The sequence below is a fragment of the Haematobia irritans genome, chromosome 1, assembly GCF_050003625.1.
Source record: "Haematobia irritans isolate KBUSLIRL chromosome 1, ASM5000362v1, whole genome shotgun sequence".
NCBI lineage: Eukaryota > Metazoa > Arthropoda > Insecta > Diptera > Muscidae > Haematobia > Haematobia irritans.
The window spans coordinates 280482327-280554415 of record NC_134397.1 but is presented as its reverse complement, the minus strand read 5'-3'; the positions used below and the strand labels follow the sequence as shown (position 1 = coordinate 280554415).

Below are 72089 nucleotides of genomic sequence, written 5' to 3'. Positions count from 1 at the left end.
ATAAAAATTATATACACCTGTCAAGGATTATATTAACTAATTTTTATTCTATTTTAACTAAAATTTTCAATGTGAGTAAAAACACTCCAACATATAATAAAAAGGGAAATAATCTGTAGGTAGTCATCGTACGAATCGGTAATGTCGTTAAGTTAATTTTTACTACAAAATTTTTTTTTCCATACAAAATGTTGTCTTAGTAAATTGTCCACATTTCGTAGTAAGATTTTTATATTGCCCATGTATTTTTATAATAGAATCAACGATGCATTAACTACTGTTTTGGAAATTTATTTAAGGAAAAATCCTTCCCATTTCGTAGTTAGTGAACTAAAAAACATTTACTGAATTTTTATAAGTTTTGCTTTAGCTAAGTTAATTTTCGTTGTGGTTACGAAAAATGAACTATATTACAGTAAATTTGTTGAACTATGTGGAAGTCAAAATGGTCCTTAAATTTACAAGACACTTTTTTTTCTGTGTAGACGAAGAAAAAAATGTGTTTTAATATTTCAAGGCCAGTCGATGCTGTTGATTCTAAATAAATATATTTAATATATTAATAAAACATGTATTTTATTGAAGAAAAAATTGCCTATATAAATAAATAAAATTCTATTTAAAAACGAAGATAAGCAGTTCTGATTTTGAAGTAAAAGGTTTACCACAAATATGTAAGATTTATCCAAATGAATGAAGAATGTTCAATAAAATCATTCCATATATGAATGCAATTCAGTTAAATTTTTTCATTCTGTAGTATAGTTGTACATAAATATAGGAAAATGTTAACTAATATATGGAATGCATTCTACCTAATTTCTACGAAAATCATATCGTTCAAACAAATAAAAATGTCTTTGGCGCTATACGAAGTTCAATTTTCTTCACACTAAGTTCATTTTAACTTAAAGAAGAGGTCACTTTTTTCTGGGTGTGGTTTTCGCGGCAATTACATGCTCTAGATAATCATTAAATGGATGCGGCAACCATCTCCAAACATGGGTTTTCTGTGCGTGCACTTAGTCCAACGCTTTTCTAGCAATTCTACACGCAGAGAAGGAATATGATCACCTCAAACATGTTTCAAGAGCAAAATGTTATTTTTGTATGGTGACCATGTAACATGTTTGTCACTAAAATGTTATTTTCTCGTCAAATATAACCTGCTTGCCGAAATCAGATACATGATTTCCGAGTAAATAACATGGTTGCGAAAACCATGTTACATGGTCACCACCCAAAAATAACATTTTGCTCTTAAAACATGTTTGAGGTAATCATATTCCTTCTCTGGGTGTATCCCTTGATTAACCCTCCGATGAGTGACAGTTCTGAACTTCACGGGCGTGTGAAAAGGTCCTTACGGACCTTTTTTTGTAAATCATGTTTTTTTCATATTATTTTTTTTTTGATTTTTTGTTTAGTTTTTATTGTTTATAACAAAATTCTACATACAAAAATATTTTTTTTTAATTTTTTTTTTTGCTTGAATTTTCTTATGTTGGTATGTGCGATCTTCATCATCCTCAACTTCTTGTTGCTCTCTCAATGCCGACTAAAAAAAAATATGTGTGTATTTTTGTTCTTCGAAATTCGAATGTGTATTTTTGTTCATAGAATTTTTTGTTTTTATCATCATCCCTAATGTCTTTGAGTTTAGGTCTTTGTGTTCAGAACAAGTAAATCATGTGTTTAAACAATAAAAAAAATTATAATGATGCCCAAAACAGCATTTATTAGTGAAATTCAGTACAAGGACCATACGGACCTATTCACACATCCGCGTACTATTCTCACTAAAACCTCAATAACTCCTAAAGTAATGATCCGCTTGAAAGACGCATCCGCAATTTTTTTACAATGGAAAAATTAGAAATGTGTGCTGTCATTAAATATTTACATAAAAAAGGTTTATCGGGACAATAAATTCATAATGATATTGTGAATGTGTTAGGAGAAATTTCTCCTTCATATGCAACAGTAAAAAATTGGGTTGCTGAATTTAAACTTGGTCCTACAAGCATTGAGGATGAAACACGTATTGGACGTCCAAAAAACAGTTGTTGCAGAAATTATAGCCAAAGTGCATGATATGGTATTAAATGATCGACGAATAAAAGTGCGTGAAATTGCTAATATCATGGACATCTCACATGATCGAGTCCATTTAATTTTGCATGAAGAACTACAAATAAAAAAGCTTTCGGCCGGTAAGGTTATGGCCAGGGCTGTGGAGTCGAGCCAATTTTGCTCGACTCCGACTCCGGAGTCGACTCCGGGTAATATGATTAAAACGCATTTTAAAAATTATAATTATAAGGTGTACCCTCCACAAAAAATGGACCGATATAAATTTTGTTATTTCGAGCTCTAAATTTCACATTTGGGAGCTATATATAAATCTGAACCGATTTAGCTGATATTTTACAGATTTTACGGGACTGGCAAGACATTCAAATGTACGAAATTTGAAGAGCATCGGTTCATAAACACGCCAATTATTACCAGATCGGTGCTAATATATATGGCAGCTATATCTAAATCTGAACCGATTTTTCAATCAATAGGAATCGTCTTTGAGCCGAAAAAGGACCCTTTGCCAAATTTGAAGACATTCAGACTTTAACTGCTATCTGGAATTTACACACAAAAATACATCAACAGACAGACGGACATCGCTAAATCGACTCAGAATTTAATTCTAAGCCGATCGGTATACTAAAAGATGGGTCTATGATTACTCCTTCTTGGCGTTACATACAAATGCACAAACCTATTATACCCTGTAGGGTATAGAAATTGCAAACATTTTCTACAGAAATAAAATGATGCCACAATTTTCTATAGGAATACAATTTAAAAAAAAATCTATTTATTTCCTTAGAAAATTATAAATACAAATAATACAATAGAAATAAAATTTTGACAAACCTTTCTACAGCAATATAATTTTGCAAACATTTTCTATAGATATAAAATTTAAAATTGTTGTGTGTTTGTAGAACTAAAATTTTGACAAAATTATCTATGGAAATAAAATTGTGGCGAAATTTTCTATGGAACTAAAATTTTGATAAAACTTACTATATACACAAAAATAACAATGAAACATGATTAAGGTGATAATATTCCTTCTCTGCGTGTAGTCATATATAAGTAAGTTTTCCCTGTTTAAAGAAGTAGTCACTTTCCCTTGTTGGTGCAAAAGTAAGCCTACGATATACATTTTAGTCATATCGAATGAATGTGCAGGCTTTTATACACTCACGAATATATTTATGTATCATCAGCTATATCAAAATCTGGACCGACCGCATTCATATTTCGAAGGGGATCCCAAATTCTGTCATATGGAATGTAAATTTCAGACTGGCAAAAAATGGTAGAGCTTTTGGTACAACTTTTTAGAAAACTTTAAATATTCTTCATTATTGGAAGTTTCACCGCAATTACAGTCATTGATCGATAGAAAATCTAAATAAATTCAAATTTCTCAAATATATATTTAGTAACAAAACTAAAATTTTGGTTGGTCCGGAGTCGGAGTCGAGCAAAATTTTTACGACTCCGACTCCAGCAAAATCTTCAGACTCCAGCAAAATCTTCAGGCTCCGACTCCAACTCCGACTCCAACTCCGACTCCGACTCCGGCTCCACAGCCCTGGTTATGACAACGGTTTTTTGGGACTTCAAAGGTATTTTATTGATTGAATATCTGCAAAAGGGTAAAACAATAAATTCAGAGTACTATTACAACCTTTTGGATCATTTAAATGTACAAATTTGAGAAAAACGTCCTGGCTTACAACACAAAAAATACTTTTTCATCAAGACAACGCACCAGCGCACAAGAGTGTTTTAACAATGGCTAAAATCAACGAATTAAAGTACGAGTTGCTTGACCACCCACCTTATTCTCCTGATTTAGCTCCCACTGACTTTTACTTGTTCCCAAATCTAAAAAAAATCCTTGTTGGCAAGCGTTTTACCTCAAATGAAGATGGAATTACAGTTGTAAACCACTATTTTGAAGACCTTGAGGAAAACAATTTTAATCAAGGAATAGAATTTCTAGAAAAGCGTTGGACTAAGTATATTGACGTTTCAGGAGATTATATTGAAAAATAAAAATATTTTTGAAAAACTAACTATTCTCTTTCATTGATAGGCTAAGAAGTTTCCGAACCGCCCTCGTATTGATCAAATAAATTGTTAATTTAATTCTTTGTATCCTACGCTTCGTTTAATAAATAAAAACAAATATTTATTGGAGTATAACATACATATTTTGTTTGTGTAATTGATTCTATTGAAGTGAGGTTGTCCAATCGTTTATAGCAACTCAGTGATCAAAAATCTGGTTAAAAAAAATATTTTTATTTCATATATTCACAAATATTATATTCAAACAAAATGCGTTGATAACTAACAAATGATTTTAAACTTGAAGATCGAAACGCTTTTTATTTATTAAATTAGTTGCATGTGATATGTTTTTCTGCTTATGCAAATGCTATTGCAGTGAAATTGTATTCGTTGTTTATTTTCATATGGTTTAAAGACTTTTCATAAAATCAAACTTCATTTTAGAACTTCAGTTTATAATCCATCTTTATATGCAGTGATAAGGAAAAAATAGTATTGAATACAGCATTTACCTCGTATTAGTAGAATTGTATTGTAACAATATGTAATACAGATTTATTCGTAATCGTAGTTTTCAATAAAGGACGTTTCGAAATAATTCGGATATAAATCAACCGGAATTTCGTAAAGCACTAACCAACTAAATAATGTAACTCCCACTGAACGTAATCCGATTAACATACTGTGCTGGAGTACAAAACGCTTCTTGACATGACATTTTAGTTTGATTCTAGAAATACTCATTCATTTGAAGCACATACACAGGGACAAATTTAATTTTATTTATTTTGCGTTTTTACTGCCGAGGATATTAACTTTATCCAATTTCACTAAGATTGATAAGATTGACTAAACTGTTTCTTCTTTCCTTCATAAGTACTTTTGTACTATTAATGAGTATATTGTTTTTTATTACAACGATGCGTAATTGTATGAAAAGTATTCGTATATATTATAGTAATGAAAAAAATGAAAAATAATATCACCGCATTCAGTATTTTTATTCTATTCATTTCATTCTATTCTATTTTATTCATAATATCCTACAAAAAAAAGTTGTCAGTTGTAAACGTAAACTTTGATTTTAAAAATTTCGTTGTTTAATTTTTCATCGTTTCAATTTTTTCTCGTCTTGTTTGATGCCGATGTAGATAAAAGAAACAGCCACATTAAATGCAAATGAACAATAAAATGCTTAATTATTCACTTAGGGCTGCATCCTCTAAAAAGAGTACAATGCCTTTTCGTTATTTTTATGGAGATCCCTTTGCACATTTTATGTATTTTCACTGTTTTAATTTCGTTTGTATGGACATTTTGTCTTACTCCTCGGACCGATGTAGGTAAACAAAACACAATTCTCAATTATCTCTTTTTTCCGACCACAAATTTTAATATTCAAATTATTATTATATATTTCGACTTAAGCATATCAAAATTTTAGGGAAGCCTCATCCCAATCGTGTAACCAAATATAATCATGCTAGTACAGTTTTGCGAAACAAAATCCAAGCAGTTTGACAGGAACCACAAATTGGTCGCATTTGATTTCTTCTCTATGCTGTATTGATATGTTTCGCCAACTCTCTCGAATTTAATTTTTATTTTCATACTCTAAGCCACATAGTGGTCAGGGTATAATAACTTTGATCTGCCAAAAAATGTGCCTATCAGAAATATTGATTTTATACCACATAAAATATATATATACTCAGACTCGCTTGGTGTCCGTCCGTCCATCTGTCCATGTATTTGTTGTCCACAGGATTCCGGTCGCAAATGTTAACCGATTTTGATGAAATTTGGTACAGGGTATTTTTTGGGCACAAGGGCGATCGCTATTGAATTTGGAAGAAATCGGATAGATATAGCTCCCATATATATGTATCGCCGGATTTCGACAAATGGGGTGGATCGTCATAAAATTTGGCAAAAAGTAATCTTCTTCATCACTCTTCAAGTCTGCAAAATTTCATCGAAATCGGTTCAGATTTAGCAATAGCTCCCATATTTTGGCCCTTATTTATTAACCGATCTTACTTAAAGTTGGCTAAATCCAGTCCTCTGTAAATATAGCTCCCATATATATGTATAGCCGGATTTCGACAAAAGGGGTGGATCGTCATAAAATTTGCCAAAAAGTAATCTTCTTCATCACCCTTGAAATCTGCAAAATTTCATCGAAACCGGTTCAGATTTAGATATAGCTCCCATATATATGTATCGCCCGATATATATGTTTTTGTTTCGTAAATTTTGTTTGAATTTAACGAAAAATAGGGTAGGGAAATTTTTTGGGAATGTAAGGGAAAATAGGGAACTTTTTTTGCCTTGTAGGGTAAACCGAAAATTATCCCTGGCAACACTGACTATAGATCCTAATATCAAACATTTCCGTTCAGATTGAGACAAAGCGCCCATAAACATTTACCCCTTAATTTTTCTTAAATATGGAACTGCGCTTTATCTCCCAAACCTATATCACAAATGCTTCCACACAAAAAAGTATCACCGAAATTTTTTCAATTGAACTCTTTGTTGAATTTGGAAACGGATTCAATTAATATGTTAATTGATTCAATTAATTATTTAATCAAATCCGAATAAAAATCAATTACAAAAATTATTGATATTTGTTACGTTTCCAATTAAAATATTAATTGATTCAATTAAGTTGTTAATCAATTCTGAAACAATTTTCAATTACAAACGTGAACAATTTTCCGTTCCCAATTAAACATGTGATTGATTCAATCACCTTTGTGATTGAAATTGAATAATTTTGAGCGATGGAGAGAAAAGAGAACAAGAGAATGTGTATTTATTCAACAATGCGCAATATTTTAATTTTTGATTGAAATGTATTGCCAATATCAATTAATTATGAATCAATCAAAGAGTTTGATTTGATTTTTGATTTTTGTCTCGAAATCAATTAAATCTTTAATTGATTCAATTAAAACATTGATTCAATTTTATATAAAAACCCAATAATTTGTTTTAATTGATTCAATCACACAATTAATTGATCCGTGACAAAAGTCAATTAAATGTTTAATTGAAAATCGTGCTGGTTTTCAATCAAAATGGGTAATTGATATTATTATTTTCGTGATTGAAGACATTTCAATTAAAAAAATGATTGAGTCCGCGTTTTTCGTGATTGAAATAAAAAAAAAATTGTGTGTATGTCTACTAATTCAGTAGGGGTGGTTTAGGGTATGGTATAGTCGGCCCCGCCCGACTTTCTACTTTACTTACTCGTTTCATTTAAAAATATCATGTTTAAAAAACTCGTAACACATTTTGGATACAAACACATATTTTAGTAATTTCGTATAAATATATTTATGATTAGAAACTTCAGGGAGAGAATATAGAGAAAAAAGATGGCGGCGGAGATACATAACGAAAGACATGTAAAAATGTATATGGTAAAATTTAAAGTTTAATTACAAAAAGTGTAGGTATCTGATTAAACGTTTATGATTGCTTATCGAATTTCGTGGATATTTATATATTCAAATAAATAACAAACCTATGTTTTTTTTCAGTACAAACATAAAGTATATTAAAGACATTTTGCAAACAAAGGTTTAGAAACTGGAATTAACTATTTGGGGCCTTAAAAATTATTCTTAGCGTAAAACTTTATATATTTGCACAGTACCAACAATTTTTTATTTCATTATGCTTGAAGTAGAATGAATTTGGGGATATATGTTACAGAGGCTATTTTTTTGGGTGTATTCGGATCATGAATGTAACAAAAAGAATTCGCAATACTTCAAATAATATAGTGTTTTGTTTTTGTAGCAATAACCAATTTACGACTTTTGGTAATACCTGGAAAGTGCCTTTTAAAAGTGGTATGTATATCAACATCGTGCTCATGGAAATTGGATTTGCTACATTTACTTTGCGAAAAGAAATTTAATGCTATTTTTCAGATTACAGTGAAACCTCCTCTCAAAAGGTGACATCCACGGCCACCACATTTTTTTTTGTCAAAATTCGTTTTTATTATTCAACATAGTTCCCTTCGAGAGCGATACAACGATTATAACGACCTTCCAATTTTTTGATACCATTTTGATAGCACTCCTTCGGTTTTGCCTCAAAATAGGCCTCAGTTTCGGCGATCACCTCTTCATTGCAGCCAAATTTTTTCCCTGCGAGCATCCTATTGAGGTCTGAGAACAAGATAAAGTCGCTGGGGGCCAGATCTGGAGAATACGGTGGGTGGGGAAGCAATTCGAAGCCCACTTCATGAAGTTTTGCCATCGTTCTCAATGACTTGTGGCACGGTACGTTGTCGTGGTGGAACAACACTTTTTTCTTCTTCATATGGGGCCGTTTTGCCGCGATTTCGACCTTCAAACGCTCCAATAACGCCATATAATAGTCACTGTTGATGGTTTTTCCCTTCTCAAGATAATCGATAAAAATTATTCCATGCGCATCCCAAAAAACAGAGACCATTACTTTGCCACCGGACTTTTGAGTCTTTCCACGCTTCGGAGACGGTTTACCGGTCGCTGTCCACTCAGCCGACTGTCGATTGGACTCAGGAGTGTAGTGATGGGGCCATGTTTCATCCATTGTCACATATCGACGGAAAAACTCGGGTGTATTACGAGTTAGCAACTGCAAACACCGCTCAGAATCATCAACACGTTGTTGTTTTTGGTCAAATGTGAGCTCGCGCGGCACCCATTTTGCACAGAGCTTCCGCATATCGAAATATTGATGAATGATATGACCAACACGTTCCTTTAATACCTTTAAGGCCTCTGTTACCTCGATCAACTTCATTTTACGGTCATTCAAAATCATTTTGTGGATTTTTAATGTTTAATTATTGCGTTCACCGTCCTCCGTGCTCATTTCACCACGCTTGAATTTTGCATACCAATCAATTATTGTTGATTTCGCTGGGGCAGAGTCCGGAAACTCATTATCAAGCCAAGTTTTTGCTTCCACCGTATTTTTCCCCTTCAGAAAACAGTATTTTATCAAAACACGAAATTCCTTTTTTCAATTTTTTTCACAATAACAAAACTTGCTTCACAAAAGTTGCTTCACTAACAAACTAATTGACTTACAGACGTCAAATTTTGACACGAATCATTTGAAGGTTGGTACTATAAAAAATATGCATTTAATACTAGCGACGCCATCTATGTGTCAGACCGGGGACTTATCAGCTAACCTGTTACTTCAAAGGACTTTTCTACCAATTTTAGAAAATGTCTTCGTTCTTAATACATGTTTCCACCAATATAGTTCATAATCGTTAGAATAATATTAAACTCATTCAAACTAAGAGTAAAAAAAAGCAAAACTAAATAAAAGCATTTTCGATACTTACACCAAGTCAATGATTTTAATTAATCGTAGAAAATTTCGTATATATTTTTTCTGGGCTTTCAAGGTCATTTTTAAATGCGAGTTGAATGGTGGTTATCTGTCCTATGAGAAGTCCATATTAAATTCATCACTACTTCACTGAAAAAACAGTGAACTCTTTTCCATTGCAAAATGAACTAAACTGTAGTAATATTGACCATGACTTAGCCGTTCAGATTTTTTCAACATGTCCAGTTTATAATTCTCTTAAATTTTAGTTCATCTATAACATTGTTTTTTAGTTCATTTTTACAATACCATACGATTTATATACCCCTACCAAATTAAAAAGTCAGTATTATTTTGGTTTACTTGCTTATTTTTTGGGAAACGCCATAATAAAAATTGGTTAACACTCTCTTTAAAATGTCGACGACTAAACTATTTTTAAATCAATCATTCCACAGTACAGAGAAATTAAATAATTAATGGAACAACAAACCGTTTTACTGTTATGAAAATGTTCATACATTAAAAGTAAACTTTCTTTTAGCAAAAGTACTTTATTATAAAAACTTATGATGAAAGTTCCTAATACAATGTTTTTTTGTGAATAAAAATTATGACCACGTGGAACAGAGAGTAGTTCATTTGAACTCGCTGTTTGGACATTTTGACTTATCCTTTTTTATTTATCGCAAGTATATTTTTCACATATCTTGCCGAAAAAATGGAAGGAATAATGGAAATTGTTAAATATTAACATGACACATAACAAAAAAAATATAATTTTTTAGCTCCTTATATTAGCTTGTAACTTACCATATTTGGGGGCATTTTATCAAATGGTGTAAGGGTCAACTTTTCTTAGATAAACGTACCTTATAAAGTTTGTACCTGAAACAATTAGAGAAATAATGAATTATGTAATTTATTAACCCATAAAAATGTGTTGTTATCGATGTGAAGGACATAATAAAATACATATTCTTGTTAAAAGAAATCCAAAGTTTTAATATAAAACTTACCAATTCTCTATTAAATTGTACGCTGAGGGGAAATATAAAAAGTTGTCCAAATTTATTTGGTTTACTCTGAAATTAAATATTTATTTTTTACATTAAATAAAATTATTAAATAGGTTTCCAAAAAAATAATAATATGCATAAAAAAACCAAATATTCTGGTTAACCCTAGACAGTCATCATTCGTCAAACTGACGACACGTAATTTCATTTTCGATTTAAAATTCATTTTAGTCTACTGGGAAATGGTAAATTTAAGTTATACTAATTCGACCGTTTTATGAATTTTTGTTTTATACTAATTAAAACCAAATTGAATAAGAAAATAAATTCAAGTTTGGTTCACTTTTTCGCTCACGATGAAAATTATAGCGTCTTGAAATGAGCCGTACAAACAATAAGGATGGCTGTCCAGGGTTAAAAGAAAGTTAAAGAATCCTTGCCAATTCACTATTAAATTGCAAGCAGAGGAGTACTAAAAATTTTTCCAAATTTTTAAGGGGTTATTCTGAAATGAAATATTTGTTTTTTACATTAAAAATATTACATTGGTTTCCAAAAAATTTGATTAAAGAAATACTAAAATAAGGTATTAAAAACCTGTAATTTTGATAATAAAAAGGTCATAAAAACGCAAATATTCTAGTTGAAAGAAAGCCAATTTTTAAGAGAAAACTACCAATTCTCTATTTTTTAAATTTGTTCGAATCCATCTGGAGTTGCTCTGAAATTAAATATTGCTTTTACAACAAAGAAAAACATTAAACTGTTTTCCAAAAAAAATAATTAACAAATAATAATATACATAAAAAATATTAATTTTAAAACAAAGCCATGTTAAAAAAATACTTACCAATTTATGACTAAAAACCATACGCTGAGATATAACAAAAATTTTCCAAATTCATTTGGAATTGAATATTAATTTTTTACATTGAATAATAAAAATTTCAATACACTTTCAATTTCAACATATTTTCCTAAACATTCTTAATAACTTTTTTCTAAACTACCGATAAAATATTAATAACTTTCATTTAAAAGGTTTAATAAACAAACACCAATATATGTCTCAAAACTCCTAAATATTCCATGGCTTTATATTCCCTTGTTACATACCTGCTTAAAAGGTGCAACAGCCCATGCCAACTACGAGTATACAACAGAATCATGCCAAACAAAACCAAGCAAAGCCAAAACATTCCTACAACAACCAAAACACATGTGCCTTTATTGAAAACAACACCTCATTCATCCAAATAAACCGTCCGCGAATAACAAACACACACACAAACCACTAAATGAACAAAAATATAAACAACCCCACGCTCATGTATACACAACATACCCAACCCTCGCTACCATTTCTCATTAATGTAGGGTTTCCATGTGAATAATTTTCAAAAGAGAACTTTCGCTTTAAAAAAAGAGAACATTTTAACTAAAAAAGAGTTTACAATAAAAAAATTCTTGATTAAATAATTAATAATTTTATTGATGTTAAAATTCAAATAATAATAGTTTCTAATGATAGAAACAACGAAATAAATATATAATAAAACAATAAAAAACAAAAAGAATCACATTTTCTTGAAAAATAAACAAAATAAATTTACGACAACTTATTGGCGTATTTACGTCGTACGTTCAATTACATCTATTTCTAATTTTTACGCCGTACGTCGAAACGTCGCAATTGTGTTCCCGCCTTTAATTTGTCAACAGATTTAACCCAGTAAACAATTAGTGGCGAATTCCTACTAAATAAATAAAATTCCATCAATCTAGGAATTTTTTTGAAATAGAGTACATAAAGAGCACTGTTGGACATAAAAATACGGCACCAAAAAAAAAGAGAGTGAACAAAAAGATACGAACACAAAAAGAGAACATGTTCTCTTTAAAAGAGATGTAATGGACAGCCTACATTAATGCATTACTCTCAGTGCTGCCGCTACTACTTCAATCGAAGTATTTTGCTTCATTTTCACAAAATTTACTTCGTCACTCCTTCTTCCAAAAATCTGCTTCACTTTTTGTTCTGCTTAAAATTTTTTAATTTTTCCCCATATTACCTAATTGTTTTTCCTATTCCTTCAATTACGATTAACATAGAGGTTTTAATCATTGAATTATTAACCGATGTGGACCAATTTTTGCACAGTTGTTAGAGACCATATACTTACACCATGTACCAAATTTCAGCCGGATCGGATGAAATTTGGTTCTCTTAGAGGCTCCGCAAGCCAAATCGGGGGATCAGTTTATATGGGGGCTATATATAATTATGGACCGATGTGGACCAATTTTTGCATGGTTATTAGAGATCATATGCTGAAGCCATGTACCAAATTTCAGCTAGATCGGATGAAATTTGCTTCTCTTAGAGTCCCCGCAAGCGAAATTTGGGGATCCGTTTATATGGGGGCTATAAGTAAAAGTGGACCGATATGGCCCGTTTGCAATACCATCAGACCTACATCAATAACAACTACTTGTGCCAAGTTTCAAGTCGATAGCTTGTTTCGTTCGGAAGTTAGCGTGATTTTAACAGACGGACGGACATGCTTAGATCGACTCAGAATTTCACCACGACCCAGAATATATATACTTTATGGGGTCTTAGAGCAATATTTCGATGTGTTACAAACGGAATGACAAAGTTAATATACCCCCCATCCTATGGTGGAGGGTATAATAAAATGAATTCTATTGTTTTGCTTTCAAAAATGTATGCTACTTCAATTTTATTCAATCTACTCCACTTTTTTCCAAAATCTACTTCACTCAATTTTTCACTAGCGGCAGCAATGATTACTCTCACTCAAACAAAACTCAAGTAACATCATCGTTACATTAATCACATTCCACTATGCCGATAAAGATATCTGTACTATGCATTAGTTCGTCGCATTTGCTGACAATTTACACTAAGAATAATATTCGTAAAGGCACACCAGTTTATGAACGATGAAAGGTTTAACTTAAAATTTGCAAAAACTCCATGAAATGTTATCTATAATTTTTAACGAAAATTTATAAATTTAATTACATGTGAACCAAAAATATTTCATTAGGTAATTTTCTACCAACAATTATTAACTATAGGAATTGTCAGTAAGAAATTGCTATCCACTTTCAAGTTCATTTTTCGTAAAAAAATATTTTCTCATGCAAAAAATCATATAGTAAATTGCACTTATTATTTAGAAAGTACTTTACATTTCACAAGTAGTTTTATAGCATGACAAACGAATTTTGTACTACCAGTTAAGGAATTTTTTAAGGAAATTTCCATCGTATTTTGTAGGCCATGAACTAAACGATTGCTACTTAGAATTTGTAAAACTTCCTTTCGAGTAGTTAATTTTCGTTGAAGAAGTGGCTACACTTTTTTTTGTTGAGTGGTTCGAAGTGGGTTTGACTAAATTCAAGTTCAAAACTTGTTATAAATTACGAGCTACATATTTTTCAGTGTAGTTAAATTTTATTATTTTTTCAAACTTTTCCATAGGACAATGACCATATATACTTTATCTTTAAACCGGTCATGATTTCGGAGCCAATGATGTTTTTCTTTACTTTTGGTTAATTTTTTCTTCTAGGAGAGGGTATAATTTCGTAGATTCACTGAAAAAACAGAGAACTCACCAGAAAGAAAAATGTCGGTTAATTTTAGAAAATTTTCAATATTTTTAGAAAATTTTAACTAAACAGTATAACAAACGCTGGCATCACGCCGATGTCATAAAAATAAGTAAATATTTTTCGACAAATTCAAGAAAATTTATAAGACATAATTAAGTTTTTTCACTTGTTAAAGAACATTTTGTAGTTTGAAGGAAAAACTTGGAGTTCACAATTGCAAGAATGTCTTTAGTGACATACGAAGTTCATGATGAACGCATTTGTAGTAAAATTTACAAATTTAAAGAAATATTGAACTATTTTTTGGAAGACACGAATTTAGTTAATCTTTATCCTTCATTTGTGTATATTTTTTTAGTTAATTTAACTAACGTACACAAAAAATTATTTGCGTAGAAGAAACTTTCTCCAAACATAATAATTCTATGAACTAAAGTAAAGTTAAATTGGCTTTAGTGAGAGAGTTCATTTTTTATTTGAGTGTTGTACACTGAAAAAATAGTAAACCAGCCAGGAAGAAAAATTTTAGTTAATTTTAGTAAATTGTAACTAAACAGCACCGATATCACAAAAATAAGTAACTGTGAACTAAACTTGGACACACAGAAGGTCAATGCGAACTGAAGCATGAATGAATGAATTTTTCTTTACTTTTGGTTCATTTCTTCTTCTACACCCTCAAAAAAAAATCGCTTCTTTAACATATGTTCCAAACATATTTTGCAGGAAGCACATATATTATTGCATACTGCCGAAACATTAATATGTTTGTTTTATGTGAACATATTATATGTTTGGAAGCATTTTGAGCCAAAAATATTATATGCTTGGAAGAATTTTTCCCAAACACGATTGTGCTCATTGCCTAACATACTCGTAATTTTCACTTCCACGAAATTTTTTAGTTATTGGAACCTTTCTCTGTAATACAAATAATGTTGAAGAAATTATTCACTTTTATAAATTTTTTAAATTTTACCTTTCGCCTGCACGGAGAATCGAACCGAGGACCATACAGTTTGTAAGCCAACACACTATCCACTGGGCTACGTAGCTGTTATAGTCACCAGTAGATAATTATCGTTTTAAGTTACATTTATATAGCATAGTTTGCAGCGCCCACGAGCCCATGCAAACATAACATTATTTAACAGAAACATACATTTGTTTGCCACGTGGAGCAGTGGTTAGCATGTCTGCCTTGCATGCAAAGGGTCGTGGGTTCAATCCCTGCTCCGACCGAACCTTTTTTTTTTGTTTTGTTTTTTTTTTTTTTTAATTTACACATTTATATTTATACTATATTAATTTTTTTAAATGAAACATCGAAATGTGCGTTATTAAAGATTTATAGTCAGTAACAGTGCTTGATATAAACGAAATTGAATGATTTTTGGATAAAATATTATTTTTTATTGCAAAAATAACAATCTTGTAATAAAAAACTGTTTTTGTACAAAACTTTAAAATTTGGAAGGAATTCAAAAACTAACAAAAGAAGAACGTGGAGTCGAGTATAAACATACATACATAATATTATAATATAAACATAAATTTATTTAGGAGTGAACAGTTTTTACTAGCATTTAACACCATCGCTCTAAAATTCCTTTTATTTTTCTTTAATAATTCATTTTAAAGAAAATAAACTTTTTAAATTGTTTTAGCTGTAAAAGTCGAACTTAATGCCCGCTTTTATATTTGATGGTGTCCGTCAACTCCTCGTGGACTACTTTTTAATAAAGAGAAACTAAACTTTGTTTTTTTTTTTACATTTTACTGTGTAATTTTTCACTATTTCCTCCTTATTTCATTTTACCGTCCCAACTCTAAAAAGAGTATAGTGCCCTTTCGTTATTTTTATGAAGACCCCTGATTTCTTTTGACGAACCAAGAAAAAAATAATGCCAAAATGATAAACAAAACACATGTCCACACATACATAAAATGCTGCTCTCAAGGCGAAAACATAAGCTGTTTGTTTTTCAAATGTCTATTCTCTTGGTTCAGAATGTATATTCTCTTTATTCAAATTAAATAATATTTAGACTTAAACATATCACATTTTTGGCCTTATCATAAAACAGTTTTCCGAAACAACATACAAGCGGTTTCACAGAAATTGTTCTCTTTTGACTCTTTTGCTGTGTTATATTGATATCTTTCGTCAACTCTCCCGGTTTCCATCTCTATTTCTCTCTATACTCTCTCTGTCGCTTTGAATAAAATATCACAACATATGTATGTTTAGTCGAAATTTGTAAATTTATATATGTTTGTATTCACACATATGATTTTTATGAAACATTGATGCCCCAAACATAATATATTCTAACATATTAACATAGATGTCCCAAACATTTAGTGTTAGTTTAGGAACATTACATGTTCGCACTTAAATATATTGTGGTTTAAAATCGTGCCCGAAACACATTTTGTTCATATCGGAACATATGAAAAACATATTTTTCTAACAGTGTATGAGAGGGTGTAATTTCGTAGATTGTAGTTAATCTGAAATCTCAAATTGTTAATCTGAAAAAGTTGAATTTAGAAAAATGTTCGTGTGAAGTAGTTTATTTTTCCCACCAAACATTTTACTTTAGCAATTCCCAATAAAGTCCAATGTACGTCATTTGGTTTTGTAGTTTTTTTTTTTTTTTTAATAATTTATTTATTTATTATTTACACACACTCACGCCTTGTATAACAATTTATTTACATTATACCACCTATTTACGTTTTCACTGGCAAATCACTACTGATGTCGCCTAATGGTATGCTTTGAATTTGTTTGTCTCAAAATGTTACTACACAACGATTTGATAAATATTGACCGTTATATTATAACATTTGAACTGTTCGATTTGGTTTCTGTTAGTTACACAATTTAAAAAAATCAATACTCATGAGAACTAGAATATATGGTTTCAATGCTAGTGGGGTGAGTATCATTGTTTTTTGGTCTCAAAATCTACGTTTCGAGCTGCCCTCTGATAGAAAACGTCTGGGAGAGGTGGATGTTGTGAGTTCAAAGAATCTGCTGGCACTGCGGCTAAACTCTCTAAAAACGAATATTGATCTTGATTCCGTGAGGCTTTTGGCGGCGGGAATGTTTCACCATGGTTTAGAGATGTAAACGGATTCTTTACGGAATAGTTAATAATGCCGGTATTATCAAATTCATACGGATGACTGCTGATTCTTGGCCGAGTGAAGTAACCTTTCTCTGGTTCAACTGTTAATGATTTTGCTTGTATAGAATTCGTTAACTGATAATAATGATGATTCTGTGGTAGGTGTAAGGGTATTCCCGGATAAGTTCTTGTCTGGTAGCTGTTTGGGAAGTGGTATAGTGGACTTGCCGTTTTAATGCCAGGTAAGGGAATTTTTATTATGCGATTATTGACCTCATCGGTATTAAGGTTCTTCAAAAAGAATCTATGAAATTTTGACGATATCACGTACACATGGCGATTATCGTGGGCCGGAACTGTCATGTCGGAGATGAATTGCAGACGAATTTGATCTTGTGCCAAGATATGTTGTTCATTGGTGTTCGAATTCCATGATGCAACTGCAGTTTCTGCCACTGGGCTAAATATTAGACTTCCGTCGAGTGGTGATACGGCTATGCTTATTCCTTGAGACGATTTTTTTCCCACAAGCTTAACCGGCAACACTTGATTGATGGATATCGGGCCAGCTCTGAGAACATCTCGTGTCACAGAAAATATTCTGAAAAAAAAAAAAAATGAAATCATTCACTGTTCGGAGCATACTTGATTCCATATATTAATGGAATTTACCTGTCCGTTGCAAATGGCTGGAAGTATACAATGGCTTTGTGAGGATCAAAAGTGAAGCCCACAATACCGTCCATAAGTACAAACCTATCATTGAGAATTTCAGCTTGAGCAAAATCGGGATCGGGGTACATTGCTGGGTGAGATACTCTCCAAGTTGTGTCTCGAATACTGTCGTAAACCACGATTCCTAAAAAGAGACATTTCTAGAATCATTAGATGTGCTGCAATGGTTTATATTGGTTTAATTTTTAAAGTCCCTTGTTAGACCAATTTGAAGGAAAAAATTGCAAAACTGTCTTTAGTACCAGTTCATGATGGGCGTATTATGGGTAAAATTTGCAAACAAACAACAATTATCCGAATACCATCAATAATAACAACAACAATACATGCAGTACAAATCTTAATTTGATGACACTGGATGGTAATGAATCGTGCTTTCGCATGGACACCATTCCTACGAGAAGAGCCCGATCCGATCCAAAAATTCGTTCCTCATCATTGATGTCTATTTTTTCTCTTTCTCTTTTACATTTTTTCACAATTTTACTTTTTTAAATTTTTTCACTAACACAAAAGATACTCCGAAAATCAATTGAAAACCAGATATTAGATTTAATTTAATTTTAGTTAATGGCAATTAGTTTATTTTAGTTAAATTTCAGCCGATATGAGAAAATTTTTTCTTATCTTAATTATTTTTTCTTTCATACTTTAATAACATGAACTAAAATGGAGAAGAAGTGAAGTACACAATTTTATTAAATAGTTCATACACGCACAGAAAAACCATGTTTGGACATGGTTGCCGCATCCATTTAATGCTAATAATAATAATAATAATTGCTAATAATAATTGCCGCGAAAACCATGTATTTTGTCTTTGTAAAAATAGTTTTCGAGCGGTATTTGAGAACCATTCAAATGCTTATTGCCACCATACATTTTTGGTGGCAATAAGCATTTGAATGGTTCTCAAATACCGCAAACATGTTCTATCATTTAAATGATAGAATTTGAGACCATTAAATGGTCGGGAAAATCATGTACCCGACCATTATTTTTTTTTACTTTTTTACAGGGAAAAAAGTACTTCTATAGGTTGAGTATAGACATGTCTAGAACCATTACATGGCCATAAAGACCATTTAATTTTTAACTTTTTTGCAGCGAAAAGAATTTTATAAAAACATTGAGCAGGTACACACGATTTTCATTTTGCGCGTCAGTCGTGTGTTGATTGTTTCTTGGACTGGACGGAAAATATGTATTTACTGCTAATTTCAGTATTCAGAAGTGGCACGTGGTTTTATGTGAAGACAAAAAAGGAAAGTGTAATTGAAAAAATGTATCATTTATTTTGATTTGCAGTTGATGTCTGCGTTTGTACATTTGATCGGCACGATGTAAATATGGAATAATTACTGATTGTTGAAATTGAAATAAAACAGAGTGTGTACAAATATATGATGTTTGCTTGAACGGCATTATAAATACAAATAAACAATGAATTAGTTTATAAATAAATAAAAACAAATAAATAAAGTTAATTTTGTGTTTTCTTTTCTCAAGTGGCGTCCTTTTTTCGACGATGAAAAAAGTTTTTTCATAAAGATCAAAACATTTTAGATTGTGACCATGTTCTTTTAACTACAAGAAAAACATTTTGAACATTTTAAATCGTGACCATTGTCTTTTCATTCAAACAAAATCAATATAATAATATTTTAGATGATGCCAATTATATTTTTTTTAGAACTATGTTCACTGAGCCAACATGGTTGCAGGTGAAAATGTTACATGGTCGCCGCAAAAATAGTTCCTATCATATTATCTTGCTCTTCAAATAAGATTGTGACAATCATGTTTCTTCTCTGCGTGTATTGTTCTAAAGTGAGTAAATTTTACTTTGATTACTCAAATTAGTATAGTGCTAAAGACATTCTTCCAATTTTTTACCTTCAAAATTTTAAGATCTTTTAAACAACATAAAAAAATATTTTTATTGTTTTAGTAAATTTTCTTCAATATGGCAAAAAAAGAGTTAACTTATTTGTACAGATTTGGTTAAATTTTTCAAAAAAAAAAACTAAATTTTCTTTCGTGTAGGATTAATTTTTTTGTGGGTGTTTGTGTGTGGTCAGGGTCTTTTCAATTGGCCTGTTATTCCAATACAATGTTGTAGTTTGAACATTCAAACGAAATAAAATCTCAACAGATTGATTAAATCGTATTGTATGTTATCATAATCGTGCCATATCTAATAATGTGTGTTACAATTTATTTACAAAATGAAGAACATTCCAAAAGTGCATGTTTTTATGAACATGATCGCAATTTGATGCGTTAACAAACTGAGTTTGCTTTTAATATCCTCCAATATGCAAACTTTTAGCAATGGTGAACGATATCGAAAAAAATGGTTTTGAATTTAAAACACCCTTTCATAATTTTGATTACTAAACTGAATTCCGTTCGATTTAAGTGCCAATCAAATGAAATAAAATCTACAAGCAAATCAATGAATAAATCAAATAATTCAAGCACATATTTGTTAACAAATGTTCGATATCAAATTGCTGGCATTCCAATCGGTCTTCAATGAAGAAAATTCCGAAGATTCATGCTTTTATGGACGCGAAGCCGTTTTAACGCGTTAACTCCCATTGTTTTGTGTTCAATACAAGCCAATAGCAAATTCTACTCCTATGGTAAGACATGTTCCATGTAATTGGAACGCTAATTACTTAGGTTTCAACCGTTACCGTCACCATCACCGGCACCATCACTACCACCATATTCACGAATTTGATCACGCAAACTTATTGTATTGCATGAATGAAAAAACCGCCAATAGACTCTCATGGCTATTTTTGGATTCCTGTTGAAAGACCTGGTTATTGGCTCATTACGATCATTAGTAATGAGCGAGCCTAGCTTAAACTGGACAATAAATTACGAGAAATGACATATTGGTTAAATAAGGTAGTCGATAAAAATGAATGCATGTATGTATGTGTGAATGAATCTGTATTGTCCAGTATATTTCCTACTACCCATAGTATATTTAAAGTCGCCTATAAATTTGCCCTTTTTGCATCGATATTTTTTGAACCACTTAACTTATCACAGACTCACACGATTGTTCGTCATCTTAATACCTTTCATTTAAGTATCAACAACGATATAATCGGACATTTCTAACTCGAGATATAAAAATAAGGGGATATCTCAAAAACTGTTCCATAAACAAATTAAAATATTTTTTTTTTCGAATTCAGCAGATCAAAATACATAAAAAGTCACATCTCATCAAATGTATATGATTTTTCAATTAAACACTTAATTGAATTTGGAAACGGGTTCAATTAATATGTTAATTGATTCAATTAATTATTTAATCAAATCCGAATAAAAACCAATTTAAAAAATTATTGATATTTGTTCAATCAATTTGTTAATCGATTCGGAAATAATTTTCAATTACAAACGTGATTGAAATTTTTTTCCGTTTCCAATTACACATGTGATTGATCCCATAAATAACTAAGTAATAGATGACCCATCGGTGTCAAACGCAGTCTGACAGTTCCCAAAATGAGGAATAAACGAAGAAAATAGGGGGAATTACAAATTCTCTCTGAGATTCGTTTTTACAATTTTTTCTATTATATCCACAATTTTAACATTTTTGATACACCAGATGATTTGTAATCAAATTAAATATTCAAAAGTTTATATTTGCACAACCAAAAATTCAAAATGTGTGCATAAACAAATCATAGAAAAGGGTTGAAATAAATAAAGTGTGCAACAAAAAATGGCCACGTGGTAAAGGTTTGAAAAACTATATGAGAACGCATTTGAAATTACCCGTGTTTGTGTTTTGTGGTATTGTAAAAATGGAAAACAATATACGTTTATTGACGGTAAGAAATTGTGAAATGTGTGTGAAATACCGTTTTCCTGTTTACATTAAACGGACTAAAATAATATATTTTTTATTCATTTCTTTTAGTGACCAATTTTATTTCGTGAACAAAATATTTTATTATCCACAAAGAGCTCACCATAAACTAATCAGTTAAGAGCTGACTCATAGTATGCTCATATATTATCAGCCTAAAGCTAACTCACTTTGAGCTAACTTTTGGTTAGCTGAAGCTTATGCAGGTTTGAGTGAGGACTGACTCGTTCCAATGACAACACGTGTTAAAACTGAATAGGATTTTACATGGGAAATGAGTTAGGATTTGAGTCACCTGTGACTCAGTTATGACTAACAATTTATTAACTTAAAGTCACCTCAATTTCCTACAGGGTTGTTATTGATAGTAATTGTATTTGTAAGTTATGTTAGAACAAAACACAAATGACAAGAACCAAATTTATTTGTCTATTGCATAATTCAAAAAATAATAAAATATTAAATATATTTTATAAGAAAACCCTATTTTCTTTTATTTCAAATAAAACTAAATACGATTTTGGGGGCGCAATATATAAATTTGTTAATTGAAATTTATAGCCAATTTCAATTAATTATTTAATTGAATGAATCAAATAGTTGATTTATTTTTGTCGCGAAATTAATTACAATTTGAATTGATTCCATTAAAACTGTGAATGAATTTTATGTTAAAAATCAATCACGTTTTTAATTGATTCAATCACACAATTAATTGATTCACGGAAAAGTCTGTGCAAACAAAAGTCAATTAAATTTTTCATTGAAAATCGTGTTGGTTTTCAATCAAAATGGGTGATTGATACTATCATTTTCGTGATTGAAGACATTTCAATTAAAAAAATGATTGAATCCGCGATTTTCGTGATTGATTTCGTGTTATCTGTTCTAACGGTACGGTCACACTGGGCAAATACTTGACAGAAATCAAAAAAGACTCCCTCGCCACAGTCAAACCAGCAAACATTTTTAACTCATATTGGGTATAGTGACATCACGATAAGAAACTAAGCAGTATTCACATATGTCGGAAGTGCTTGACGCTCATTTTGGACAACTATTTGCCTAGTGTTAGCATACGCTAAGGAATGCTACGTCTTACACTCAGAAAAAAGTGAAGTCAACAGCTAGTGCTTTTATCTACATGCCGTAATTCAACTTTTTTAGAGCGTTAAATTTTCTCTAAAACCATGTATTTTATATTTATGAAAAGGGACAAACCTGGTCTACTACTTAAAATTGCATCTCTTTTAATACAGTTCTGACAATCAAGAATTTAAAAACAAGGAGAATTCCACTACTGGTGAATTTTCATTATTAACGGCCATTTTCATGTAGCTCCGTTAGATTTTGATTCCCAGTTAACAGAAAGTAAATTGCAAATACTTTCTCTCCGGTTAACTTTAGCTGAGAATTTTTCAGCAGTTAAGATCATCACAGGCATATGGGATAAATAAGCAAAATGTCCATATGTCCACACCCTCAACAAAAATCGCTTCTTTAACATATGTTCCAAACATATTTTGCAGGAAGCACATATATTATTGGATACTGCCGAAAAATTAATATGTTTGTTTTATGTGAACATATCATATGTTTGGAAGCATTTTGAGCCCAAAAATATTATATGCTTGGAAGAATTTTTCCCAAAGACGATTGCTCATTTCCTAACATACTCGTAATTTTCACTTCCTCGAAATATTTTAGTTCTTGGCACCTTTTTCTGTAATACAAATAATGTTGAAGAAATTATTCACTTTTATACATTTTTTAAATTTTACCTTTCGCCTGCACGGAGAATCGAACCGAGGACTATACAGTTTGTAAGTCAACAAACTACCCACTGGACTACGTAGCTGTTATAGTCACCAGTAGATAATTATCGTTATAAGTTACACTTATATAGCATAGTTTGCAGCGCCCACGAGCCCATGCAAACATAACATTATTTAACAGAAACATACATTTGTTTGCCACGTGGACTATCCCGTCAACTCTACCGGTTTCCGTCTCTATTTCTTTCTCTATACTCTCTCTGTCGCTTTGAATAAAATATCACAACATATGTATGTTTAGTCGAAATTTGTAAATTTATATATGTTTGCATTCACACATATGATTTTTATGAAACATTCATACCCCAAACATAATATATTCTAACATATTAACATAGATGTCCCAAACATTTAGTGTTAGTTTAGGAACATACCGTGTTTGCACTTAAATATATTGTGTTTTAAAATTGTGCCCGAAACACATTTTGTTTATATCGGAACATATGAAAAACATATTTTTCTAAGAGTGCATAGTACGGTTTAAAAGTTCGTTAGCTAACGGAGCACTAACGGAGATTCATGAAAATGGGCATAAGGTGAATAAATCAAACATATCTGAATTAATTAACCGACCACACAATTTATAAATCAAAATGTACAAGCGCTGTTGAACAAGCTAACTCTTAGGATCAAACCGCTTGCAAAAACTTTGTGCAAATCTCGCATTCGTAATTTAGGGTTATGAAATCTTCGTGATCACTTAAATTTTTTTCAATGTAGGTTAGGTAACCTGTATAAAAGTTCGACATATATACATTACCTGGTTCCACCGTATCCGAAATATAGACGAAAACATCATCACATGTTCCAGATTTTGCTGTTGTCTCATCTATCACCAAATTTGTGAATAATGATTCGCCTCTCAGAACTCCTGCGGGAAAGTCTATGCGTCGTATGACTTGATTGGTTTTCAAATCAAATACCAGAATCTTTGGAGGGCACGTTTTTTCATAATCCTCCAGAGAACGTGAAATACCAGCATCCAAAACCCATAAACGGTTACACGAATCCAAACGCATACGATACACTGATACAAGCACGAGATCACTGCATTTGAAATCTGTGCGTCCCGTAGTGGAATATGACCAGTCAGGATAAGCCTGTTGAAAACGAAACGAAACAAAACTTCGTGTTTTAAATGTAAACAATCATATGAGAAATCCCTACAAAGTAGAATTTTAGTTTGCTTTAAGAGATAATTTGCTTAGTTATTATGTACTGGTAGATTTTTTATATTTTTATACTTCAGGGGCTTGTTTTCTAGGTTTTAAAATGCTACTCCAAGCATATTTATGTTAAGTACCAAAAACAGGTTTTTGTATATTCGTGTGCTCTAATATTCTCATAAGCTCCTAAAAACAATTTAATTTGCCTTAATAAGACAAATATTCAGATCATGAGCAAATGCAAAACATATTCTTATGTTAACATTTAAATGCACACTGTATCTTTTAAGATCCAACCAGAAAAAAATCTTACGTCTTAAAATTTTGAACGAATTCTACGAAATCATGTTTGTTGCATTTAAAACATCATAACGTATTTCTAAAAAATATGTTTTTTCCATGAAATCAATAGTACTTCAGTGTAATCTGAAAACAAAATTGAAAAATAAATTTTTGCCGAAAATTCAAAAATCTACAAATTTGAAAATAATTACTATTTACTAATAATAGCATTCACGGTAAAATTCACGCTCACGATAAAATTCACATTAACGATAAATTTACTTTCACGATAAAATTAACGTTCACAATAAAATTCACACTCACGGTAAAATATTGGCACACAAAAAATCACATTCACGAACAACCTCACGTTCATAATTAAATACATGCACACCGATTTCAATCACCTTCACGGTGCGTGAGGCTTTGAGCGTTGTTCGTGCATGAGCGTGTGTGCGTATGGTTTATCATTTCGCTAGCACGAGCGTCAATTCCTATCGTGAGGGAATGTGCACAGTGGTGCCAACTGTTTTGGGCTGAAAATCGTCAATTTTAAAAATATTTTTCGTCAAAATCGTCAATTCATCCCAAAGAATTCGTCAAAAAATCGTCACTCATAAAACAGTTGAAAAAAAAGATTTAGGAACAAAATAAAAATTTTATTCAAACATCTGAGGCATCCATATATTGTATACACAATAAAGCTGTTATTAAAAAAAGGGGTTTATTCATTTTAGTTACATGAATAATGCCATTTAAATCTCTAAGTAAGTCATATAGTTTCCAGTTTTTTAAACGACGATTAATTGAAATAAATTTTTAATTAATTTAAATTAATATATCTGATTGTGACCATATGTACTACATTGTTTAACAAAATTTTCTTGACAGAAAAATTTCTTATTCTCCAAGCGAATTTAAATCCTTATTACTTGCTCATGTATAATTTTTTTTATTATTACTATTATCGGTAATGAATAAATAAATAAATTGAATTTAACTAAACTGGTTTCATAGCAATCAAAATTATTTCGCTTTAAATAGTTTATAGACAAAAGAATACCTTGCAATGTTTCAGTTTCAAAGGGATTTCCAATTTTAGGTTTATTTATATTGATTGCTTTGAAATTTCTTTCTACATTGGAGACGGCTGGGAGCAAGCTACATATAAATTGTCATATTATTGAGATCCAAAATAACATGTTTACATTACAACTTATGAAAATCGTCAACTTATAACTACATCTCTTTGAAAAATCGTCAAAAACCCTTAAAAGGAAACACTTGAGTCCAGCATTTTAAAAAATCGTCATCTCATAACTAAGTTGTTTAAAATCGTCGTCAAATCGTCAGAGGCCAAATTTACCATCAAAAATCGTCAAAATGACGAAAAATCGTCAGAGTTGGCACCGCTGAATGTGCATGAGTAAAAGTGTTTCTTAGATTCTAGTTAAGATCTTTTTTGGAAAATACCGACATTATTTATTAAAAGTGTTTCTTAATAGGCTATAAATGGATTCGATTCAGATAAATGCCCCCTTCTATATTTATGCAATTATAATATTCTCTAGTTTATATTAAAAAAAAACTAACCAACACACTTCGCAACATATTTCTATCTGTTTTTATTTTTCTGTTCCTCACAATTATCGCATATGCTTTACGAACATACTTACATTCAACACTGGCGAGTCATCGAAATCTCCCAGGGAAAGCCAATTGAGTGTCGATGGCACACCAGCGAAGAGCTTTGGTGTGGCAATGAACATGCGGTCGTGTGTAACCGCCAGACCCGTGGCTAGGATATTAGACGGGTTATAAAAATTCACATCTTGTATCGGAGCATGAGGTAGGAAATTGTACGTGAATACTTTCCATTGTCTAAGCACTTGCAATGAAGATCGCGCACGATAGCCACCATCCAGATGACCGCCAAGACACAAACCTATCTGAGTGACGATGGTGACCAGCACAAGTCCAAACCATAATTTAGTCATAATGACTACCGTGGAAGTATTGTTGAAGCGATTAGCCTGTCTCGCTGGATGATTCAAAACAACAATGCCGGTAGTCTGTAGGCAGACACCGATGCTTTCGTGAGATTCACTATTTGTCTGCAATGACTAGATTGTGACAGGTCTTGGGAGGTAAACGAAGAAGACCACTTCGATGTATGTCTAGTTTGTTATATGGATGTGAATGAACCGGTTGGTATCACGTGAAGGCATATCTGTAAATGAGAAGACAAAGTGTTGATGGTATAGCATAAATAATTGACAAGTTTATTGTTATCGGTGAATATGGACACGCTTATGCTCTGTCAAAGTTGATTTACAAATTTGTTTTGAGTCAAGTTCAAAAAATCCTGGAAGAATGTACATTGCGATTTTACAGTTGCACCGACAATTATCGGTTAAAACATAAAAACTTTGTACTTCCAAAGAATCTTGTAACCGACTGAGATCTATTTACTAGGCACGAAGAACCCATCCACTGAACAAGACCGGAATTGTTGGTATCGAGGGTCACGTGTGAGGGTCCTTAAAAACAATGTTTGATGCTCACCGAAGATGAATCGAAATATTCGAAAATTAAAGTTATTCAAACACAAACCAATGGAACATAACATCACCAGATTAGCGGCTTTAAAATGAAATATTTCGTAATTTCGTAGATTATGTGAAAAATTATTTTTTGATAAAAAACAAATAACCAATTGTTTTATGCACTTAAGAACAAAATCCTTTCCTATATACACTGAAAAAAATATTGTCGTGAGATCAAAGATTTCATGTCTTTAAAATAGGGTAAGTGCAGCAAATGTGGTATACCCATTTGTTTTTCGAAAGCCAATTTTTTTGTTTTTCTTCGACGAGGCTAAGATTTTACCACATTCATTTTACTAGTGTTAGCCATCCACGCAACTATGAGCGAAAAATTAGAAACCCATAATTTCGGATATATTTGCGAATTTATTAAAAAACACATTAAGCACGGATTCATAAAATGTGCAGGTAATGTGGTACACCATAATGTAATTTTTTTGTAAAAAAATATAAATGCAATATGTGTATCACAATTGCATACATTTTATGCTTATTTCGTACTCGTCAGTTATTTACATCCGAAAATTAATAAATTTAAAATATATCTTCACACAAAACGAAATGATTAAGAACCACCAAAAAAAACCTTCGAGCACGGGTAAATGTGAATTCTTTCAACTGGCACAAAGAAAGAGTTGCAAAAATCAAATTGATCTTTGATAGCTTCATTTTCTGACAGCCACAATCTATTCAGCTTGGTTTAGTTCTTCGTATGTTGTTAGATAGAGAAAAAAACTACTATACCACATTACCAGCCTATACCACATTTGCTCATTTACCCTACTAATGCAAATTTTGCTTAGCATAGAAGACGCCTTTCTCTAATATAAAGTTTTTTTCCTTGTCCACAAGTCGATAAACTTTTCAATGAAGTCGTATTGTACTTATAATTAAGTGATTTGACTTAAAAATAGGTATCATAACATGAAAGAAAAAAAAATTGGGCTAAGGTCAACTTGGCTTTAATAATTCAGAAAAATTCTTGAAAATTAATGAAATTGTCTTTAAATTTGTTGTCTTTTTGCACCTTTACTACAAAGCAAAAAATCGTTCAAATATAGGACATGTTTTTCAACACTTTATTTTAAAGACGTTTTTTACATGAAACATAGCATAATTTCTACTGGAAGTCGAGTTTTAATTTGGAAAATAAAGTTGACGTTAACTTGTTTTTAAAGGACTTTGATAGCAAATGAAGAAAAAACCTGAAAATACGAACAATTTCAATTTGCTTCCTAGAAACAAGTTCACAAACCCCAAATTTAAAAGAGAATTGTGTCTTAAAAGTGTCCTTATTTGTATTCTCCGCTTCTTTGGCTCGGAACCAATACCAAAATTTTTAGGGTAAAGACAAAATCTTTGGAACAGGGTATGCTTTTTTTTTCAGTGTACACGCAGGGAAGAAACATGTTAAATGGAACTATTTTTGCTGCGACCAAGTAACATTTTCGCCTACAATCATGTTGGCTCAGTGGACATAGTTTCAAGAAAAATATAATAGTCCTCATCTCAAATGTTATGATATTGATAACAAGAATTGTACTTGAATTAAAAGAAAATGGTCACGATCTAAAATGTTATGGTATTCGTTAAAAACTCGAAACAAATAAGTAAAGTCTAAAGTCGGGCGGGGCCCTTCACCCTTCACCACTTTGTAGACCAAAATTTGTGTTAACATCTCAAATCCTTCATGAATGTTTATATTCCCATATACAAATATTTCTATCTTAACCGATTTGGAGATAATTTTTTGTACTTCTACAAAATCTCTAGTACTAAAATTTAAATCGGCTGATGCCCTGGGATGAAGCACAATGTTACTAAAAAAATATGGGAAACATTTAAATCTGAACCAATTTTGAGGCAACTTCGCAAGAGCGTATTTATGATTTATCGGTCGATAGATGTGTATTAGAGTAATAGGGAAATTTGAGTCATTTTTACAAGTTATCGACTTAGCAGTGTCGATTTTATAATGAAAATGTGGGTATTTTGGTCTAAATCGGAAAACATATATATGGAAGCTATATCGAAATCTGAACCGATTTCAATTAAATTTCATATGCATAGTTACTATGTTAATTCTACTCCCTGCACTCAAAAAAAGTTTACTTGTATCCAAAGATTTTGACCTTCCCTTAAGGATTTTGGTATTGATTCCGAGCCAATGATGCGGCTTCTTTAAAATAAAGACATTTTTTACGTACCTCCCTGGCTTTAAATCTATGATCAAATAAATTAAAATTGGAAACATATCTCATTCATCGAGTTTTTATTTTCTTTTTGATATATTAATAAAGGTATTTATGTACAAACAAATTCCAATTTCAAAATCCAAATTATGCCAGGTACTTCAAAGTAAAAACAGTTTTATTAATGCTAAAAAAAACTTTAAACCAAAGATGCAAATAAAATAAGTATTAGCCTATATTTGAAGCGTTTTTATCTTAAATTTAAAAAATTAATATGTCAGCTGAGTTAAAAACGATTTCTTTAAATTAAAAATGTGTTTCTTTATTTTAAGGAAAATTTGACTTACTTCAAATATCTACAACTTCAGCAGGGAGACGCAAAATTTCAAGATTTGTGTCCTAAGTTTAATGAAAAAAATTTTTGAAGCCAGGATTATAAATTTTCTTTTAATTAAAATGTCATTGTTTTAAAGAATTTTGTCCTTAGCATTGCGTAAATTTTGAGTCCTACAATTTAAGTTGCATAATCTTCCATATTATCTATTAATGAAGGTACTCAGTACAAACAAATGCTAGTTTAAAAATCCAAATTATAACGGATACTTCAAAGTAAAAAATGTTTTCTTAATCCTCAAAATAAGTCTTAGCCTATATTTGAAGCGTTTTTATCTTAAATCTAAAGTTTCAAATTTCAGTTAATTTAAACCAAAAATGTGTTTCTTTACTTTAAGGAAAATTATCCTTAGTCCAAAGACATGCGACTTTAACGGAGGGACGCAAATTTACAAAAATTGTGTTCTAAATTTAATGAAAAAATTTTTGAAGCTAAGATTATAAACTTTGTTTTAATTAAAATTTCATTATTTTAAAGAAATTTGTCCTTAATACTTAATTTAATAATTTTGGTTGCGTAATCATTTGAGAACTATTTAAATGCTTATTCCAAATATACATTTTTCTCAGCTAGGAAATTCTTTTCACAAAGACAAAATACTTGGTTTTTGTGACAATTATATGCTCCAGATAAGCATTAAATGAATGCGGCGACCATGCCCAAATTAGAGGTGTGCACGTGACACGAAATTGTCGTGACTCACGAAAATTTTCGTGACTCACGCGTGAGTCGTGAGTCACGCTCATGGCAACGGCGTGAGTGTGCGTGAGCGTGATTAACAAACCAAAATGTCGTGCGTGAGCGTGAGTCACGAAAATATTATCTTCGTGAGTGTGCGTGAGTAAAGATTTACGCTCACGAAAATAATCCTGCTCACCAACATAAAACGCTTAAGAGTTAAATTCATTTACAATTTTAGTGACACCTGGGATGTTAAGAGTGTAATAACGCTCTCGATTTTAATAATGCTCATGTTTTCAGACGCGTCGCTAAGGTAAATTACTCAAAAAATTGTTCGTGAGTCACGACATTTTTCGTGAGTCACGATATTTTTCGTGAGTCACGGTATTTTTCGTGAGTCACGTCATTTTCGCGCGTAAGTGTGCGTGAATACAAATTTTCTTTTCGTGAGTTTGCGTGAGTCCTACCAAACAATATCGTGCGTGAGTGTGCGTGAGTAAGATTTTTCCGTCGTGAGTGTGCGTGAGCGTGAGTAAAATATTACTCACGTGCACACCTCTAGTCCAAATATGTTTCCTCTGTACGTGTATAGATTGTTTGTTATATACATGACAAAATGTGCATGCATTGGAATCTCTAAAAGAAGAGTTTATGATCCTAATCTTTGTATTAAAAAAAAACACATAAATTAAAATTATATTTATTTATTCCTTGGGTGTAGATATCACAAGGAGTTTTTGCAACGATTGATGCTACTTTAAATGCATTTGATTTGTACTGCACAGACGTATAATCAAAACATGAAACTACTGTTATCGGATTAAAGCGTCATTTCATTGGTCATAACCATGGCTAGTTAATGTGATAGTTAATGGACCACCTAAACATTGATTTTAACGCCGTCAATTATGAATCTTGTAATTGCATTGCAGGGGGCGAGGGGGGGGGGGGTGTGGATCCGGAATGGAAACAAATTGCCTGTCTCCATCCTTTTGGCACTTTGTTGTGCTGTGTTTTCGCAGCCGGAGTTCTGGTCTGTTCGGCTTGTGCCACAGTCTGTTTAATTTGCATTAATTATCGCATAGACATAACAACTGTTTGTTTGTAGGCATTCAAGTAATCGTTTCAAGTAATTCGATAGTCAATTATCCTGGGTGATAAAGTTAATTGAGAGAAAAAATATTAATATGTGTAATAAAAATTTACATTGGCAGTGTTGTAAATCAATGCTGGACGTATAAAGAGAAGATATTTTAAACAATTTAAATTTTATTGCTATTTTTGCGTTTGATGGAGGTTGTAAAATCTTCATATGATCAAATTTTAATTGGAATTGAGCACACTCAGCCACAAACTCCATTGAGCACGATGCATCAAAACGTACGATATATTCAAATATTTGCTATATGAACCTAATATGACACCGCGGCATGAAATTTTTACTACTTCCTGAGATGTTCTTTATTGTTATGAACGATAAAATAAAGAACAATGGTTTAAATCTCACCAGCGGCAATTTTTTATCAAACATTTTTTATACCCTTCACCACTACTGTGGTACAGGGTATAATAAGTTTGTGCATTTGTATGTAACGCCAAGAAGTAGTAATCATAGACCAACCTTTTAGCATACGGATCGGCTTAGAATTAAATTCTGAGTCGATTTAGCGATGTCCGTCTGTCTGTCTGTCTGTCTGTCTGTCTGTCTGTTGGTGTATTTTTGTGTACAAAGTAAAGCTCGCAATTTTAGTCCGATTGTCCTAAAATTTGGTACAGGGTCCTGTTTCGGCTCAAAGACGATCCCTATTGATTTTGGAAAAAATCGGTTCATATTTAGATATAGCTGCCATATATATATTTTTCACCGATCTGGTCATAATTGGCGTGTATATCAACCGATCTTCCTCAAATTCCGTACATCTGAATATTTTATGAGTCTCGAAAAACGAAAAAATATCAGCCAAATCGGTTCAGATTTAGATATAGCTCCCATATATAGCTTTCGCCCGATTTACACTCATATGACCACAGAGACCAATTTGTAACTCCGATTTAGTTGAAATTTTGCACAGGGAGTAGAATTAGCATTGTAGCTATGCGTGCCAAATTTGGTTGAAATCGGCTCAGATTTAGATATATCTCCCATATATAGCTTTCGCCCGATTTACACTCATATGACCACAGAGGCCAATTTTTAACTCCGATTTAGTTGAAATTTTGCACAGAGAGTAGAATTAGCATTGTTGCTATGCGTGCCAAATTTGTTCAGATTTAGATAAAGCTCCCATATATATGTTTTTCTGATTTCGACAAAAATGGTCAAAATACCAACAATTTTCTTGTAAAATCGCCACTGCTTAGTCGAAAAGTTGTAAAAATTACTCTAATTTTCCTAATCTTCTAATACATATATATCGAGCGATAAATCATAAATAAACTTTTGCAAAGTTTCCTTAAAATTGCTTCAGATTTAAATGTTTCCCCTATTTTTTTACTAACATTGTGTTCCACCCTAGTGCATTAGCCGACTTAAATTTTGAGTCTATAGATTTTGTAGAAGTCTATCTAATTCGGTCCAGATCGAGTGATATTTAAATGTATGTATGTGGGACAAACCTTTATATATAGCCCCCAACACAATTGACGGATGTGATATGGTATCGAAAATTTAGATCTACAAAGTGGTGCAGGGTATAATATAGTCGGCCCCGCCCGACTTTAGACTTTCCTTACTTGTTTTTTACTAAAATTGTGTTCCACCCTAGTGCATTAGCCAACTTAAATTTTGAGTCTATAGATTTTGTAAAAGTCTATCAAATGTCCAAATCGAGTGATATTTAAATATATGTATTTGGGACAAACCTTTATATATAGCACCCAACACATTTGACGGATGTGGTATGGTATCGAAAATTTAGATCTACAAAGTGGTGCAGGGTATAATATAGTCGGCCCTGCCCGACTTTAGACTTTCCTTACTTGTTTTTTTTTTCAAAGATTGTTTTTTAAATGTGCATCGTTTTTATTTTCGGCATATATTTTTCCATTAAAAATCAATCAAAATTAATTAATAATTACGGTAATTTGCAAAACCTTACCAAAAAAACTTCCATGGAAGTGGAAAAGTCAAACGGTACACGCAGAGAAGATACATGATTGTCACAATCATATTCGAAGAGCAAAATAATATGATAGGTGCTATTTTTGCGGCGACCATGTAAATAATAAAATTGTCCTCATCTAAAATGTTATTATATTGATAAAAAGAATTTTGTTTGAATCAAAATACAATGGTCACGATCTAAAATGTTATGGTATTCGTCAAAAATGTTTTTCTTCCAGTTAAAAGAACATGGTCACAGCCTAAAACGTTTTGATCTTAATGGAAAAACTTTTTTCGTCGTCGAAGAAAGGACGCCACTTGAGAAAAGAAAACACTAAATTAACTTTATTTATTTGTTTTTATTTATTTATAAACTAATTCATTGTTTATTTGTATTTATTATGTCGTGCAAGCAAACACCTCATATTTTTACACGCTCTATTTTGGTTCAGTTTCAACAATAAGTACTCATTCCATATTTACTTCGTGCCCATCAAATTTAAAAATGCAGGCATCATGTAACTGCAAATAGAAATAAATTATACCATAAGCAAAATGCAGAACAAAAACCAGGTACACTTTCCTTTTACACTTTCCTTTTTATTAACACAAAACACAGTAATTCCATATTCTCCGTCCATTCGAAGCAACAATCAACACGCGACTGACGCGCAAAATGAAAATCGTGTGTACCTACTCAATGTTTTTATAAAATTCTTTTCGCTGCAAAAAAGTAAAAAAATTAAATGGTCACGAAAAAATATACATGGTCTTTATGGCCATGTAATGGTTATAGACATGTCTATTCCTAATCTATAAAATATTTTTTTCTCTGCAAAACAGTCAAAAAATTTAATGGTCAGGTACATGATTTTCCCGACCATGTAATGGTCTCAAATTCTATCATTTAATTAATAGAACATGTTTGCGGCATTTGAGAAGCATTTTAAATGCTTATTGCCAACATATATTTTTCTCCGCTCGAAAATTATTTTTACAAAGACAAAATACATGGTTTTCGCGATAATTACATACTGTAGATAAGCTTTAAATGTATGCGCCAACCATGTCCAAACATGTTTTTTCTGTGCGTGTACAGATTCAAATCCCAACGAGAATGAAATTGAAGTTATTATTTTGAAATTTTCCACCTTTTTTATTGATTTTCTAATTTTTTTAAGATTTAATTTTCCAAAACTTGAATTAAAATAATCTAATTGCGTACTTTCTAATACTTGGCCAAAAGGGCTGCATCGGAAGTGGAAAAAAATCGATGGGGGATCCCGGGATGCGCTTTACACACAAAGAAAATTTCATTAAAAGTCAGCCAACGAAAAATCTTCATTGATATAACGAAACATTTTCATTAATACAATGAAAATATTCGTTAATATTACGAAACGTTTCGTTGATTGACAGAAAATTCGTTATAATAACGAAAAATTTCGTTGTATTAACGACACATTTCGTTAATATAACGAAACTTTTTCTATTAGTGAAGAAGAAATGTTTGTGGAACAACTTCCAATTTTGTTTTGCTAGGTCATTTAGACTATTCAGTCCATTGTGATATAAGTGGTGAACTTGCTCAATGACCCGGTTGGGAAGTAATAACTAGCCAGACATTTACGATTTAGCATCCATTGCAATGTAATCATGTCATAACATTAGAATTATCACAGTGGACTGAATAGTCTAAGTGAGCCTGAAAATAAATCGGGCTGCCACTTTAACCTTACATTAGAATTACACTATATTGTTGCGCGGAAGGACAATGAGCTAAAAACTAGTCTTCACTCTATATATTTTATACCTAACGTTACTTAAACTACAGTTCATACCACCAATTTTCAATTCTTTCGCTTTTTTTTGGGATTATTTTATATGTTCAATATACACACAGAAAAAATTATGCTCGGCGTGCTCATTTCAAAACGATTCGTTCATGAAAGTGAATCAACACACATATGGTGTCAAACTGAGAACAGGCGGTGTCAATCTGACAACGATAAAATGACACCATGCGTTGTCAAAACAACTACCAGCGTTCATAATCTGAAAACGTTATGGTTACGACTTTATAAACAAAATAAAAAAAAAAGATTTCTGCTAGCGTGACTCGAACCTGTCTTTTCTGCACCATACGCGTTAACAGTCGACTTAGCACATTGTACCAGCGAGGGAGTTGCCATAATAACATCTAACGATTATTTTAAGACTTTTCATGGCCAAAGAAAAACGAAAGCCGTTCATGAAATCGTGAACGCCCGTGGACAAAACTGTGAACATTCCGTTTTGATTTTTTGTGAACGTTTCCGTTTCATTTTGTCACACCCAGAAAAAAGGGGCTCTAATGCCAACTGAACTTTATTTTAGTTCATGAAGATTAGTTGAGTTTAGTTAAATTTTGCACAATATGAGTAAATGTTCCTTATTTGAATAATTTTTTGCTAACTTTAATGACGTGAACTAAAAATAAGAAAAAAAGTTGTATACAAATATAGTGAACAATTTTACTAAAAAATAAAATAGTTCATATTTTCCTAAAATGGCAGAAGTTTGCTTAAATTGAGTTCATAAGTCTCTCAAATGAGTAAATTTTTTCTTAAACAAGAGAAAAAAATTAATTATGTTTAATAAATTTTCTTCAATTTGACAAAAAGTATTAACTTATTTGTAACATGTTGCAATTAGAAAACTATTTTAGTTAAAATTTTCTAAAATAAACCTATATTTTCTTCCACGGTGGCTTCACTTTTTTTTGGGTGCACCGTCCGTTCACGAATATGGAACGAAATTGTTTCTATTAGTGTAGTTTGTGACAAATGTATGTAAAATTGCACTACGTCATATACATATTTTGAATTAATAAAGTTTTGATACAAATTACAATCACGATCTCCCACCATAACACCCATTATGCAAATTCGATAGTATCAAAAAATGGTCATTTAACACTTTGAAAAACGTGTACTAGTGTCATGTAGTCTATCGTAACATGCGTTTAGGTTGCCTTTAATCCTTTCCATCTTAGACGCTCAATTGTAAGATTTGTGTCGACTTTGTTTTGGTTTCGTTACAGACAATGGTCTCGGGAATGCTTTTTGTTTTTGTCTACAGGGAGCAGCTTTAACGAAAGCATTTTTTTAAATATTTTTAGTAAATAAAGACTGCAAACATAAAGTGCTGCAGTTTACAGTATCTTAAATGTGGAAAAGTTTATATTGTTTGGTTTATTGCTTAGAAATTCGTGTTATGCAAAGTGCATGTGTGTTTGCTAGAACAATTTGAGAGCCTAACAATCACTTTCGCTACATGATTTTTTAAGTTCGTCCATATTTTTGTGACCTATTGACTTTTTAAAATCTCTGTAACTTTTTTGTTTATGAATATAAGTAAATACTTCAAAAGCAAAATTTTCATATTTTGTTAAGATCTTTATAATGGTTATCAGAAATGGGCATCATACGGGTATACGAAGCGAAATAAAAAAATAAAAATCAAATTTGACGTCGGAGTCAAAAATGGCCAATGCACGAAATATATCCCATGATCAACCACGAACAACGATATGCGTTTCTTTTCGATCGGACTTCAAATGACGACACATCACAATAAATTGTATTTCGGGGGGTCGTAGGGTGCACGGAAAAAAGTTTTGGTGTTCTGAAATTGTCTTCGAATATGCTACAAAACTGGGCCGCATCAACTTTTTTTCGTGACCCTATCTACTGTATATTATACCATACTATTTGAATATTTTCCCAAAATTGTTTTTTTTTTGTTACCTGCAGGGAAGCTTGGAGAAATCTCTCTTGAGTTCGCCCCAAAGGTTTTCAATGCGATTGAGGTCGGTGGACTTACTTGACCACTTATCGATTTAGGATCCCGAAACCATTCACTCACCGACTTTGATTAGTGTTTCGGGTCGTTATCCGGCTGTTATCTCCAAACAACTGGTAAGGTGTTTTTTTTTACCCCCATTTATGCACAAAAATGATTTTTTTACAAAAAAAAATATGTTTTTGTACAATTATTACATTTCTCGATTAGAACACATTATACACGCAAAGAAAAAAAAACGTTTGGAAAACGTGTACCGAAAACGTTTTTCTTTTGTTAGAGATTTTTGAATTGCTTCGAAAATTTTAAACTTTTATCACCAAACAAATTCGTTTGTTACAAAATTTTTATTTTTTCAATAAAAAAGTTATTTTTGAAACAACAACACAGTCCATTTCGTTTATATCAAACACTGTTCTTTTCAGACTTTAGGTCTTTAATACGACACATTTTACAGTTCAAAATTTAATATACTAGAATGTAATGCTGAACATTTTTTCAGAATCTTCCGAACATATGTGGAATATATGTAAATAAAAAAAAATAAAAAAAAACTTTGGTCGAAGCAGAGATCGAACCCACGACCCTTGGCATGCAAGTCGGACGTAGCAACCACTGCTCCACGGTGCCAAACTAAATGTTTGTTTCTGGTAAATAAACTTTGTTTATTCGGTTCGTGGGCGCCGCAAGCTATGCTATATAAATATAACTTATATGGATATTTATCTATTGATGACCATAACAGGTAAATAGCTCAGTGGTTAGTGTGTTGGCTTACAAAGTGTATGGTCCGCGGTTCGATTCTCCGTCCAGGCAAAAGGTAAAAAAATTTTAAAATTTATAAAATCGTATAATTTCTTCTACATTGTTGGTATTACAGGAAAAAGTGTTAAGAACTAAAAAACCTCGTGGATGTGAGAAAGATGTGAGGGAAAATGCAATTAGCAAGAAAACATTTTTTTTTTGAGTTTGTCTTTACATCCTGGAAAAGAATAAACGTTTATCACAAAAAGTATATACTTTTCTTCCAAATACACTTCCACACAGCGAAAAGAAATTTCGTTTGGGAGGAAAGAATTATTTTTTTGCGTGTACATTCTACATTCCAAAGTACGCTAAATCTAAAAACTGAATTTTACAGGAAACAAGTTCAAAGTTTTTTTTTGTTTGAAATTTCTCCAAACCCGTATAAGATAGAAAATGCCTTATTTTCGGTCTTAAAATCTTTTTTATACCCTCCACCATAGGATGGGGGGTATATTAACTTTGTCATTCCGTTTGTAACACATCGAAATATTGCTCTAAGACCCTATAAAGTATATATATTCTGGGTCGTGGTGAAATTCTGAGTCGATCTGAGCATGTCCGTCCGTCCGTCTGTTGAAATCACGCTAACTTCGGAACGAAACAAGCTATCGACTTGAAACTTGGCACAAGTAGTTGTTATTGATGTAGGTCGGATGGTATTGAAAATGGGCCATATCGGTCCACTTTTACGTATAGCCCCCATATAAACGGACCCCCAAATTTAGCTTGCGAGGCCTCTAAGAGAAGCAAATTTCATCCGATCCTGCTGAAATATGGTACATGGTTTTAGTATATGGTCTCTAACAACCATGCAAAAATTGGTCCACATCGGTCCATAATTATATATAGCCCCCATATAAACCGATCCCCCGATTTGGCTTGCGAGGTCTCTAAGAGAAGCAAATTTCATCCGATCCGGCTGAAATTTAGTACATGGTGTTAGTATATGGTCTCTAACAACCATGCAAAAATTGGTCCACATCGGTCCATAATTATATATAGCCCCCATATAAACCGATCCCCCGATTTGGCTTGCGAGGCCTCTAAGAGAAGCAAATTTCATCCGATCCGGCTGAAATTTGGTACATGGTGTTAGTATATGGTCTCTAACAACCATGCAAAAATTGGTCCCCATCGGTCCATAATTATATATAGCCCCCATATAAACCGATCCCCCGATTTGGCTTGAGAGGCCTTTAAGAGAAGCAAATTTCATCCGATCCGGCTGAAATTTGGTACATGGTGTTAGTATATGGTCTCTAACAATCATGCAAAAATTGGTCCACATCGGTCCATAATTATATATAGCCCCCATATAAACCGATCACCAGATTTGACCTCCGGAGCCCCTTGGAAGACCAAAATTCATCTGATTCAGTTGAAATTTGGTACGTGGTGTTAAAATATAGCCTCAAACTCCCATGTGAAAATTGGTCGGTATCGGTCCATAATTATATATAGGCCCCATATAAACCGATTCCCAGATTTGACCTCCAGAACCCCTTGGAAGAGCAAAATTCTTCCCATTCGGTTGAAATTTGGTACGTGATGTTAGTATATGGTATCCAACAACCATGCAAGAATTGGTTCCTATCAGCCCATAATTATATATAGCTCCCATATAAACCGATCCCCAGATTTGACCTCCGGTGCCTTTTGGAGAAGCAAAATTCATCCGATCTGCTTGAAATTTTGGTACGTGGTGATCGTATATGATATTTAACAACCATGCCAAAAGTGGTCCATATCAATCCATAATCATATATAGCCCCCATATAAACCGATCCCGAGATTTGGTTTTGGAGCCACTTGGAGGAGCAAATTTCATCCGAGTGAGTTGAAATTTGGTACATTGTGCTAGTATATGGTCGTTAAAAAACATGCGTAACTAGGTCCATATCGGTCTATAGTTATATATATCCCTCAGATAAATCGATTTCCAATCACACAAAAAGTGGTCCATATCAAGTTCATCATTCTATATAGCCCCCATATAAGCGGCCCCCATATTTATATTCTGGCTCTCTACGGTGCAAAAGTCCATGTCGATTCGTAATTATTTGTAGACTTACCTATACATAAGTTTTTTTGTCTAATATATACCACGTATGGACTAACTCACAATTTAGAAAACGATATTAAGACGTTTTAAGATACCACAACCCAAGTAATTCGATTGTGGATGACAGTCTTTCGTAGAAGTTTCTACGCAATCCATGGTGGAGGGTACATAAGATTCGGCCTGGCCGAACTTACGGCCGTATACACTTGTTTTAATATTTTTTTTAGTATATACGAACTCAAAATAGTGATAATAGAACATGGCTAAAAATTACTTAGAGCACTTTAAACCGAACAAAGCTTTTTGCCCTTTTTGGATTGGACATTTTTTAAAACTTTAGTCACAGAGTAAGTACAATATTAACCATAACTTTTGACAGAAATGTCCAATAAATTCGAACTTTTCACAGGATGCAATTCACATCAGTCCGAATAAAAAACAACGAACTCCATCAAAACATGCTAAGTCGACTTAGCGTACTCTGTAATGAGGGCTTCGATATGTATTTTCAAAAATCAACATGCACTTTATTTTAAACGTCTTATTTATAATACATGTAAACATGTGTGCGAGGTGGTAAATTTTACCACTACGTGGGCAGTTAAAGGTTGACACTTACTTAGAGGATACTTACAATCCGGACATATATTTCTGTCCGGATTGCAGAGGAAAAATGTCAAAAAAATCGACCTGTCCGGACTACTGGATAGTCCTGGGAGTAGAGAGATTATACTGTAAATATTGAACTTCATATGGTATTTGTATTAATAAATCAACTCTTAGCACTATTGGTGAGTACATGCACTTTATTTTAAACGTCTTATTTATAATACATGTAAACATGTGTGCGAGGTGGTAAATTTTACCACTACGTGGGCAGTTAAAGGTTGACACTTACTTAGAGGATACTTACAATCCGGACATATATTTCTGTCCGGATTGCAGAGGAAAAATGTCAAAAAAATCGACCTGTCCGGACTACTGGATAGTCCTGGGAGTAGAGAGATTATACTGTAAATATTGAACTTCATATGGTATTTGTATTAATAAATCAACTCTTAGCACTATTGGTGAGTACATGCACTTTATTTTAAACGTCTTATTTATAATACATGTAAACATGTGTGCGAGGTGGTAAATTTTACCACTACGTGGGCAGTTAAAGGTTGACACTTACTTAGAGGATACTTACAATCCGGACATATATTTCTGTCCGGATTGCAGAGGAAAAATGTCAAAAAAATCGACCTGTCCGGACTACTGGATAGTCCTGGGAGTAGAGAGATTATACTGTAAATATTGAACTTCATATGGTATTTGTATTAATAAATCAACTCTTAGCACTATTGGTGAGTACAGACTACTTCAAAATTTATGTGTGTCAATCTTGATTCGGGTCACTTCACATAGAATATTTACGATGATAGGAAATGAGTGTTGCTGATTATTAATGCAAAAAAGAATAACGTCAAGTTAAAGTATGTTACATTAAAAATTTTACTTTCTGAGAAAAGTATTAAAATCGAGGCATAACTTTCACAATGTTCGTTAAAATTATTTGAAATATGTTCAATATTTTTTCACAATAGCAATCATCTGTTACATATTACCAAAAAAGGGTCCAAATTGGTGTTTTGGTGTCAAATGCAATTAGGTGAAAATCAAAACAATGTTAATGTATACTTTTCTTTACTAAGTCATTTTAAAAGCAGAATTCAATAAGTATGAATTTTGACTATTTCTTTAGAGATGTGTTCACGTATCCTATTTTGCTCGTTAAATTATAGTTTCGACTTGTGAAACTTATATTTAGAGAGATGGTCTGTATCAAGCTAGTTTGGGTTTGCAACTGTCGCAAAGTTGTAAACGTCGTTCATAAAGTTATTAACTGGTTTAAAACCTTGAGAAAGAGGATGAAGGAAACTACACAGAGAATACAGATTGGTTGTGATAACCGAATTTATTGCCAACCTCCTTTTGGCAGTTGCAGCAACCTTCTGTTAGCAGTTGTGACACCCGACAAATTCGGTCGACTCAATCGAATTATGGAAAATCCAACTAATACTATATATAGAGTTGGTTGTATTAGACGATAGAATTGGTCGTTGCTCCTTTCTTTATATGGTTATATCACCCACTTTAACCGAATTGAAAATGATTTTTTCCTTCAGAATATTGTATTTTATTCATATTTTTTTGAATAACAGAAAAGTACATAAAATTACAATACATTAACAATTAAAAAATATACACCTTTGAAAGTACACCCTCCAGCATTGATTGCAGAATTGACAGGCAATGGTAGTTAAATCTTTGGAACTCTTAGTATACAAGTATTTATAAGTGGCGTCCGAACTGAGCACATGATAAATGGGATGACATAGCCAGTCTAAAAACGCAAATCCGAAAATTAGTGTGGAGTTTTAAAAAATAAATAAGAACATACTCGCCACCATCACTTCCTTATGTGTTCCGTAGATAAAGACAGACGTGGAGATGAATTTTCCCATTAGAGCCGCTTTAAATTTGTAACATGGTTCAAACTTTTACCTTTTAACTCTATAAAATTGTTCCACATCTAAAACTCGATCCCAAACAATTGAAGATAGGAACTGTCTCGTATCGAATATGGTGTACTTAGAACAGTTCCACACTGCACGAGTTGTTCATGAAATATTTGATAGGCAATCCACCAAAAGTTCAAATAAACTGAAGCTGAAAATACTCTGATTTCAGTAATTTTTATTGTTTTAAATTGAAAAGACACGTTTTCCTTCAACATTGAATAATTTTTAATAATATTAATGACATTTGAGAAATATTTCCAAAGGAATTCGGTTGTGAATATCAATTGTAAGTTCTGAATACTAAATGACAGTTATGAAGTTTTTTTAAGGTTGGTTGCGCGTATCGAATTCAATCAAATTTTTTAAAAAGAGAGACATTTAGTTCAGACAACTATTTGACTTGTATTACAAACAAAACTCTATAATAATAATCGTCAAATGGTAGTAGGAACGAATTAAGGTTGTAAATAATGTAAATTGATTGACACAACATTGATTTCATTGTAGATGCCGAATTTTTATTACAACAATCAATTTTCAACCAATATGTTCTCTGTGTGTACTAAAGTCTTGCATAAGTGCATTTTTTGTTAAGAGAGAATTTTATGAAATCACTGTTTGGCTTATTAGAGTCAATTTCCATACTAATTAATTAGCTAGTCATTCGCTGATACAACTAAGGCTTGGGTGGACATTATGGACCACACAAACTAAGAATAGTTTGAAGTTGCGAATGAGATATGTAGAGTTAAGAATAAATACAATATAAAGCATTTTTTGCATCCCTTTTAAATTAAAAAATATTAACAATTTCTCTAATTCAAAATTAAGTCTTTTACAGTAGGTTTAGGACTTTTGCGACATACGTATTTTATCGTCGTAAACGTATGTCGCAAAAGTAACAATTTGCGACAGGTCAACCCTGATTTAGTACTGAGCTTAAGATAGTGCGTTGCACTGTGCGGCTATGCCATAGAGACTAGCTCCACTATAAAAGTTGAACACAACTGAGTATGAATGACGTAATTAAAAGTTCAATAAAGGAACGGAATGCATTGTGCAATAAATTACGAATAAAAATCGCTGTCCCGGTTGTGTCATGTCAAGTGATTTTTGTTATATTATTATATTTACTTTGATAAAATAGTAAGACCAGCAAATAAAATCAGTTATGAATTAACAACGCAGATTGGATATTAAAGTCCCGTGTAAATGGTGAGGACTGAAACGTATTGGCTTCGGACGGACAATAATTTAAAAAAAAAAACAAAATGTTGAATGTTTGAGACATAACATTTTTGAATATGTTAAGTGCTTAACTTTGGACCGAAAAATAGAAAATTTGTGCAATAGCCGTTTTACGAATAAGACAAAGAAAATCCATTATATTACTTTTGGCCAAGTAAGTCAAACCTATGGTAAGTATAAATTATTCTGAATGTTAAACAACCAATGCAGGTAAACCTGCTGGGTAGACCCCAGCCTTGAGTATTGAGTATTTCGTTATCGGTGCTTATTGTTTTTATTTATTGTTTAAGAAACAGTTGAATTTAGATTTTAATAGACGAAGTGCTAATAAAAATATTAAAAAAACTTCGGCTCCAGTTAATCGGTCACTTGAAGCCAAAAGCCGATTCCTAGCCGGTTATCATTTTGTGGCCGATTCTTCTTACATTTACAAAAATGCATATTTAAAATTGCAAAAATAATTAACTTATTACAGATGATAACCGAATAAACTAAAAGAATACAATGCTGTAGTTGGAGTTTGAGTTGAAGTTAGCATTGCCTGTGTCTGCCTTTCTATTTACTACACTTGTCGTGTTTTGTAGTATCCGTAAACAATCAATATTACAGACATATCTACTGAATTTGAAATGAATCAGATCATATCCAGATACATTCCGATTTCTGTAGAATGGTTCCTTGTAAGTACCATAACATTTTGAGAATTTTACTATCATGGCGAACAAACAGCCGAGGCGAGATCGATTCGGTAATGATTTCGGGTCGATCAAATCCTTAATTTATTAAATTACTACAGTTTGCATATCAACTTTTGTTAAGGTAATTTTTAAAAAATTCTATTCTTTCATGTTTTCCTACACGAATAAAAATAATTCTTTCCTCCCAAACGAAATTTTAGACAAACACAGTTCGTTTCTCATTTGCTTTTCGCTGTAAGGAAGTGTATTTGGAAGAAAAATATATACTTTTTGTGATAACGTTTATTCTTTTCCAGGATGTAAAAACAATTTCATAAAGACTAACTCAAATAAATAAACATTGTTTTCTTGCTAATAGCATTTTCCCTCACATCTTTCTCACATCCACGAGGTTTTTTAGTTCTTAACACCTTTTTCTGTAATACCAACGATGTAGAAGAAATTATACTATTTTATAAAATTTTAATTTTTTTTTACCTTTCGTCTGGACGGAGAATCGAACCGCGGACCATGCTCTTTGTAGGCCAACACACTAACCACTGAGCTATGTACCTGGTATGGTCATCAATAGATAATTATCCATATAAGTTATATTTATATAGCATAGCTTGCGGCGCCCACGAACCGAATAAACAAAGTTTATTTAACAGAAACAAACATTTAGTTTGGCACCGTGGAGCAGTGGTTGCTACGTCCGACTTGCATGCCAAGGGTCGTGGGTTCGATCCCTGTTTTTTTTTACATATATTCCAGATATGTTCGGAAGATTCCGAAAAAATGTTCAACATTACATTGTACTATATTAAATTTTGAACTGTAAAATGTGTATTATTAAAGACCTAAAGTCAAAAAAGAACAGTGTTTGATATAAACGAAATGGACTGTGTTGTTGTTTCAAAAATAACTTTTTTTATTGAACAAATTAAAATTTTGTAACAAACGAATTTTTTTGGTGATAAAAGTTTAAAATTTTCGAAGCAATTCAAAAAACTCTAACAAAAGAAAAACGTTTTCGGTACACGTTGTTTTTCTTTGCGTGTAGTTCCAACACCAAATAATCTTGGGTGTTGGGGCATCCAACTGGCATATGCAGCAATTTTCTTTTCGCAACTCACTTTCCAAATCATAATAATGGGTTGGTCAATTCCAAAAATAAAGCTTTTCATAACCAAACAGGTATCTGTGATCTCACGCCACTCTTACGCATGTGCACGTTTTCTATTCGTTTGCATCAAATAATGACATATGTATGAATAGGTCAATGCATAACGGCTTCTCCATTCGGCTATGCTGTAAAAGAAAATACTAAATCAATTATGGACTATGTTGGGACGATTCTACAATTGGAAAAAAAATTCTTTACTTCCTAACGAAACGTTTGAAGTTCTTCTAAAAGCACTACTTTAAAGGCACTTCTAAACATGTTCTCCCAAAGATGTTCTTTAATTTAACTACAAAGGAAGTTCTTTTAATTCAATTTTTTATAATTCATTTTTTCATATTTGTAATGGATAATTTTAGCTTTTTTTCTAATAAGTTAAAAACAGAGTAAGAATTAATAAAGTTGTACAAATTATTAAAATTTTGTCAAAAAAATGATAAATCTATTCTAGAAAAATTGCGAATTTTTAAAAATTGTTGAGGTCAAACGTTGCAGACAAGCGTTAGAATGCATTAAAAATCGTAAAAAAAAATATAAAAATTATTTATTTTGCAAAATATCATAAAATTTTTTAATTCACATCCAAAATATTGAATTCGGATCACAGAAGTGATGCAAATTTGGTTAACAACCGTCGTATGACTAGCCCATGTTAAATACATCCTTTCTGCGTCAATTTTGCACCACTTCCGGATCCCAAAAGAACATTTTCACTACTTTTTTAGCGATGCTTTGTTTACTGGGAATTTAAGAAAATGAACATCATTTGTCATTTCCTTTTCGCTGTTAACAAAAAAAAAGTTTGGATGAAAATATAGTATTTTCGTGATAACGCTGACTCCTTTTACTAGATTTGAAAACAATTTATTAAAAACGATTTTTTTATAAATATTAAATTATATAATATTACCAAAAATTTTAAATTTTTAAGTTCAAGAACAGAAAAACATTTGCGTTTTGCTTATTTTCTTTTTGCGTGCACAGTTTTGCAGACTCTAAGATTACCATATACTACAACCCATACAGCTACGATTTAAATAAATTTATGGGTACTTCCCTCATAATGTTTGGATTTGTGTGTTCTTTCTGGTATTGTGTTAAGGAGCAAAGTCTGAACTATGTAAGCTGAATTGTCTGAAAATAATTTATTTAGTTCATGACATCAGTAACCCTGGTCAGCCTCCTATATTATTTGTTGTTTAGACGAAAACAAACAAATACTTAAAAAAACAGTTGAAAAAAAAAAAAACAAAAAGTTTAATAACTCGCTCGCTATCGGATTGAAAATATTTCGCAAGTATTGACCGACATTCGACACCAGGATTGGATCAATGATCGCAGAGTTAGACATTCGTACGTTTTTATTCACAATAAAATTTTATTTTTCTGAGATTTCAATCTAATCCCAATAAAAAACAAAACATTATGAAAACGTATTCCCAAAGTGGAAACTAAAAGCCATACTTGGCGGCCAAACATTTGACCAGTTCACCCAATGTACCAGCCAGATGCTATGAAATGCAAATCGACTTACACATGGCCACGTATCAAAAATGATTGGAAACTTCAAAACACCGTGTCAATGTTTTTTAATTGTTTTTATTTTTAATCAATGAAGATGGGAAAAGATGACATGTAGTCGAGACAGATTACTATTGTTGGGTCAACATTCAAATAGAAGATTTAAACTAAAAGATTCTTAAGCGGCAAATCAGAATAAACAAACTCTCAACCTTTTTAGTTAAGTGCATTAGTAAAAATATGAACCACATAGTCTGTTCGATTCAGAATTAATAAAACGATTAGAAAACGGGTTGCGCAAACGTTGTTCTTTTTTAACAGTTTTTTACACTTTATTATGTCATCAACAGTTTACCTCACGTTGTTATCATGTTGAAAGTAGAAATAATCGAATGATCCAAAACCCAACATCAGATGCTGTACATTTCGCTTTATTGACAAAATACAAATTCCGTAAGAGAGTGGACTCATTTATTTAAAGGGTGATACGGTCAAAATTTGGTCAAGGGAAAACGCGTGTAAATCGGTGAAATCGTTTATTTAAAAAATCAAATTAAATTTCTTTTTCAAGTTCAATTAGTATAAAATTCAGGAAAAATATTCAGTTAGGATTTCGCTTTTCCAAATCCGAATTGCCGGGCCTCACGCTTGACACCTGCCATCAGATTTTGTACAGCCACCTTGTCCACCTTCTTCGCCGCAGAAAGCTAGTTTGCCTTGAACTGCTGCTCGTCCTTAGCAGTTTTTTTGGTCTTCTTTAGGTTCCGCTTGACAATAGCCCAGTATTTCTCAATTGGGCGGAGCTCTGGCGTGTTGGGAGGATTCTTGTCCATGGGAACCACCTGCACGTTGTTGGCGGCGTACCACTCCATGGCCTTTTTACCGTAATGGCAAGATACCAAATCCGGCCAAAACAGTACGGAACAACCGTGTTTCTTCAGGAAAAGCAGCAGACGTTTATTCAAACACTCTTTCATGTAAATTTCTTGGTTGACAGTCCCGAAAGCTATGAAAATGCTGCTTTTCAAGCCACAGGTACAGATGGCTTGCCAAACCAGATATTTCTTTGCGAACTTTGACAGTTTTATGTGCTTGAAAATATCTGCTACCTTTCCCCTTCCTTTTGCCGTGTAAAACTCCTGTCCCGGAAGCTGCTTGTATTCGGCTTTGACGTAGGTTTCGTCGTCCATTACCACGCAGTCAAACTTCGTCAGCATCGTCGTATACAGCCTCCGGGATCGTGCTTTGGCCGTCGTATTTTGTTTATCATCGCGATTTGGAGTCACTATCTTCTTGTAAGTCGATAGTCCGGCTCGTTTTTTGGCTCGATGCACGGTTGTACACGATACACCCAGCTTATATGCGGCATCTCGGAGAGAGAGGTTAGGGTTTCGCTTGAAACTACCGGCAACTCTCTTTGTCGTCTCAGCGGCTTCCGGTTTTCGATTTCCCCCCGTTCCAGACTTCCTGGCTGTCGACAAACGTTCCCTAAACACTTTAATTACATTTGTAACGGTTGATTTGCAACTTTTAGCGATTTTGCCAGCTTTGCGTGTGAGTAGCTCGGATTTTTGCGATGCGCGAGCAAAATTTTGATACGCTGCTCTTCTTGCTTGGACGGCATTTTGACAACTGATGAGTGAATTCCAAAATCAAAATAGGAGCAACATTCTCCACACACACACCTTCAAAATGAATGGTGTTCAGGTTTTTTAAATGCAAAATTGAAAGAAATACGTCAAGTTTATATTGACCAAATTTTGACCGTATCACCCTTTATTGTTATTTGATTCATATAAGAAATTGGCTATACATCTACACTTTATATAACACCAATATTCTCAATTCCCTGTACAGTGTCGAACTAAACCAATTTTTGGTTTATTTTATTTTTTTTTATTTTAACGACTCTAGTTAAATGATGTAATGAATTGCAACAGTCTTTCTATGTGATAACGGTGATGATCGGCCGGTCTCATCTATCATAGATGCGAGTTAACCAAATAGGGGAACCGATGGAGAAAAATTCACGTCTCCACAAATGCGTTTTATGTATTTTCCCAAAGCATTTAACTTCATGTTAAATAACCAAATATGCAAGTAGACAGAAAGATCGGCCTGTTGACAGACAAAAACTGATCAAAGACTTTGGACTCAGCAATGGATCACCACCACCACATATCAATCGTATTCTTCGCTTCATTCAACAATGCATTTTGTTTGTGTGCTCTCCTGTCGGACTTAATTTTATTTCTCCTCTATGAACTGAACTTGCACTCACAGAAATTAATTTTTGTAATTATTCCAATAAATGAAATCTTGAATAATTACAAAAATATAAGCCATCAAGAAAATAATCTATTTAATTGAATGTATTATGCTATTATTCATTATACTTATGAATAATATGTAATATGTATAAGAGTAGGTAACGGAAAATTTAGCGAAACACCATGTATGTTTTGTTTGTTTTTGGTATGAAAAAATATAAATTAATATATTCGTCCAGACGGCAAACACACCATCCACTGGGTCATGTGGCTCTCATTGTCATCAACTCACAATTATCGCTATAGCCATCAACGCATACCGTCAAGCGGTTCTATTTACGGGCACACACAAGCCGATTTAAAGAAACTTTATTTAAGGAAAACAAACCTCTTTAGTCGATACCTTTCTTTCTTGCGTGTTTATTCATTTTTGGTAATAAATGAACAAATAAGTATAGTAGAAAGTGGGGCGGGGCCGACTATATCATACCCTAGGGAGCCACGGTGGTGCAATGGTTAGCATGCCCGCCTTGCATACACAAGGTCGTGGGTTCGATTCCTGCTACGACCGAAAACCAAAAAGTTTTTCAGCGGTGGATTATCCCACCTCAGTAATGCTGGTGACATTTCTGAGGGTTTCAAAGCTTCTCTAAGTGGTTTCACTGCAATGTGGAACGCCGTTCGGACTCGGCTATAAAAAGGAGGTCCCTTGTCATTGAGCTTAACATGGAATCGGGCAGCACTCAGTGATAAGAGAGAAGTTCACCACTGTGGTATCACAATGGACTGAATAGTCTAAGTGAGCCTGATACATCGGGCTGCCACATAACCTAACCTAACATATCATACCCTAAACCACCCCTACTGCGTGAGCGTGAGTCACGAAAATAATTTCTTCGTGAGTGTGCGTGAGTAACGAATAACACGCTCACATAAAAATCCCGCCCACGGACATAAAACGCTTACGAGATGAATTCATTTACAATTTTAGTGACACCTGGGATGTTAAGAGTTTAATAACGCTCTCGACTTTAATCATGATCATGTTTTCAAACACGTCCCTAAGGTAAAGTAGACATAAAATTATTCCCGAGTCGCGACATTTTTCGTGAGTCATGATATTTTTCGTGAGTCACGGTATTTTTCGTGAGTCACGACATTTCGTGCACGAAATTTGAATAAGATCGGTTGATAAATGAGCACTATGGTCATAATAAGGTTATTATGGACAAATTTTTGAAAATCGTGTGCTGCATAGATATGAGAGCTATATCTAAATCTGAACGGATTTGAATGATATTTTAAAGGTTTGGCTGATATTACAGGAGATTACCTTGTGCTAAGATCGGTTAATAAATGAGGCCACTAATATAAAAAATAGGTTTATAAGGACAAAATGTGAGCTATATCTAAATCGCCATATACCAAATTTCATCAAAATTGGTTAATAATTGCGACCGGAATCCTGTTAACAACAGACGGTCGGACGGACACCAAGGGCTAGATCGACTCAGGAGGTGATTCTGAGTCGATCGGTACATTTTATGGGGTCTAACATCAATATTTGTGGTACACACTTTTTTTTTTTTTGCAGATCAAGGTTATTATACCATGACCACTCGAAATCTGAAGGAAAGGAAGGAGAGATGCTGGACAAAATTTGGAAATACTCATTTTTGATAATCAATGAATTCTCATACATACGAAAGGAATTTTCAAATATAGAAAAAACCAAAATCATTCGAATCCCTTTATTAAATAAATACTTTTCCTCAAGGTCTTCAAAATAGTGGTTTACAACTGTAATTGCATCTTCATTTGAGGTAAAACGCCAGCCAGCAAGGGTTTTTTAGATTTTGGAACAAGTAAAAGTCACTGGGAGCTAAATCAGGAGAATAAGGTTGGTGGTCAATCAACTCGTGCTTTAATTCATTGATTTTAGCCATTGTTAAAACACTCTTGTTCGCTGGTGCGTTGTCTTGATGAAAAATTATTTTTTGTGTTGTAAGCCAGGATGTTTTTCTCGAATTTGTACATTTAATTGATCTAAAAGGTTGCAATAGTACTCTGAATTTATGTTTTACCCTTTTGCAGATAGTCAATTAATAAAATACCTTTGAAGTCACAAAAAAACCGTTGCCACCTTACCAGCCGATTGAATTGTTTTTGCCTTCTTTGGGGCACTTCCTCCAGCTTCAGTCCATTGTTTGGATTGTTCTTTTGTCTCTGGAGTATAGTGGTGGATCAATGTCTCATCAACAGTTATGAAATGACGCCTAAAATCCATTTTATTTCGCTTAAAACGATCCAAACAAGCTCGAGAAATGTTCATTCTTATGCGTTTTTGATCGACTGTTAACAAATGCGGCACCCATCTTGCAGAAAGCTTTTTCATCTGTTGATGTCCACTACGTGGTTCATCTTCAGTGCTTGTACGACCACGTTTAAATTCAGCAACCCAATTTTTTACTGTTGCATATGAAGAAGCACTTTCACCTAACACATTCACCATATCATTATGAATTTCTTGTCCCGATAAACCTTTTTATGTAAATATTTAATGACAGCAAGCATTTCTAATTTTTTTTTTTTAACATGTGTTCATAACAGAGATGGAAGCTTCCAAAACACTTAACTTCCCAATAAACACAAGCATTGGAGAAATGCTTATATTCAATACGCTTTCAACCATTTTTGCAAAGAATTACCTTCAAATTCAATTTGAGAAATTGTTGAGAAAATCGCGTTCTCAACAAAAACAGACATTACCCTCAACAGTAGAATTCAACACGTTAGCAACAATTTCTCAACAATTTCATTTTAATGGTTCAAACCTATTGGCAAATTTGTTGAAGGCAAGCAATTTGCAAGGTCATTTGAATTAATGTTGAATATGGGATTCACTATCAAATTGATATGGAGTTACATGTGAAAAATACTCATCCTTGTGTTTGTTGGGTTTTTTCTGTTTATGCCGCTCTTTCTGTGCTAGGCTAAGAAGTTTCCGAACTGCCCTCGTACATATAGATGCATAAAAGAAACTTACTTATTAACAATAAATACACCCTCAACGAAACTCGCCTCTGCAACATTTACTCCCACACGTATTCTGCTTCAAGCCTATATATTTTCAGAATGTGTTGAAACAAAAAAATGTTTGCGCTGCGTAAACATATTATGTTTAACTCTAAGCCTATCCAGATTATTATTTTCTTTCAACGCTAAATTTTTTCGGTGTAGCATTTTGGAACAGATGCTGCAATCACTTCCATTGTAAACATTACGTTTTGCCGGTTGGCATTTGCTAACATTGATGCAAACAATTCCATTGTTGCTCCACACTTCTTTTCGGTTACCTTCTCGTTACACTAAACCGGTTTATTGATGTGAGGGCCATTACTGGGTTACTATCTGCACCAGGGTATACCCAAACATATGCACAAATATTTTATGGACCAATTTGGCGCTTTACGTTTTACTACGATGACTATGTCTACACTCCATTCATTAAAACAACGTTGTGGAGTGGTTTGACTATCCATCCGTCCGTCCGTCCCTTATGTTTGTTGGTTTGTTTTCAATTTTTTTCTCTTTGCTATGTGAACACAGAGACTGTTAGCACTCGCATGTTAGTACACTTTATGTTTTGGAACCCCTCTTCGACATCAATGAATTGGTGGTGGTGAATGGCAATGGATTTTGGTCTATTTCGTTGTATCTAGAAATGGTGACTTTAGCTTTGTGTTACTTAATTAAATTAGATCCCATCGAATACAATACCGGCTAAATGTTTGGTAAAAGCCAAAATTATCCATTTGTTGTTGTTTGTTTTTTGTTTCTTTTGACGGTATGGGAACAATTAAGTTCTTATATTAAACGAAATACGTCCATTATGCCATAGCTATTATAAAAAAATCTATAACATTTGCCTTTAAATTTAGTTTCGTGTTAAGGATATCGAAAGCAACGGAGCAAATGCAGTGGTCACACGAAACAACTAAAATATGGCTTATTTAATTCAATATACCATGGTAAATGGAATATCATGTTTTAAGTCCGACATCCATTGTTTCACGGTCTATTCGTAGGTGGCAAAGTAATGACCAATAATTTCATGTTAGTAGCATTTGACTGGCCAGCACCCTCCTCTGATTGAGATTTTAAAGATACAAGGCATTGTCTTGTTCGCTGAAAAACAGAAAACGAAAGCAACCGATATTTAAAAATAATTATTCCAATACTACACTCAAAAAAAGTTTACTTGGATCCGAAGATTTTGACCTTCCCTTATTGTATTGATTCCGAGGGGCTTCTTTAAAATAAAGAAATTTTTTAGCGACCTATCTGGCTTTAAATATAGGACCAATAAAATTAAAATTAGGATACAGATCGCATTTATCAAATTTTCATTCTCTTTTCGCGGTTTATTAATAAAGGTACTCATGTACAAACAAATGCCAGTTTAAAATCCAAATTATAATGGATACTTCAAAGTAAAAAATGTTTTCCAAAAAAAAAAACTTTAAACCAAAGATGATAAATCCTCAAAATAAGTCTTAGCCGTTTTTATCTTAAATCTAAAGATTCAATATTTCAGTTAATTTAAGGACGATTTCTTTAAATCAAAAATGTGTTTCTTTACTTTAAGGAAAATTAGCATTAGTTCAAAGACATGAGACTTTAACGGAGGGACGCAAATTTACAAAATGTGTGTCCTAAATTTAATGAAATTAATTTTTGAAGCAAAGATTATAAACTTAATTTTATTTAAAATTTCATTATTTTAAAGAAAATTGTCTTTAATAGTTTGTAAATTTCGTTTCTTAAAACTTAGGTTGCGTAATCTTTAATATCACGTAAATATTTTTTTCAGTGTAAGTGCTCCCCGAACAATGAAAATCTTTGGGTAACACATTAACTGCACGAATAGGTGTACGTATGACATATTGCCCCATGTGACATGTATTCGTCACCTCCGAAAGCATAAACTAAAAGTTTCCGTATGAGACCATAATCAGCATCGGCATTACGCCGATATATTTTTCGACAAATTCAAGAAAATTTATTAGACATACTTATTTTTTTTTTTTACTTGTTAAAGGAAGGAAAAAATTGGAGTTCAAAATTGCAAGAATGTCTTCAGTGACATACGAAGTTCTTGATGAACGCATTTGTAGTAAAATTTACAAATTTAAAGAAAAAATGAACTATTTAGTAATTTTTGTATAATTTTTGTCTGTTTTAATTATTAGAATAAAGGAAACTTTCTCCAAACATAATAATTCTATGAACTAAAAAATTAAATTGGCTTTAGTGAAATAGAGAGTTCACTTTTTATTTTTGAGTGCATGGCCTCTTTGCATGCAAATGGTCTGATGACATTTCTGAGAATTTTAAAGCTTCACTAAGTGGTTTCACCGTAATGTGAAACACCGCTTGGACTCGGCTATAAAAAGGACACCCCTTGTCATTGAGATAAACATAGAATCGGGCAGCACTCATTGATAATAGAGAACTTTACCACTTGTTATTACGGGCTGCCTCTAAACTAACCTAAGAGATATGTTGCACTTCACAGGCGCAAAGTTCCCTTGAATGATATTCTGGAGAGGTTCGTTAGGCTTACATGGAAACATACTGCACCCAAAGAAGGAATGTGATCATCTCGAATTTGTTTTAAGAGCAAAATGTTACTTTAGTGACCATGCAACATGTTTGTCGCAACCATGTTATTTCCTCGAAAACAATAGCGTGTCTGATTTCGGTAAGCATGTTATCATTGGCGAGAAAACAACATTTTGGTGACAAACATGTAACATGGTCACCATTCAAAAATAACATTTTGCTCCTAAACACGTTTGAGGTGATCATATTCCTTCTTTGCGTATGGATAATATCTGTATTATTAAATAGTTGTTAGCTGGAACAATTGAAGTTTTAGAACAAAGTACAATATTACCCACTGTTATATACAATATTATTATGTGATATGCAATTATTATTATTAAATTCCGAAACGTGCGTCCATCCAACCATCTTGCAGTCTATAGGGCTTTGCCCAAATAAATTTGACAAACATTCTTTTCCTCTGTTGATTAAGATACACTTGTAGTTTAGTCAATGCATGGTTTTAAGCTGAAATTAAAAACAACGACAATGATTAAAGGAAAAAAAACCAACAATAACAAAACAAAACGAATTAAAAACATTCTTGCACCGCTACGCTTTTTAATAAAATTTAATTACATAGTCCAGTATTAAAAATCTGAATGTTTTTTCGGCAACCACATATCGTACTATGGATTATGCATACTCAATATAGGGAATGTAGAATAGAAAAAAATCATGGAAAGAACCACCCATTTATGTGGCATTTAAAAATTTGCTTCATGGAGTGATTGGTGCGAGATAAAATACAGTGGATATTTTAAAATAAATAAATTTGAATTGGGTGAGGTTGGGGTTGATAGCAACCGATATACTGTCAGCCAAAGAATTGGGATAATTGGAATACGAGTACAATTACTGTCGTACTTTATAGCGACCTATGCAACTATTTTCTACAGTTTTTTTTTTGTTACTTGCGAAATGCCATTATATGGTAAAATGCCGTTGAAGAAGCAGAAAACAAGGTTGGGCTTTTAACCTTTAGCAGTGCGGCGTTGTATTGCATATGAGCCACGGTAATGATATAGATTTCATTCACATCACCCTAACGGAATGTAAAACCAATGAAATTTATAATTAAAGAAAGTTATGTGGGCGCCAGCGTGAAACGAAAACTTTTTTAATCAACAATAATATATTTTTGATGACCAAAATCGACTTTTAACGATAAAATCGAAATGACTTTGAATTACATTAAGGCGATCTTTGGATCGATTTTTTTTTTTGTGAGAAAACCCACAGTTTTTTTATTATATGCGTTTTTTTTTTTCTTGTAGGTAACTATTGTTTATAATTTTTTAGAAAATTTAGATTATATGTAGAAAATTTTAACTAAACAGTATTACAAACACTGACATCACGCCGATATCACAAAAATAAGTAAAAATTTGTCGACAAATTCAAAAAAAAAATGTTAGAAATAATTAAGAGTTTTCACTTGGTAAAGAAAATTTTGCAGTTTGGACAAAAATTGGAGTTCAAAATTGTAAGAATGTCTTTAGTACCATACGAAGTTCTAGATGGGCGCATTTGTAGTAAACCTTACAAATTTAAAGAAATAATGTATAGAAATAATTAACTATTTTGTGAAAAGTACGAATTTAGTAAATCTTTATGTTTCATTTTTGAATAATTTTTCCCCATTTTTAGTTCATTTAACTAACGTACGCTAAAAATTATTAGAGTAAAGGAAACTTTCTCCAAACGTAATAATTCAATGAACTAAAATAAAGTTAAAAGGGGTTCGTTTTTTTGAGTGTACATATGAATATGAGAAAATTTATTATTTTAGAAATATATTTTATAAAAATTCGATTTTGGAAACAAACAAAAAATCGTTTATACTTATCAAAAATTAAGTTATACCTTTTAAAGCGTAGAGATTTTAATACCGTTAGACCATGTACTGTTTTCAAAACTGCTTGTTCTCTTTTCTCCTTTACTTACTAAAGTAAGCCGAAAAAAGAACAATCTTTAAAACTTCTTATAGGACTTATATTTACTCTTAATAGGATTGTCGTCTAGCGTGACAAAATTGTTCTTTTATTAGTTTGTTTTTCTTATTAACGTTTTTTCATACGAAAACAATTTTCAAAAAGACACAAAGAAAAACAAGTAACATATTTTACAGCAAGAATGAACTACCTCGTGTGAAAATTTAACTAAATTGTACCCCACATTTTGAGATTTCCACAAAGCGTCGTGAAAACCAGGAAAGTGTGTTGCCCTGGTGTACTTTTTAACTGAAATTCACGAAATTACACCCTCTCATAGAAAACAAACTAAAATTAAAGACCATTTAACCCTTTTTAACCATACAGTAGATTTGGAAATCGTACGAAAATTTTCTTCTGATTTAGTTCATATTGAATATATGTGTACAGTCATTGAAAACATTAACTTTAAGCAAATATTTGTTTGCGATAAAAATAAGTTAAAAATAGCGTTGGTTGAACTATGGACTTTTTCAATGCATGGTGTTTCGACAAAATTTTTTTATATGCTATTTTCTTCTTATATGAGATGTGCTTATATGTGAACTTAGTAAGGAAGTCATGTACGAAGCATCTTTTATTCGGTATTTGTCATTAATTTGTCACTATAACAGTGTTGCCGGGTGATTTTTGAATGTTAATCCTAAATATTAAGAAAACCCCCTAAATTGTTTTAGATTTTTTTAAAAATCCCCAAAAATGGAGAAAAATCATGTATTGATGCACTTACAGACACACACACTATGTATTTCGGAAAAATGTGACACTTTCGTGTTCACTTTCATTTTTTTGTCGGTTTTTAGAGGGTTAAATTTTATTTACCATAAAATGAAACATTTAAGCAACTCCCTGAAAATATGTATGAAGGCAAATATTTTCAAACAGACTTGTAAAGGTTAAAAATACACCTCGCAAGTTAAATACCAATATTGAGGTGAGCACGAATAACGAGAACTGTTTACCCAAACAATTGCAAACTATTCTGCTACCAGCAAATGTGTGGCTAGAATAAACGTTTTGGCCATTTTATTGTTTACTTATATATGTGTATTCAAACTATATGCTGTGGAGAATGGTTAATTTCAGTTAACCTTATCAAGATTTGAAAATGTTAATAATATCAAGACAACAACGGCAACCTAAACAATGCAGACTTGAATATCTTTGAGGTTAGTTTGACGTAGTTTTTGAAGAGTAATGGTAACACTTTAGCAACAAACGAATAATAAACACACAAACCTCAATCAATTCTATGTCATCAGATTCACATATTATCCATTGATGAACGAATAGATGTTTGACTTTCAACCATTTTTTCGTGGGAAAAGAATCGTTGTTTCCCCCATTAATTGATCTATTGCTATCTATCTACTTCACAAAATGTGAAGAAAGTGAAAGAGAATATACAGATGTTTATCCCATTAAGTGAGCAATGTATTTGATTAAAGTTAATAATACTAATTAAACAAACGGTTGGCTATTGTCATAGTACCATGGATTTTGGCAAATTTATTGTAGACAATTTTTCAACAATTGAATATAACTTTGTTCATTTTCGATGAAGCATTTATCGCAAAATATTTGTACAATCTACTTGGATTATCGTCATGGAACATTTGACTATTTGAAATTCCAAACTTGTAATTATTTTCCCCCATTTATTATATTTGATTTAAGACACACAGGGAGAAAGAAAATAGCAATGAGAGTAAGTAAAGACAATAGCAATGATAATCTTTAACTAAAAATTACTTTGAAAACTGATTTATTCTGTCTATGTTAAAAATTAATTACACTCAAAAACAGTGAATAAACCATAAAGAGAAGTTTTCATTCATTTGAGATAAGTTTGGTTAATTTTAGAAAATTTGAACAAAAATAAGTAAATATTTTTCGACAAATTCAAGAAAACGTATTAAACATAATTATTCAGATTCAGATTATTACAATATTTAGTGGAGCTTATTGGGCAAAATACTTCATTCGCGTCAGCTGGATAGCGAGTTCGATGATATCGCAGAAGTTTAGACTCTCAGGTACACGGATGAAAAATACTGTTTTTCATATGTTTGGCTGTAAAAATTATATGTTTGGAACGCAAATATTTTAACACAATATTTGTAAGTGCAAGCATATAATGTTCGTAACCTATATAAGTAAGTAAATATTTTTCGACAAATTCAAGAAAACGTATTAAACATAATTATTCAGATTCAGATTATTACAATATTTAGTGGAGCTTATTGGACAAAATACTTCATTCGCGTCAGCTGGATAGCGAGTTCGATGATATCGAAGAAATTTAGACTCTCAGGTACACGGATGAAAAATACTGTTTTTCATATTTTTGGATGTAAAAATTATATGTTTGGAACGTAAATATTTTAACACAATATTTGTAAGTGCAAGCATATAATGTTCGTAACCTAGCATAACATGTTTGGGACATATATCTTAATATGTTAGAACATATTATTTTTGGGACATAAAATGTTTGTAAATATAATATGCTAGGTTGCAAACATATATTAATTTAGAAATAGTCTATACACATATATGTGTTTAGAAAGAGAGACCTAGAGAGTATGCTGCAAGTAAATGAATGGAAGTAACCAATTGGCGCCTTAAAAATATATATACACAACGAAAATTTCGAATGGGAATGAGAATCCAAGAGTGATTGTCGAAAAACCAATGCACCCACAAAGAGTGACTGTTTGGTGCGGTTTATGGGCTGACGGCATCATCGGCCCGTATTTTTTCCAAAATGAGGCCGGTCAGGCAGTTACTGTGAAAGGTGTTCGCTATCGTGAGATGGTAACGAACTTTTTATGGCCCGAATTGGAAGATATGGATGTGGACGATATGTGGTTTCAGCAGGACGGTGCCACTTGCCGCACAGCTAACGAAACAATGGCTCTTTTGCGCAACAAATTCAATGGCCGTGTTATCTCACGTAATGGCGATGTCAATTGGCCGCCAAGATCATGTGATTTGACACTGTTGGACTTTTTTCTTTGGGGTTATTTCAAAGAAAAGGTAAACGTCGATAAGCCAGCAACAATTCAAGAGCTAAAGGATTAGATAATTCGGCACATTAACGGCATAGAACCTCCATTATGCCTCAGCGTCATCGAAAATTTGGACCATCGGATGAAAGTGTGCCACCGAGGTCGCGGCGCCCATTTGGCCGATATTTTGTTTCATACATAATTGAGTAATACCAATGTACCATAATAAAATAAAATTACAATAATTTTCTAAATAGTTTGTGTTTTATTCAAAATCAACATCGGCCCTTGAAATTTTAACCACCCTTTATAATGGCTAATGCCCTGGGGTGGAACTCAATGTTAGTAACAAAATCTAGGAAACATTTAAATCTGAAGCAATTTTTAGGCAACATCGCAAAACTGTATTTATGATTTATCGGTCGATTAAGTCATTTTTAAAAGTTTTCGACAAGGAAAAAAGTTTTTACAAGGCAATTTTTGCCGAAATCAGGAAAACATATATATGGGAGATATATCTAATACTACTCCCCTTGCAAAGTTTCACGTAAATCAGAGTAAAACTGTGGCCTCTATGGTTATATGAGTGTAAATCGGGCGAAGGATATATATGGGAGCTATATCTAAATCTGAACCGATTTTAACCAAAATTGGAATGCGTATTCAGAACGTTAATTCTACTCCCTGTACACAATTTATAGCAAATCGGGGAAAAAAACGACTACAACTTCAAAAGAAGAATATAAATCTGCAACCTGGAACTAAGAATCGAGCTTGATATCCTATGCAGGTAATGTTTAACAAAATTAACTTTTAATTGAACAAAATTAAATTCGAATTAATCTGTTTTCTTTCAGAAAAACTAATTTACTTACAGGCTGCTGATTTATTGGAAATCTAGGCGCATCTACATATTAGAATGAACATGCTGACATGGTTATTATGATAAGGAAGATAATGATTTATATAGTTTATTTTTTAACCCTTTAGTTGTTATTGATCATAATTGTATGTCTAACTTATTTTAGAACAAAACACATAAATAACAAAAACCAAATTCTAATTCAGAAAAATAAAATATTGAAGATGTTTTATAAGAACGCATATTTTGTTTTATTTCAAATAAAACTAAATAAGATTTTGGGGGCGCAATATATACACTTTTTGATTGAAATGTATTGCCAATATGAATTATTACTTTAATTGAATCAATTAAATAGTTGATTGATTTTTGTCGCGAAATTAATTATAGTTTTAATTGATTCAATTAAAACTGTGATTGAATTTTATTTCAAAAACCAATCACTTTTTTAATTGATTCAATCACACAATTGATTCCATGACAAAATTCAATTAAATATTTAATTGAAAATCTGTTGGTTTTCAATCAAAATGTGTGATTGATACTATCATTTTCGTGATTGAAGACATTTCAATTTAAAAAAAAAAATGAGTGAATCCGCGATTTTCGTGCTTCAAATCAAAAAAAAAAAATTGTGTGTGTACACTCAGAGAAGAGTGGACCCATTAGCGAGTTATTTTTAACTAACGAGTGTTAATTCGTATGTCGCTAAAGAAGCATGTACCCATAGTAAGTTCAACATTTTCCTATGGGTTAGTAATTTGTTTTAATTTTTGCCAAGTTCAAATTTAACTGTTCAGAAGTAAACAAGTATAAACGGCCGTAAGTTCGGCCAGGCCGAATCTTATGTACCCTCCACCATGGATTGCGTAGAAACTTCTACGAAAGACTGTTATACACAATCTTAAATCGTTTTCTAAATTGTGAGTTAGTCCACACGTGGTATATATTAGACAAAAATGTATGTAAGTCTACAAATAATTACGAATCGATATGGACTTTTGCACGGTACGTAGGGAGCCAGAATTGAAATATGGGTGACGCTTATATGGGGGCTATATACAATTATGAACTTGATATGGACCAATTTTTGTGTGATTGGGGATCGATTTATCTGAGGGCTATATATAACTATAGACCGATGTGGACCTAGTTAGGCATGGTTGTTAACGGCCATATACTAGCACAATGTAACAAATTTCAACTGACTCGAATGAAATTTGCTCATCCAAGAGGTTCCAAAACCAAATCTCGGGATCGGTTTATATGGGGGCTATATATGATTATGGACTGATATGGACCACTTTTGGCATGGTTTTTAAATATCATATAGTAAAACCGCGTACCTAATTTCAATCAATGAAATTAGAATTTTGCTTCTCCAAAAGGCTCCGGAGGTTAAATCTGGGGATCGGTCTACATGGGGCTGATTATGGGCTGATATGAACCAATTCATGCATGGTTGTTGAATACCATATACTAACATCACGTACCAATTTTCAACCGAATCGGATGAATTTTGCTCTTCCAAGGGGCTCCGGAGGTCAAATCTGGGGATCGGTTTATTTGGGGGCTATATATAATTATTTTGCATGGGTATTTGAGGCCATATACTAACACTATGTACCAAATTTCAGCCGGATCGGATGAAATTTGCTTCTCTTAGAGGCCCCGCAAGCCAAATCTGGGGATCGGTTTATATGGGGGCTATATATAATTATGGACCGATGTGGACCAATTTTGCATGGTTGTTAAAGACCATATACTAGCATAATGTACCAAATTTCAGTCGGATCGGATGAAATTCGCTTCTCTTAGAGGCTCCGAAAGCCAAATCGGGGGATCGGTTTATATGGGGGCTATATATAATTATGGACCGATGTGCACCACGGACGGACGGACATGCTTAGATCGACTCAGAATTTCACCACGACCCAGAATATATATACACGGATGAAAAAGACTGTTTTTCATATGTTTGGCTTTAAACATTATATGTTTGGAACACAAATTTTTAAACACAATATTTTTGAGTGCAAGCATATAATGTTCATAAACTAGCATAACATGTTTGGGACATATATGTTAATATGTTAGAACATATTATGTTTGGGACATAAAATGTTTGTAAATATAATATGCTTGGATGCAAACATATATTAATTTAGAAATAGCCTATAAACATATACGTGTTTAGTAGCTTGGAGCGCTATTTAACAGGGAGCGATATTGAATTAGGTTGATGGTTGTTGCTTGTTATTACAAAATTAACATTTTATTTTTCCTTGGGCAATTGATCAGCTACTTCTTTGATCCTTACAAACTGTGTGGTCCGCTGTTCGAATCCCCGTCCGGCAAAAGGTAAAATTAAAATAAAAAAAATCATAAAATTTAATAATTTCTTCTACAATGTTTGTATTACAGAAAAAGGTGCTAAGAACGAAAAAATCTCGAGGAAGTGAGAAAGATGTCGGGGAATATACAATTGGGCAGAAACAAAATTTTGAGCATTCAGGTCGAAAACCTATGTTGTTAGCACCTATATTACCTGTTTATTTTCATAATTCATTATGATTGTAAATATATAAATAAATAAATAAAATTTTTAGCACAATATTATTTGGGAGAATTTTTTTTAAGCATATAATATTTTTGGGTGCAAAATGCTTCCAAACATATTATATGGTCACATAATAACGTATTGTTTTTTGGAAGACAACATTATTGAATTTGGATGCAAAAATACAAAATGTTTGGAACTTAGACTACCCAAACATATATTGTTTAGACCAATATGCTTTCAAACATATTATATATTGGTAGAGATCAAACATATAATGTTTGGGCAATACCCAAAAATGTATATGCTTGAAGAAAAATATGTTTGGGAGTATATGTTACAGAAGCGATTTTTTGTGAGGGTGTACTTTATGGGGTCTTAGAGCAATATTTCGATGTGTTACAAACGGAATGACAAAGTTAATATACCCCCCATCCTATGGTGGAGGGTATAAAAATTAACTAAATAATACATTTTTTAAAACGAAAGAAATTAATGTTCTGGATTTTTTATACCACCTGTTGACTTGGAGCAAGGAGACCTCAATGTGGAGGATCCCCTTTTCTACGTGTCATATTATATTTAATACAAACCACTTACTCTTCTGTAGTACAAATCCTTTAGAATCACTTATTAGATTTTATTTCTATTATTTTCATAAAATTTTACCTTTTGTCCGGGCGGAGGATCGAACCGCGTACCATCAGTTTTGTAACCAAACACACTATCCACTGGGTCACTTAGCTCTTATACTCATCAACAACCAAGTGTGACTTTGTTTATTCTTTTCTTGCTTGGCTGCATGTATTGATTAACACATACAGTCAAGGGTGTCTATTTTTAGAAACACCATAGGTTAGGGTTAGGTTAGGTGGCAGCCCGATGAATCAGGCTCACTTAGACTATTCAGTCCGTTGTGATACCACATTGGTGAACTTCTCTCTTATCACTGAGTGCTGCCCGATTCCATGTTATGCTCAATGACAAGGGACCTCCTTTTTATAGCCGATTCCGAACGGCGTTCCACATTGCAGTGAAACCACTTAGAGAAGCTTTTAAAACCCTCAGAAATGTCACCAGCATTACTGAGGTGAGATAATCCACCGCTGAAAAACTTTTTGGTGTTCGGTCGAAGCAGGAATCGAACCCACGACCTTGTGTATGCAAGGCGGGCATGCTAACCATTGCACCACGGTGGCACCATACGAGCACATGTTTCGGAGACGAACTATTGTCTAGAAATAGATTCACTTACCGGTAGTTAGAATTGACATTCATCGTTAGTTTATTTATACTAAAAATAGAAATTTCGTGCCCAAATAGACTTCGTAATATTGCACAGTAAAAGTTCAGTAACGCTGAGAAACTTCTTCGTACGTTCGAGAAAATACGTTTTCCCTATTATTATATTTGCTTCAGTCCATTTACGAACTCATTGGGAGTTTTTAACCATTTTGCTGGTAATGACCCTAAGTACAATTTATTTCCACTGAGTTAATATTGTTCATCAATAGTTAAATTTAACTAACTGTAAATAAAATTTTGAACTACTCAATGTTGTGGAATTTACTTGTTCAATTTTCTTAGTGTAATAACAGATTTCAATCAAATTCGGCACACTTTACGACACTATCAATTGCACTCCTTATGCAAAAGGCTTTGCTTTAGCAAATCTAGCTACTGGGGCCATATTAGTAGATATCCCAGAACACATACTTGTGCCAAATTTGAAGTCGATTGGACTTAAATTGTGACTTAGACTTTGTTCACAGACAGACGGACATGGCCGACCCTGAGCAATATGTCTATCTCGTCTGCTTCTGGGTGTTGCAAACATATGCACTAACTTATAATACCCTGTTCCACAGAGTGGCGCAGGGCATAAAAATGTTCTAAAAAAAACTATACAAATTCTTATATTGTGAAAACTAAGTATTTTACGAAGGTTTACGACGTTTTTGACGTATGGTAATATATGTATGCTAGATATCTTACAGTTTACGACAGCACTTTTAACTTATAACTCTAAAATTATTTCCGCTTACGTGAGACGGATCTAATTTTATCTGTTTCTGAGGCCGAACTTGAATACTGTTAGCAATTGGCTGAAATGAACCCATGGTCCACGGTTTGTTGTAAAGTGTATATGGATGTACGATTCACCAGGAAGGAAAATAGAGTTAAGTTTAGTTATTTTTTTTTTTTTTAATTGAACTACACGATATTACGAACTCCGAAATCACGACGATATCGAGTGTTCAATTGTTAATTAAGTTTGTAATTTGAAGGACAAAATTGAAGTTCCAAATTGCAGAATCGTCTTTAGTGCCATTTGTGGTAAAATTTACAAATTTTAAAAAATTACAAATTTTAAGAAATTTTAATAAAGCGTTAGGCTTCATTTAAAGTATAATTTTCTCGGCATAATTTAACTAATATTAGAGAAATTTTAACTAAAAAATAATCATTTGCATGAACTAAAATAAAATAAAATTGGTTCTTGTACATTGATTCACTTTTTTTGTGTGTGCTAATTATGGTTATATGGCGATTTGTCAAAGTAGTGCTTTATTGCAGTAGACCTGATTTCTCTTTAAAAATCTTCATCTGAAATAAATCCCTATTTGTCTTAGGGAAAATACTTTCACTTGGTCTTACTCCTATACTCCGTTTTATCCCGCAAATATCATACAAAGTCGGTAACATAATGTAGGCGTTACTGCCTAACCAAACTTTTATTTTAACTCTGGGGAGAGTAATGGATGGACCCGAATTTTCGACACTTATTTATAAACTACTAAGATATTTTGAGTATCATCCAAATGTATGCAAATGCCTCAACTAATTAGCATAACTCCATCGCAGGCGGTGCACTAGTTTCCTTTATAATTAAAAAGAAATTTACTATCATAATTGAAAATATGTAGTAAGCTGGTTTGGCGGTGCGTCAATGGAAAAATACCGAAAACTTCACATAGCACAAAATCACGTGTTTACTCCATAATGCTGCCAGAGATTCAAATCACTAGTTACACACAGTATTCAGGTAATGATTAAACTAGAGTACTTTTACTTTTTGGACGATTATTTTCATACCGATAAAAATAGAACGAACATTGTTTTGACTCAAAGCTAAATCCACTAAAATCCACCAGGCGGTTCACGAGCCTTGTTTGTTGAAATTTCTATTCGTGATTTGTGTGTCACTCCCCACTCTCCTGAAATGACAAACTGGATATCGAGAACAGGAGAAGTGTGATCACAAGCAGCGCTTCATAAACAAATTTTCATTTTATTGCCACTTTAACGTTGGATTATGGTGATGTGCATGTAAACCAAATGAAGTCGATAAAATTATTTAGCCATCTTCATCATAACAAAGTCATAAAATAGTTTGTCGTGTTTTTTTTTCTTGTCTTTTTATTTGCTTTCCTCTTACATTGCAGTAGTTTTGTTTGTGGCCAAGATTGGCTTAAGTTTCGTTACGAACTTGATTGCTTCAGTTTTTGAAAATAAAACGGTTGTTTTTTTAACGAAACTGAAACTTGTACCGGCCGACCGACCGAATTGTTCAAATGTTGCTGTTTGACTGATTAGATGCCGCATAAATGCCACGATTTTATAAGAGCGCAAATTTGTGTATTGGCCAGATGTGGAAAATGTATAGACGGCTGCAATTCGAACAGCAAAGCAGTGGGACAACCACCATAACGAGCATCTTATGCATTTAACAAAAAATAAAAGTTTAGCTTTAAATCTAGGATCAATAAAATTAAAATTAGGATACAAATCTCATTTATGGAATTTTCTTTCTCTTTTTGGGATATATTAATAGAGCTATTCACGTACAATCAAATGTCAATTTAAAAATCCAAATTATAACAGATACTTAAAAGTAAAAAATAAAATCCACAAAATAAGTCTTAGCTTATATTTGAAGCGGTTTTAACTTTTTTTTTTGCGATACGCAAATTTTATTTGCGTATCCTAAAATTAAGGTTGGGTAATCTGTCAAATTCACGAATGAATATTTATTCTTATACTACATATCTTTAATACCATGTACGAGTAAATATTTTTTTAGAATAAGTACAATTCCCTATAGGGAAAAAGTTATTCAGTTTTGAAAATTGATGATTTTAATGATGAATGTTTCAAAATATTTTCTTTCAACTCTGAGAGTATGTATAGACAATCTATTTTATTTGAAGACGTCTCCATTCATACCAGTCAATGAATTGTATGGCTCCTAAAAGGATACAGTCACACTCACAAAGTTGACATTAAAGCCAATTTAACTCTATTTTAGCTCATGAAAATTATAATGTTTTTGTTAAAATTTACCCAATTCCAATTTTTCGAGCTTTCGACATGAGAATGTTTCGTTTACTTTAGTTAAATGAACTAAACAAAAGAAAAGCATACAATTTTATAAATTTGAATTTCCGACAAACAAGTTCAGAATTTTCCAAAATTTGTATTTGGACTTAGTATGGCGCTAAAGATATTATTTACAATTTTTATGTCCACACACAAAATTCAGAATTCAATTCAGTTGTAAAACTAATGCAAAAATAAACTTATATTTATTGCAAAAAATTTATTTTGTTTTAATTTATATTTAATATTTTGTAAGAAATTTTCTTCAGGTTTTTTTCTTTATGCCAAGTATGTCTTAAAAAAATTGATGATCTAAATGACAGTAAAATTTCTTTTTGAGAAGGATGCATTTCGTAAATGAACAGAAAAAATATCACCAAAATATTTCCAATTAAAAAGTTGATTGAAGTTGAAAATTTAATAAATTAATTGATACAATTAACTTTTTAATTACGATAGAAACTTTAAGTTAATTAAGCCAATGATTGATATTTTAAAAATTTTTAATCAAAAAAATAATTGATACAATTAACTTTAATCAAACTAGGAAAACTAAGTCACTTAAAAAAGTGATCAATTTTTTTTTTTAATTTTTAACTAAAAATTTATTTCAAACAATAAATTGTTTAATAAAAAAAACACTAAGTCAGTTAAGAAAGTAATTGAAGATAGCTACTTTTTTAATGAAAAAATTAATTGAGTTTAAATTAAATTTTTAATTGAATCAATTAAAAAATTAATTGAAATTTGCTAATGAAATCAAATAATTTTTTAATCAAGTATTTTTTAATTTCCAATTAAAACTGTGATTGATACTATCATTTCCGTGATTGACACAGAAAAATTTATTTTTGTGTGTGGTAGTTAAAAATCCAAAAATATCCCAAAATTTTCGTTAATTTAATGAATCTTAAAGTTTGGAATACAATTTAGCTCAATTCAAATATGAAAATCTTTCAAAATTTGGAACGATTGGTGTAAAATTTGCAACAACAATTTTTCGAGTTTTCGACGAAATTTGAAAATTCGATTTTATATATGAAGAAAAAGAGTAACCGTTAGATTCCGTTGAATACAAATAAAATCTTGGAATTACACAGTTATACATAAGAGTCGATTGTTGGAATGTGGGTTGTAGTAGTAGTAGTGCTATTCGTTCTGGATCGTTTTTAATTTTTTTGCCGCGTATCTATTCTCACCATTTCATAAACAATTCTCTTGGGAGCTTAGGAATAGTGCTTCCATTGTGCCTAGATCGAAAAAAAACAGACAATTCTCTTATACAATGCTCCGAACTCCGAACAATAGTTACAAATCTCCGATCGACATCGAATTGTGTTCGTATTTGTGTAACGGTTTGGAAAAAATACAATTTGAATTAAGAAAGAAAAACTCTAACCATGCGAATGAAATAATAAAAAATGCATAATCGGTTTTTTTTGTTATTCACATACGTCAAAGCCATTGTAAACGTAATTTTTTTATTCAAAGATCTGTGGTTTTGGTATCTGAAGTTTATGTGTGTCTTTTGTTTTTCGGGAATTTGCCTTTGGTCAAATCTTTAAAACTTTGTTTTAACACCTCCCAACTGAGACAGTAACATAATAGTCCCAAAGCAAACAGGCGGTAACAGACACCTTTGATATAGGAAATCTAAAGTATCAACTATCAAACAGTGGGTCAAATAATATATGGGTCTGAAATTACAAAAAAAAACACACTCACGTTGATACATACAATTTATAATTTCAAAAATGTTGGCTTTATCCTAAAGATAAGATAATCTACATTTTAAGACGTGAAACATATCAAGAATATTTATTCATTTAATCTGGGATTCTTTGAATTTTGAAAGCTTAATTGAAAAAATTGTGTCCCAAATTATAGCTCGTGTCGTTAGGTACATTGTTGACACTCAAGCCTATTAGTCTTGCGTTCATTTCACTTCATGACTTTTTGGGGGGAAATGGATATTTTTATAATTTTATGAACGTTATATTTTGATTTTGCGCTATATTTCATAACCCTTGGATGCCGTTTTTCCAAGCAGTTGGAATTTTATACTGGTCATGGGACTGGTTGTATTTAGCTGGTTGGTAGCCACTTTATGAATTTATCTTTAGAACACAATGAACCTCTAACTGGTTTAAATGTCTCTACCGTAGGACTAAATAACACCTTTCTGGTCTTTATGCATCTGTAACGGGGACAGTTCATATTATATTTTTCCTACCAATATCACAAACATTTGAATTGACGTTTCCACGCTACGTGTTAAATGGCGTTTGTGGCCGAGTGTGCTAAGGCATTCTGTTATGGTGCCAACAAACCCAAAAAAATATCAATGAATCTTCTTGTCAATACAATTAAAATTATTTTTAAATTAGAGCTAACAACGTAATTTGTAAATACAATTACGATTTTAGTAATATTTTGACATATTAGCAACCAATTTTGTTATATAAACAAAAATTTTGTTGAACTTAAAAATTTTCTTTAACAACAATTTATTGTAAGTTCAAACATTATAATATTATTTTGTGTGTAGGTGATTTTTTTTTTTTTAATTTCTTCATTCAAATGAACTTCCAAGGTAAAACGTCTAAAGCAATGCGCAACTAGACAATAGACTATTGGCTAGTTGGAAAGAACAGTATTTCTAACATGTCTCTTTGTACTGGCTAATTGATTAATTGAAAGCAACTGGTCAGTGCATTGGTTTGTGAGTATTAAAGGACCGGGTTAAAGGACCGCATTGAAGCAACATATTACCGCTGTAGGAAAGCAATTTGCAATAACACAACAACTTAAACACTGTACATGTGGTTTACGGTCATATATGTGCTCATATTCACAAACGTTTTTGTTGTTTCTTTAGACATTTATGATAAAGAACGAACACGTATTAATTTTCGTGCAAATGAACACTCTGATGAATGTGTTTTTGCAAGCAGTACTCGATTTGCAGAAAAGCACCCATGAATTATGATCAACATTGATCGACTAATGAGTTGTTGAAAGCCATCGTTTAAAATGTCGGAACATAGCAGATGGAAGTCGGGTCACATCGCCCTTGGTGGTTTTTATAAAAAGGTATGTTAACCGGTTTTATTACTACACAAAACACAATGTAATTATTTATTGATTGTTATTATCGATTGTTCATTGTTAATTTTGCTCGGCGAAATCTCCGTTTTATTCAGGATACTAGTAAATAATTGACATAAAATG

General features: G+C 32.4%; 1 protein-coding gene and 1 long non-coding RNA gene across 4 annotated transcripts; both read right to left on the bottom strand.

The window, feature by feature from the left end:
* Positions 1–3404: 3404 nt before the first annotated feature.
* Positions 3405–4993, bottom strand: LOC142227437 (uncharacterized). Its single transcript, XR_012719835.1, has 2 exons — positions 4662–4993; positions 3405–3718 (listed from the first exon to the last, which is right to left on the bottom strand). It is a non-coding gene; the product is annotated as an uncharacterized LOC142227437 (long non-coding RNA).
* An 11813-nt stretch (positions 4994–16806) lies between these two features.
* yellow-e (L-dopachrome tautomerase yellow-e) lies at positions 16807–68075 on the bottom strand. 3 transcript variants are annotated; one of them, XM_075297975.1, is made up of 5 exons: positions 67918–68075; positions 26907–27460; positions 24543–24882; positions 17981–18167; positions 16807–17909 (listed from the first exon to the last, which is right to left on the bottom strand). In XM_075297975.1, the coding sequence occupies exons 2-5, from the start codon at positions 27225–27227 to the stop codon at positions 17123–17125; spliced, it is 1635 nt and encodes a 544-aa protein (XP_075154090.1). In that variant the 5' UTR covers positions 27228–27460; positions 67918–68075; the 3' UTR covers positions 16807–17122. The 3 variants fall into 3 exon arrangements, with proteins under 3 accessions (XP_075154090.1, XP_075154099.1, XP_075154107.1); XM_075297984.1 differs by lacking the exon at positions 67918–68075 and adding an exon at positions 67575–67901; XM_075297992.1 differs by lacking the exon at positions 67918–68075 and adding an exon at positions 67594–67901.
* Between the last annotated feature and the right edge of the window lie 4014 nt (positions 68076–72089).

Bases quoted from the DNA above. Each gene is read 5' to 3' on its own strand.
- yellow-e (XM_075297975.1), bottom strand. From the start codon at position 27,227: ATGACTAAATTATGGTTTGGACTTGTGCTGGTCACCATCGTCACTCAG. The intron at 18,168-24,542 runs GTAATGTATATA...GTCTCTTTTTAG, and splicing joins TTCGGATACGGTGGAACCAG to GAATCGTGGTTTACGACAGT. The intron at 17,910-17,980 runs GTAAATTCCATT...TTTTTTTTTCAG, and splicing joins CAGCCATTTGCAACGGACAG to AATATTTTCTGTGACACGAG.